Genomic DNA, 72089 nt, shown 5'->3' on the forward strand with positions numbered 1-72089 from the left:
GTGTAGCACAAAATGATATCAAACTAATCAGACTAATTTGTAATAGGTCATTTTTTACAAAAATCTCTCATATTTTTTCACAAGTTGTCATTTTCCAAATCTCTAATATTTGAGTGCAGACAATAATGACAAGAGGTCTTTAAGATTTGAGTAGAATAAAGAATAAGATGTATATACCTAAAGAAATTGCACTCAAATTTTGTTTTAATTTTATTAATTTATTATTTTTGAAAAAAAATTACTATTTTAATTATATTAATTGAAATGGAAGTTTTATGGTATCATTGTTGCTTTGAGGGAAATATAGAAAAGTAAAGAGAAAAAAACAAAGTCAAATTAAAAATTAACAAGAAAAAGAACTATGATTGATGGAATTGGAATTAAAAATAGAGAAAAAAACCATAGAAAAAATATATATATATGTCAAATTTAAAAGTAATAAAACTAAAAATTTAATATTAAAAAAATATATTATTAAAAAAAAAAATTTAAATATTTTTTCTTTTTAAAATTTGTTATTTTGAAAAAAAAAAACTTCAATTTATGAAAATGGAAGTAATAGCTAAAAAATGAAAATAAAAATGAAATGAAATGGAAATAAAACTGAACAACAAAAAATTAATAACTAATAAAGAAATTAGAAAAAAAATTACAAGAATTTTTTTATTAATTAAAATTTATCATCACAACTTTACACTTTAACTAATCAACTTACAAATAAATAAATTTAAATAATACATTTTCTTTTCACTAATATAAAAAGTAAACTAATCCTAATTCAACTTTAAACTAAACAGTAATAATTTATTACGAACAGTGATATATTACATGTTTACTGCTATTAACGGACAAGGCCACACACTGAACATGGCAGAGAATGAACGTAAGACGCTGAAGTTGTGAAAAAAAGAATGGCGGAGAATGAACGTGGCACACACTGAACTAATTGAAAGAAAAGATGGCGGACAATGATAAGATAGAGAGAACAATCTTAGCATTGTTTGCTGCATAAACATTTCTTCTTGAGGAGGTGGGTGTGGTGGCAGCTACCATCCTCAAATCCTTCAGTTTTGCAAATGGTTTTGTAGTTGGCGTCCTTCTCACAGCGTCCCTGTAACATCCCTAAAATGACTCATGGTAAATAAATAAATAAAAAGTTACATATCAGTTACAAAAACTGATTCTTGATTTGCGTAGAAGCTTAGATAATGGAAGAAGCCTCGGATAGCTTACCCTCCAACCACCGCACTCTTCAATAAATATACAGCTGAACTCTTGGGTATGGCGGACCGCAAGAATGACTGCAAGGTTTTAGGGAAAGGTGGCAGCAAGAAAACAAGTTAGTTAAATGTATTTGTGGTCGTCTGGTACCATGGGATGCCAGAGCATGCAATTTAAAGAAGCTGTGCAGTTTGTGAGGAGGAGGTTTTTTCCTCGGTAGCTGCGTTGAGATGGGGTGGAAAAGACATGGAAGAGGTGTCTCTTCCCTGTGTATAATGGGCCACAACAGTTTGACGGGTAATCCGGGAAGCAAATTCGAGTAGGTGGTGTGAGCTTAGGCGTTAGACATCACATTCAAGAGGTTTGTTGTTGGAAGTTTCTAACGTTATCTAAATTTTACAGACAGGTACCCTCGTTCTCCTGTCTTCGTATCTGTGTTTTATTTGTTGCAAGACGGTATCGATTAATTCCTGAACGCTTGGAATCAAGATGAGGGATGGATGATGGATCATTCTTTTGTTGTGCGTATAAAGAAAGTTTATGCTTGGCCTTACATTTCTATCCCCACGAGTAATGGGTTGCTACAGCCATTGAAATAAAATACGTCTTGTGAGTAGTAGATAACATTTTAATTTTCTCTGCAGCTAAGCGTTTGTTCATTTCTCTGCCGGTAAGCTGAAGAGATAAGATGCTCTGAAAGCAGTTGATGGGGGAAAACTGAAATTGAGGGGTGTGAATAAAACTCCCCAAATTCCTTATAGTAAGCGCGGTTAGAATTTTGGGATTGTAGTTTTGATTTTGAGGTCGTAGTTGTTTGCGATGTGTGTGGTGTGCTTGATGCTATCGAGATAAATCTATCTTTTGAAGCGGTAATTGATCATGCATGAAAGGAATTTTCAACTGATGAATTGTTGCGTTGCCTTAGTTATCATCCTACGCTTTTTAAAACCCTGGGCTGATGTACTAAGTTTATTATAGACTTCAAGTTTGAATATATATATGATCTGGGAGGAGGCGCATCACTATCAGATCATAAGGTGCTCTTTCATGATGAAGAGCTGTAGCACATTACAAATGTGCTTCTATTTCCTTGTACCTCTGACCAAAGCTTTACTATTTGCTTTACTTATAACAAATTATCTTCCTCACGCTAGTTTTAGTGAAATGGTTTCGCTGTAGGAGGTTGTCGATGTTTTAGCTCCGGTTTTTTTTGTTTATGGCATTGAGCATGATGTTCAAAAACTTAGCTGTAAGGCATGGACTTTTGTGAAAAGGTGCAGAAATCAAATAGTTTATTACCTGTATGAAAACATAACTATTGTGTTATATGTTTTAAAGGAAAACATGAATTTGTAGAACTAATGGGTTAGATCTCTTAAAGAGAAATATGCATTGGTGTGAATAAGCATTATGGGAAGTAGAACAAATATTGTAACTAATCTTGTTGCCAAGATTGTTATTATGACATGCTTGCTCATGCACATGAGTAGATATTAAAAGATCTCTTTAGATGTTGATTATTGATTGAATAATATTGTAACTAATCTTGTTGCCAAGATTGTTATTATGACATGCTTTCTCATGCACATGAGTAGATATTAAAAGATCTCTTTAGATGTTGATTATTGATTGAATAAATATTGTAACTAATCTTGTTGCCAAGATTGTTATTATGACATGCTTGCTCATGCACATGAGTAGATATTAAAAGATCTCTTTAGAGGTTGATTATTATTTGAATAATATTGTAACTAATCTTGTTTCCAAGATTGTTGATGATTGCACCAACAGGAAACGATGGCAGATGGAGCCAAAGGGAAGTGATGTTTAACATTATGGCGGGAAAAGGATTATTCGTCCATGCAGATGAGTTCAAGCTGCAGTATTGTCCATTGCTAGAATAATTATGCCACAAGGAATGTTGCATGTGGCGATATGTAAGTGGAAGATTACATGGAAATTGTATTAGCTTTTAGCTAGTTATGTGATAACTTAATGATAACTTATTGTAATGATTTTATGACAATGGTTAAGGGATGGAATCCCTTATAAGCCATTGAGTGAGGGGTGAAATCCCTCACGAGCGTTTAATAATAAGATTAAATGTTTGCTGGTTTTCACCCTACGGGGTTTCCAGGGTAAATTGGTGTTCAAATGGTGTGATTGCCTTTTGTGTCCATTGATAATGATGAGTCCTTGATGATGATGGTTCTTTATTTGATGTGACAACTATAACGTCTTAGTACATGATTATCTAATATGTTTAAGGATATCAAGAAATGGATGCAAGGATTCATGAGACAGTTTATGTTATTACAGTGGTGGCGAAAGGTTATGCAATGGTTATGAAACTTACTGTCTTTGATGGCAATTTACTTGATGTAATAATGAATAGTATATCTACGGTTAATGATGATTTGTGGAGTTGTGAATTGATTAATTACTTGTGGTAATTGTATAAAAACTTCTAACTCCCTACTTTTACATGCGAGGTTATCGGGGTATATGACAAGTGGTATCAAAGCTAAAGGTTGCAGCACTGGCGCCTTTGGGAATTAGTAAGCGGAAAGGATATTGAGGTACGCCATCAGTAGGCATTAACTCAGGTATGAGTTTAATCATTCACATATTCATTTATGTAGTCCACTACTTTTGGCATGATAGGTGTGATTCATGTTTATAACTGCTTTGAGTAGTAAGTAATAAAGTTGTTGCATAACTACGTTCACAACATTGGATTCCTGATGAGGATAAAAGACAATGAAACTTTTGTCGCACTTACGAACAGTATTGAACACTCATTACACTTAAGAACAATATTGAACATTCATTGAGGGAAGTGACAATCAACTACCAACTTTTACTTTGCAAATATGGCAATAACAATGATTCATTTATTAAACAAAATTGAAGTTACAATGAACAAAACTTAATGAGTCAATGCATGAATATAAATTATGGGGAACATCCTTGAATGGGATGACAAATTGTTTTAAAAGGACAATAGAAGAACCCTTAGATATTGGAAAACATGCAATAAGTCAAATGAGTCAAGCAGCGAGACTTGATTGTCATAACTAACTTTTGAATCAGTCTTGTCATGGATGCATGAAGATGATTGGTAGTTGAGATTGGTTAGTGTTGTATGACTAACCCATAGAACTTATATGCATTAATTGAATTGGACTTAAGATTATTACAATTCGAAAACAAGTGAAGGTTGATTGATGTCACATGCATGGAATGTGTGTATGAAGATTCTTACTCTCTCTGTGCTATAGTTCCAGTTGTTTATGAGAAGAGTTCTTAAATTTATTCACCATGAGAATGCATGATGAATAGTATATGCTTATGTCCTAATAGATTTAATGATGATTACCCTCTAATTAATTGAAATCCATTAGCATGGTATGTGTTTATGTTAATCATTACTTGTTGGGAGATAAAAACCATTGGAGCCTCGATTTAATGATGGTTGAATTTATCTCTGCTACGGGAATGATGGATTTCTTATGCATATTGCATTCCAGTGTGAAGTTAATTGTAGAGGCATGTTCAGTGAGTAACATTTCTAGGACCCATTCATGGTATAATTACATGTGATAATTATTCATAAATAGACTACCTGTGCTAATACGGTTGTCAGTAAACTCTAACTACCTTCCCCAACTATAGATGCTTCCAAAGGAAAAGGAAGCAAGGAGTAGGAAGGAGACCGTGCTGTAGGGACAGACGGAGATGGGAAAAAGAATCGCTAAGTCTGGTGATGACCAGATAGAGCAAGTTTGGAGTATCAGAATCTTGCAGAAGACTCTAAGTCTGGGGACGACTAGATAAGCGCTCGATGTGCATGTGAGTATTCCCTTGACCATGCTTAAGGAGTTGGAAAATGATAACTATAGTGTGTTGATGTTAATGATTTTCGTAATGTCTCCTTGAAGTCATTATTCTGAAAAGGGTCGCATAGTAGTGTTATGATAGTTGTTGCATCTAGCATCAAGTGGTAACTCGGGTGCATGTGTGACACTTAGGAGATTATGCTTCTAATTGCATAAGTAGAGCAATTGCTTCCGGTAAGGGTGGTTTAATTTGTTAGTTATGCATATTGAACCAAGGAAAAGATAGGTAACTCTATTCTTTATAGAAAATAATCAGTGGCATTTTACTAAACAGTTGGAAATATCATGGGGTTGATTTCTACAGTAAAGATTGATTGTTTATATGTTTTCTTGGTAGAGAAAATATGATAATACTTGCAGTAAAAGAATTGGTTATTTTATATGTTTTCTTAGTAAAGAGAATAGGTAGTTCCTCCTAGTAAGACTACATGTGAGTCTTGTGAGAGAAATGTTTGTCTCTTGTTGTTTTTCTTGGAATAAAATCCTTGCTAAATATAGCCAAAGTATCTTCTTGAGAAAAGAAGATGAGGCATATCAACGCCCTAAGGACATAGCATGAAGGGTGGCCAAGTTTTCTTGAATTAAAATATGTATTTTTATTTGATAAAAGTTTCTTGGAAAATATATATATGCTAATTGCATTATGATACTAGTTAGTTTCTAAGTTCTAGTGAAATGATTATGCATTACATGCATGATAAAGATAGCTAAAGATGTGCTTCTAGGCACATAGATATTCACTTCTAACTTTTTGAAGAAAGAGTATATTATATATATATACATAAATATAGTTTCATTCTAAGAGTGTGCATACTTCATGCATGAAGATGAAGGATTTTGTGAGAGTTTTCTTGAAAATAAAATTAGAGGTTCTTTCCCTTAAAGACACATTAGAATAGTGTGCATGCAAGAAACAAAATCCTTACTTGTTTCATGAAAAGAACAATGTGCAATGAAGTAAAGTAATTGTGTCAGGAAAAGACATGTTGCATAATGGTAGCTATTGTGACTTTGGAATTATGATTGTGTGTGTACATAGAGGAAGTGATCATGTTAACTTTCTTGAAGACAATAATCTTTGAAGAGATTGTCTTGCTAGATAAGTTGTGTTGATTTCTTGATTTTGGATGGATAAGTAAATCTTGTTCTGTATTTTGATTTTTATGCATAAAGATGAATATCTTTAATAATTCCCTGAAAGGGATGAGGTTAAAATGACTTCCTTTAAGGAAGAGGTAGGTAGTTTGTTGTATGAAATGATGGTAGTATTCTAGTGAAGGGAATATGTGTTGCATACATTAAAGAAGGGCTTATATGATAGGCAATGGTATGCACAAAGATTAGTCATTGTGACAAGTGGTATATTATATTAATGACGCATGGCCAATGTTAGCCATAGTAAACGTAAGATAATACTCCATTAATGACGATTTGGATTAAGACAACAGACTATGGCAAAATTGGAAATGTTTAGATTATTAACTCAACTGTTGTTGACATTTATACATTAATGAATATTTGCATATGCTTTTATGCATGACAATATTGTATGCATGAAAATGCTTGGAAATTGAATATGTGTTAACTGATGCATATTTATAACTAACGTTGCTAATGGGATTAAGTAGTGGTAGCTTAATGGCAACAAGAAAACTCATCACGTAAATTGCTGCAATGTGAATTGCAATCATAAATGAGAAAGAATGATGTTATATGATATGCATGAAATATGTTATTTGGAAAATTTGCATGCATACAACATGTATGATGGATATGTTTCCCATCAATCTAGATGTTGTGGACCCATGATGAGGGATAAGTGTAAATGCATGGTGTACATGCATGTTTATTTTGTTAATGATAATGATTATATGGTTCATTATGTAAATTACTTTGGGAAGGATTGGTAACAGAGAAATTTAACATGCCAGACAGTTGCAGATAGATGTGAAAGGCTAGAATGCCTTGGGTTGATGGCAGTTACCTGCCCGGAGGGGCTGATGGTACTTGTCTGCCCGGATTGTGAAAGGCTGGAATGCCTTGGGTTGATGGCAATTACCTGCCCGGAGGGGTTGATGGTACTTGTCTGCCCGGAGTTGGGTTGATGGCAGCTACCTGCCCGGAGGGGTTGATGGTACTTGTCTGCCCGGAGTTGGGTTGATGGCAGCTACCTGCCCGGAGGGGTTGATGGTACCTGTCTGCCCAGATTTCCTCTCCCTGGAATTCTTGAGCTGGTTGGCCAGTAGAATTCCATGTTAGACCTGGTAAGGTCTCTATCAAAGAAACTGTCTGGATGTGAAAATGACTCGGTTTGGTTGTGGAAACCAGTTCCCATGGGTTGGGAATTCTTTAGTCTATTGTGATTTTCATGGCTAAAGGAATTAACTAATCAGTTGTATGTGATGTTAAAAATAAATTCTATATATAGTTGTGTGAAATGTGTTATGCACATTCAACAGGAATGAGTTTAATGTTCAATAAGAAGTTATTGGAAATTTTAATTCCTGTATCATTTTATTAATTTTGTGAAAGTCTTAGTAGGGGCTAAGACCATTTCCAAATGATGCAGTGATTGACTGTTTTGATGATTAGAGAGCTAGGTGCTCTTTTGGTACATCTAGAAGCACTTTGCGGATGCCTTTAGTGAGAATTCGCTCAGTGTGCACGTGAGCAGTGATTTATCATTTGATGATTAGTGTTAGTGCTCTTTAAGTACTTGTAAAAGTACCGTGATTTAGAAATCATCTAGCATTGCACAATTGATTGTTAGTCAAACGTATTTCATTTGACTCAAAATATAGTGACTAATGTGATTGAATTTGTTAGTCATATATTACAGGAATTACTTACCATGGAGGGTTGAAGAGTTGTCCAACCACTATTAAAATGCTTACATGAAAGTATTCATGATTTTCAAGAATAGATGGTAAGTAATGGTAAGTTGACACAGAGAATTGATTATTATGAATGAATAAGGGCCAAGTGGTGGCGATTAGAAGTTGCATATTTTTGCAATTACGAACGCTTATGACTATTGAATCTTATAACTAATGATATTTCTTATGACTATATCATTACTATTTTGTTTGTTGTCATTTCTTGGAATGAGAAACTTTGATTTTAAAGAGAAAGGATCACATTTTGTGTGGTTTAGATGGTTATACCATGAGCAAATCTCAAGTTCCCAATGAGAGATGAACACCAAAAACGGTGTTCCTGTTAAGAAGGGGAGTATGTAACATCCCTAAAATGACTCATGGTAAATAAATAAAAAAAGTTACATATCAGTTACAAAACCTGATTCTTGATTTGCGTAGAAGCTTAGATAATGGAAGAAGCCTCGGATAGCTTACCCTCCAACCATCGCACCCTTCAATAAATATACAGCTGAGCTCTTGGGTATGGCGGACCGCAAGAATGACTGCGAGGTTTTAGGGAAAGGTGGAAGCAAGAAAACAAGTTAGTTAAATGTATTTGTGGTCGTCTGGTACCGTGGGATGCCAGAGCATGCAATTTAAAGAAGTCGTGCAGTTTGTGAGGAGGAGGTTTTTTCCTCGGTAGCTGCGTTGAGATGGGGTGGAAAAGACATGGAAGAGGTGTCTCTTCCCTGTGTATAATGGGCCACAACAGTTTGACGGGTAATCCGGGAAGAAAATTCGAGTAGGTGGTGTGAGATTAGGCGTTAGACATCACATTCAAGAGGTTTGTTGTTGGAAGTTTCTAACGTTATCTAAATTTTACAGACAGGTACCCTCGTTCTCCTATCTTCGTATCTGTGTTTTATTTGTTGCAAGACGGTATCGATTAATTCCTGAACGCTTGGAATCAAGATGAGGGACGGATGATGGATCATTCTTTTGTTGTGCGTATAAAGAAAGTTTATGCTTGGCCTTACTTTTCTATCCCCATGAGTAATGGGTTGCTACAGCCATTGGAATAAAATACGTCTTGTGAGTAGTAGATAACATTTTAATTTTCTCTGCAGCTAAGCGTCTGTTCATTTCTCTGCCGGTAAGTTGAAGAGATAAGACGCTCTGAAAGCAGTTGATGGGGGAAAACTGAAATTGAGGGGTGTGAATAAAACTCCCCAAATTCCTTATAGTAAGCGCGGTTAGAATTTTGGGATTGTAGTTTTGATTTTGAGGGCGTAGTTGTTTGCGATGTGTGTGGTGTGCTTGATGCTATCGAGATAAATCTATCTTTTGAAGCGGTAATTGATCATGCATGAAAGGAATTTTCAACTGATGAATTGTTGCGTTGCCTTAGTTATCATCCTACGCTTTTTAAAACCCTAGGCTGATGTACTGAGTTTATTATAGACTTCAAGTTTGAATATATATATGACCTGGGAGGAGGCGCATCACTATCAGATCATAAGGTGCTCTTTCATGATGAAGAGTTGTAGCACATTGCAAATGTGCTTCTATTTCCTCGTACCTCTGACCAAAGCTTTACTATTTGCTTTACTTATAACAAATTATCTTCCTCGCGCTAGTTTTAGTGAAATGGTTTCGCTGTAGGAGGTTGCGGATGTTTTAGCTCCGGTTTTTTTTGTTTATGGCATCGAGCATGATGTTCAAAAACTTAGCTGTAAGGCATGGAATTTTGTGAAAAGGTGCAGAAATCAAATAGTTTATTACCTGTATGAAAACATAACTATTGTGTTATATGTTTTAAAGGAAAACATGAATTTGTAGAACTAATGGGTTAGATCTCTTAAAGAGAAATATGCATTGGTGTGAATAAGCATTATGGGAAGTAGAACAAATATTGTAACTAATCTTGTTGCCAAGATTGTTATTATGACATGCTTGCTCATGCACATGAGTAGATATTAAAAGATCTCTTTAGATGTTGATTATTGATTGAATAATATTGTAACTAATCTTGTTGCCAAGATTGTTATTATGACATGCTTGCTCATGCACATGAGTAGATATTAAAAGATCTCTTTAGGTGTTGATTATTGATTGAATAATATTGTAACTAATCTTGTTGCCAAGATTGTTATTATGACATGCTTGCTCATGCACATGAGTAGATATTAAAAGATCTCTTTAGAGGTTGATTATTATTTGAATAATATTGTAACTAATATTGTTGCCAAGATTGTTGATGACTGCACCAACAGGAAACGATGGTAGATGGAGCCAAAGGGAAGTGATGTTTAACATTATGGCGGGAAAAGGATTATTCGTCCATGCAGATGAGTTCAAGCTGCAGTATTGTCCATTGCTAGAATAATTATGCCACAAGGAATGTTGCATGTGGCGATATGTAAGTGGAAGATTACATGGAAATTGTATTAGCTTTTAGCTAGTTATGTGATAACTTAATGATAACTTATTGTAATGATTTTATGACAATGGTTAAGGGATGGAATCCATTATAAGCCATTGAGTGAGGGGTGAAATCCCTCACGAGCGTTTAATAATAAGATTAAACGTTTGCTGGTTTTCACCCTACGGGGTTTCCAGGGTAAATTGGTGTTCAAATGGTGTGATTGCCTTTTGTGTCCATTGATAATGATGAGTCCTTGATGATGATGGTTCTTTATTTGATGTGACAACTATAACGTCTTAGTACATGATTATCTAATATGTTTAAGGATATCAAGAAATGGATGCAAGGATTCATGAGACAGTTTATGTTATTACAGTGGTGGCGAAAGGTTATGCAATGGTTATGAAACTTACTGTCTTTTATGGCAATTTACTTGATGTAATAATGAATAGTATATCTACGGTTAATGATGATTTGTGGAGTTGTGAATTGATTAATTACTTGTGGTAATTGTATAAAAACTTCTAACTCCCTACTTTTACATGCGAGGTTATCGGGGTATATGACAGTCCCTTGCACTTGTGGCTAGCCGGGTTTTGCAGTTGGCGTCCTTCTCACAGCGTCCCTTGCACTTGTGGCTAGCCTCTTTACATACTCGTTCTCTTGCAATGCCAACTATCTTCATCTCTGAAAATGTTGCACCACACAACCCAAATGGCCATCAGACTGTTAGTTATTTAATGAAAAAATAAAGGGCTTGCCTATGAAAGAAATTTGAATCAATAACTTGTTACAAAAAAATATCTTAACAGTGTACTCATTCACCATCAATCTAAAATATGATAACTTTTATAAAAAAAAATTAATAATAAAACTTACATTTATATTAATCGTATTTTCCTACACTAAAATATTTAAGTGACTCTTCCAAAAATTAAAACATGAATAAGCCTACCAAAAATAAATAAATAAAAGGAATCAGAAGCAAGAAAGAGTAATACCAAGGGTTATGACAAATATCAAGAGAAGAACAAACGCAACACGATTCATAGTGGCCATCCTCTTCCCAATATCGCTGCTTCTACTGAATATCAATAATCGACCACAAGATTACTATTCCCGTTCCTTACGACTAGTCAAGTGAAGTTGTAGAGAGGAAGGCGAGTATGAGCGCTCATTTATAGGGAGTGTGACCTTCCAGATGATTCCACCACACTGAGTCAGCGGCTATGAATTACGCCATGGTTAACGTCTACATTCAACTCATTTATCACCGCCCTGCCTGTAAACAACTATATACATTAGGTTATAGTTTAAAATATTTGCTCGACATTCGCACCCACCCACGTTGTTTCCTTTCTTCCCTTTTGTTGTCGTTTCATTTGAAGTCCACCATCATGCGTGGCATCGCTATCTTGCAAATACAAATTTATTTAAAAGGAAAACAACGGCTACCACGAAAACGACCGCAACCATTACCATTTCGATATGCCAGCGTATCCACTACTGAGAACTTGTCTTAGAATGTAAGATGCTTTTACATATTGAAATTAGCATTAATTATAAGTTATGTGGCATTTAGTGAAAGTTGTTGAAAGGTAAAAGTAGGGTGTGTATAGCGTTTATATTGAAAAAGAGGAGGTTACATTTTAGAGTTTTTAATTATAAATATCATAAGTATATTTAAAATATTTATTGAAAAATATATATTCTGTAGCTATTATTTAATTAAATATTAATTACAATATTTAATTAAAATATTGTAATTAAATTTATTAATTTATTTGTATTATGAAAGGCTTTTTTTAGTTATGTATTTAGGTTTTTCCCCAATTTTATTGTTAGTTTTCTTTCTTACTTTCTTCAATATCTTAAATCTTATATTCTTATTAAAAAATAAAAAAATAAGTTTATTATTTGATTAAATATTAAGATTAAATTTATTAATTTATTTACGTTGGCATTTGCGATTATTTGTATTACTAAAAAAGTCATGTATCTTAGTTTTTAAAGCTTTTTTTAAACTTTATTGCTAGTTGTCTTTCTTACTCATATCAATATCCTAAATATTATATTCTTATTACAAAAGAATATATTTTGGTGTCACTATTTAATTAAATATTGTGATTAAATTTATTAATTTATTTGTCTTGGCATTTGCTATTATTTGTATTATTAAAGGTTTTTGTTTAGTTATATACCCAGTTTTTAAGGCTTATTTTCAACTCTATTACTAGTTTCTTTCTTACTTGCATCAATATCCTGAATCTTATATACTTATTTTTTTAAAAATATATTGTGGTCACTATTTAATTAAATATTGTGATTAAATTTATTAATTTATTTGCGTTGGCATTTGTGATTATTTGTATTATTAAAGGTTTTTTTAGTTATGTAGCCTAGTTCTTAGGCTTCTTTTAACTCTATTGCTAGTTGTCTTTTTTACTTGCATTAATATTCTAAATCTTCATTCAAGTCATTTAACTTACAATTGAGAAATTTGTCTCACCTCTACTTTCTTCACTTTTGATGGGAAATTTTATGAAGAAATTTGTGGTGTTGCCATGAATTCCCCCTTTCCCTTGTAGTGGCTAATATATTCATGAAGGGCTTTGAATTAAAGGCCTTGGCCTCTACTCGATTTATACCTAAGATGTGGAAGAAGTTTGTGGATGACACTTTGTCATTTGGTCCCATGGTCGGGAAAAGTTAGAACTTTTTTTCCAACATCTTAACAATCAGTCTAGCTCCATAAAGTTCACCATGGAATGTGAAAGCAATGGAATTTTTCCTTTCCTAGACAACCTCCTTTCGAGGAAGGATGACGGTCCTTTCTCTCATCAAGTCTTTCATAAGAAAACTCACATTGAACAATATCTTCATGCTAAATCTCATCATTTCCCTCCTCAAAAGCTGGGTGTTATGACACTTGTGTCATTTGGTCTCATGGGAGGGAAAAGTTGGAACATTTTTCCAACATCTTAACAATCAGTCTAACTCCATAAAGTTCACCATGGAATGTGAAAGCAATGGAACTTTTATTTTCCTAGACACCCTCCTTTCGAGGAAGGATGATGGTCCTTCCTCTCATTAGGTCTTTCGTAAGAAAACTCACACGGAACAATATCTTCATGCTAAATCTCATCATTTCCTTGCTCAAAAATTGGGTGTTCTCAACACTTTAACGATTCAGGTTTTAAGAGTTTCTAATGAAAACCATCTTAATGATGAGAAAACCCATCTCATTAATGTTTTCAATAATGATGGGTATAGTAGGCACCAATGTATTAAAGGCTTTCCTTAAAGCTAAAAAATTTCCTAAGATTAAAAGAGAACCCAAGGATCAGTTTTCAGGGGTGCATCTCTCATTTATCCAAGGGACCGCTGAGAAGATTGCGAGAATACTAAGGAAGCATAAGGTTTCCTCAACCTTTAGGCCTATAAATACCATCTGGAGCTCCCTAAGATCTGTAAAATCCATGGTGGACCCTAAGAATATGAAAGGTGTTTATGTCATCTCATATTCTTGTCGGACTCCCTACATAGGTGAGACTAGTCGCTCCATTAATCAAAGTAGTTATGAGCACGCAGCTGACATCAAGCATGGTAGGACCCATTCTTAGCTTTATAAGAACATGCAGAAAAGAATAAACATCACATCTACATTGAAGATGCCCGTGTCATTGCTAAATTAATCATTTCCATCATCGACAATTTAGGGAAGCCTTAGAAATTGAAAGAAAGCTCGGTAATCTTAATAGAGACGATGGTTAGAAAATTACTAAATGTTGAGTCTCTTCCCTATCTTCCTAATTTAATTTAATTTAATCATTTTTTTAATTTAAATTAAATGAATTTACTTTTCATTTTATTTAAATTTCTTTTATTTTTAATTTTAGATTTTTATTACACACAAAATTTCTTTTTTTTTTAATTTTAGATTTTTATATGTATGCTATATTGAATATTATTTTATTAATATCTTTATTATAATATTTATTTATTCAAATTTATTTATTTCTTAATTATTTTTTTTTTATTTTTTAAAAAAAAAATTTATTATTCAATAAAAATATTATTATTGTTAATTTGTTTTAATTATATTTTTTATTGTTTTTATATTTACTATTTAAGGAATTTTTATTAATTTTGATAAATATTAATTTTTTTTAATTATTTCATTGATTATTCAAGAAATTTTATGATGGAGTCTTGACTCCATGTTAAAAATTTTATTTTTAATTTGTTTTAATTATATATTTTATTGTTTTTTTTTTTTTCCGGGGAAAATAGAGTTCGTAATTTCTATTATGAAGAAGTAATAGAGATTACATGTTGTAGATGCCAAGGCATATGCATATGTGTGGTATCGACCACAGTTCTGAAATGTTACAAAAAATACATTCAGTAGGTGTCTCTTGGATACGAAAGGACTGTATCCATACAATATAAACAGATATATAACTTAGAGTTCAGTAGAGAAGCAAAGAGTGAGGTATGACCTCCGGTCATGTACTGAAACAAAAATAACAGTGACTGTCATGTAAAGCCGATGTGTACAAAATGTTCTGTATATCCAAAAAAAATTTAGATGGGGAAGCCTCCCCCAAGTTGGAGACCATCAATATACGGACGATGATAAAACCTGTGCATCCCATCTGGACTGTATTCTTCAATCATCCAATCACCTAAAGGCCGATCCGCCGCTTCTTTCGAGAGCCGGTCAGCAGTTGAATTTCTTTCCCTGTAGATATGAGAAACAGTGATCCGGTCAAAAAATGTTTTGAGAAAAACAATTTCTTCCAAGATATGTTTCAAAGAATAAGTATGACAGACAGAAATATTATTGGCCCAGTCAATCACTATCTTTGAGTCTCCAAAAATTTGAATTTGTCGATAATGTTTAGATAGTGCAAAGTATAGTAGATGTCTCAGAGTGATAAGCTCTGCATGATTATTGGTGCCCCTCCCGAGTCCCAATCTCAGGTGGAAAAAATGTGAGTCTGTAACATGAAAAAGAATACCCCCGCCACAACCTCGTTCCGATGCGGCCCCATCGAAATAAGCCCAAGGTATCTCTCTGTTGATGATTTCGGGCACAATATGCCGGGGAGGATTTGGTTTTGACTCAAAAGGGATTTCAGAGTAGGCAGCGCAAATGGTGGGCGAGAGGAGCTGCCAGTTTACCCTGCCCTGCTCGAATATAATATTGTTGCGATTTATCCAAATATACCAAGACACAACAAGAGGTAGGTTCCTAGCCTTTTCCGAGGGCACAGCAGACCACCAGTGTTTCCAGGCAGCTAGTAAGTCATTTGCCTGCCAGACAGTGGGGATATTGAGGGACTGAGTAACCTGCTGCCAGATCATACCAGTGGTCTCGCAAGTCATAAAGAGATGTATTGTAGATTCCTCCGCCTTTCTGCACAGAACACACCAGTTCGGACCCGCGAATGCTCTTTTTTTCAGGTTCTCCCCAGTAGGTATTTTATTTGCCAAAATATTCCACAATAATAGTCTAGTCCTAGGCTGAGCATGTAGCTTCCAGATATCCGACCACCAGCTATTGAGGGTTTCAGGTTGTCTGTCTTCAATGAGCTTAATGTATCCAAGCTTAGGAGCGTAAGACCCAGATTTGGCCGGTGCCCATATAAGCTCATCATCCATCTCATGTAACTTGATATGAGATTCTGTGAGTGCCTGAGTATATCTTTGCCAATTATCAGACCAATCATCGGTCAGCTGCCACAGTGGGTCCGTGACCCATGCCTGAGAGAAAATGGTGGATCTGTGTGGATCCCCAACTTGAGCCAGATATTTGATGCCCCGATCATTGAGGTGACGGATAAGGTCGTCCGGCAAAAGGTGTGCGTTCCCAGACCCAGTCCATGGATCACGCCCAATTCGAACTTGAGAACCATTCCCAATTTTCCATAACAGATTATCCTTAATGAGAGGCAGAGCTTTGAGGGTAGCTCTCCAAATAGCTGAAACACTCTGCTGGTTCCATGAGGGTCTGCGGAACCAATCAATGATGTTGGATGGCCAGATGTATTTATAGTGAATGACTTCAGCCCATAAACTATCCATCTTAAGAAGAGACCATCCCTGTTTTGCTGTTAAGGCAAGAGCAAAATCAGTGAGGGATTTAAGTCCCCATCCACCCCATTTCTTTGGCATGGATACAATAGACCAACTTGTCCAAGCAAAAACCCTACCTTTTTTATTTCCATTCCATAGGAATCTGTAGCAGAGTTGTTGAATTTTTTGTAAGATGCCCTTTGGAATCCAAGTGAGGGACATCCAATACACCGGAGTGGCCTCCAGAACTGACTTGATCAACTGTAGTCTGCCTGCTTTGGATAGAAAACGATGGTGCCAGCCTGTGATCCTTTTTTCAATTTTGTTGACTAGCCAAGCCCAGTGTTCCATTTTATATCCATCCGGTCTTAGTCTGAAGCCAAGATATTTAATGCCTTCTAAAAGGTTATTTTCCAGATATGGGAAGAATTGTTCAGCCAATAAGGATTCCTGTTGTGTACATCTCGTCACTGATCTGGTGGACTTGTCCCTATTTATCTCCATGCCCGTGGCTTTACAGAAAAGAAGGAGAATATTATATAGGGCAATACTATCTCTGATGCTGCCATTGAGGAAGATAAGAATGTCGTCTACAAATAATAAGTGTGTTATGGTGTATTGATCAGTAATCTTGATACCGCACAGCTCCCCATTCCGCTTTGCATCCACAATGAGCCTACTCAGTCCCTCCATAACTATTAGAAAGAGTAGTGGAGATAGGGGACATCCTTGTCGGATACCTCTGTTGATGAAGAATCGATCAGAGGCAGCGCCATTTATTAGAATAGCGAAAGAGACAGAGGATACACATCCCATGATCCAATTGATAAACATATGAGGAAAGCCAAGATGGGTGAGTATCATTTTCAGATATAGCCAGCTGACCTTATCAAATGCCTTTGAAAGGTCAATTTTTAAGGAAACTCCTTTAAGGTTCTTCAACTTGATAGAGTGTAATGTTTCCTGGGCAGCACCAATAGCCTCATGAATATGGCGGTTTTGAAGAAAAGCGAATTGTTCAGCAGATATATGGGAGGAGAGGATCGGCTTGATACGATTTGCAATAATCTTGGCAATAATTTTATAGAGGCAATTACAGAGGGATATAGGCCGAAAATCATTGAAGGATGTTGGATCATCGGATTTGGGGATCAAGGCTATGAAGGTCTGGTTCATAGGAGGGTGTATGTGTCCCGAGATCCGGCTTTCCTCAACAACTGCTAAAAGATCCTCTCCCAGCAGATCATAGAATGCCAGGTAGAATTCAACAGGCCAGCCATCCGGTCCCGGGCTCTTGTCTCGCTTGAACCATTTAAGGGTACCTTCCAGTTCTTGTGCAGAGACAGGATTTGTAAGGTCTCCAATGTCATCCTGTTCAACGAACCGAGGGAATTTTTCTGCAACTCTAATGATGTCTGGAAGGATTATATCATTCGGAGCCGTAAAGAGCCTCTTGAAATGTGAGACCCCTATACCTGCCAGTTGTTGGTGTGTGTTGGCCCAACCTCCTGTTTCCAATGGAAGTCTCCAGATGGTATTTGTAGCCTTTCTGCCATTAGCCATGTTATGAAAGAATTTAGTATTACAGTCCCCTTCTTTGAGCCAGATGGCTCTGCTTTTAAGTCTCCACTGCTCCTCCTTTTCTTGTAGAATTTTTGCTTTGACCTCAAGCAATTGTTGTAGGGAGGTTTTTGTGGCATCCGAGAGATATCCCTCCCCCTTCTCATCAGTCAATGAGGCAATCTGTGCTTCGGTATCTAGCAGAGTCTGATCATCCCTGTGCCTCTTTGATTTCGCCCAGTGCTCAGTTAAGCCTGTGAGTTTTCTGAGTCTCTCACAAAAATCAGAGGCTTTTCTCCGTTCTCGTAAAGGGGGCAGAGATGACCAGAAGTCCGAGACCATCTTGATATAATCCGGTTCTTTTAGGTGCCCGGCAAAGAATTTAAATGGAGACCGAGGCTTCGAGTTATGCTGACTGATCTGTAGGAATATCGGATGGTGGTCGGATAGCCCCCCAGATCCCACCCATTGTCTGTATAGAGGGCAAATCTGTATGAGTTCCTGATGCATCATAAATCTGTCCAGCCGCCGCCCCAGAGCAGCCACACCAGTACGCTGATTGTGCCAAGTAGGTAGCTTCTTGTTCATGGGGATGTCCACAATATGGTGTGAGTCGAGGAGCAATTGCATTTGATCCACAATGGGATCACACTGGGCATTATGTCCCCAGGACTCACCAGCACCCAGAGAAAAATTGAAGTCCCCCCCCAATATAGTATGCTGTGTAATGTGGCCTCCATTGAGAAAATCTTGCCAGAAAGGAAGACGATTCTGATTTGGCCCATAAATATTGATGATCCTGATTGGTAAACCCAGTTCACCTAGGATAATGTCCATGCCAAGAAAACCTCTGCCCCCCCAGGCCGAAAGGGGTCTAACGTTCCGAGAGTTGATACCTATGAGAAGTCCACCAGATCTCCCACACGCATCGAGTCCATGCAGGGTCCAACCAGGGAGCAAGGATTGCAAGTAACGCACCGCCGTCTCAGCCGAGCAAAGAGTTTCTTGGAGGAAAATGATGTCACATCGAGAGACTAGAAGAAGTCTCTTCAGAGCCACGCGCTTTTTGGGGTTGGCTAATCCCCTGCAGTTGAAGGAGAGCCAGATCATGGATCACCACAGGTCAAGGGCTCGATAGCTCTAAGTGCCCGTTCAATAGTAACCTGGCGCCCCTTGGCGACATCAGCAACAGCGTGTAGCTTTGCCGAAGATAAATGAGAGGGTCGACCACGCTTTAGTTTAAAGTGGCGTCCAGGGGAAGATCCCAGACCCAAGGTGCAGGGGCGGGCGCGAGGTCTAAGATGATAGTGGTGTGAGCCGGATGCACCCGGAGAGGATGGGGTGTCCATGCCACCCAATATAGGATTATGAGAAGGAGGGGTGGTGGAGAAGGTGGGTGGCGGAGGGGCAATGGTACACAGTATGGAAGGAATAGACGCAATTGCCGAAAGAGGATCATGAACAGAAGAATGAACGAGAGAAAGCATGTTCATAGAAAAAGACTGTGTGAAAGTAGGAATGGAGTCATTACCCGGTCGAGAGAGTGCAGTCGCCGCAGGTTGAGAAGCATTGACAGCAGTCTTTGAGCGTGTCCTCGGCGGTCCTGAAGCAGCCAGGTCCTTCTTGCGTGCCGCTTTTGATACGCTGTCCCCTTTCTTCAAGGAGGGGTTCGCCTGATGGTTCTGCGCTTGCTCCATAGGGATGTTGTTTCCCTCATGTTGTATATCAGTGGCCGGCTGGCGAATTCCTTTAGCTTCCTCAGTATTAACCTTCGAGATCAAAGGGCAATCCTTGTAGAGGTGGCCAACTTTGTGGCACCTACGACAGCGGTAAGGAACACCTTCGTAATCTAGAGGCTGCTTGCGTGAGACGTGATTGTGATGCAGTGTAATTTTTTCCACCAAGCCGGGCCTGATATCCATATGGACTAGAATTCTAGCCATAGTCCTATTTCCAGTCTTCTCATATGACCTGTCGTGCTCTAGGTAGGTACCCAGAGTGTCCCCAATAAGTTTGAAGGTGTACAGGTTCCAGAATTGCCATGGTAGTCCCGGCAAACGCACCCAAATGGGTCCTTCCCCCAATTTTTCACGTTCAGGATCGAATAGGGGATCCCATCGCTTGAGTAAGACCGGGGCGAGCTCAATGTGCCAAAATTGGGATAGAACCCACTGAGTGTATGCCGGCTTTTGAAAATGGAGGGCGAACCAGCCTCTAGTGAGCACCATTACCTCTGGGAGTTCTTTGAAGTAGGGTCCCCAAATTTCTTCCACCCAAAGTTTAAGTCGCGCTGCAGAGTATGTTCGGCCACGAACTCTACCAACTAGGACTTTGTTGGCGGCGTCCATAACGTCCGGAAGAGGAGCTTCCGGCCCGATGTTGATGATATAATCCGGGTCGATAGAACGGTGACAGCGACCCTGTGGAATTTTCTCTGAGCGTCTGCCAAAAGGAAATCCCCTTAGAGAATTTCGGCACGGATCCGAGGTGCTGTGCTGGGCGGATGCTGCGGATCGTACCGGCAGAGACGGGGTGTTGAAAGCCCCGGAGAGAATCGGAGTGCGTGGAGAGGTGTGGCTGGTACCAGGGATGTGCGATGCGGGGGGAAAGGTGGAATGATGCTGCGCCAGCGGCATAAAAGATACGGAAGGAGAGTGGGAGCTCGATGGGGGAGGGGGCGGAGGGAGCGAAAGCGGAGGGGGCGGAGCAGTAACAGGTCGAGCGAGATATTGCGGAGGGACATCAGGGATAGGGGAGTTGAGGAAGCAGGTGCCCAAGAGGTGAGCCGTCGCAGGGGAGAGGGGAGGGTAGTCGAGGGGCGAGGAATCCACAAGGGGAAGAGCCGGCGCCTTTTCTTTTCCAGAAGCGGACAGATGTGGAAGCTGAGTCTGTGCACCCGTCGATAGACCAAGTGCAACGCTTCGCGGCAGCATATGAGGCGACCTTGAGTGTGCCCAGATGGCTTGATGCGGCATGGGGTCCGCTTCATAATCGACAAGCTCCTCGTCCTCCATCCCAAACTGTCGGTAGCGCCGCGGAGACGGGGTTCGAAACGGGGACCGTTCGCTGGAAAGTAGGATAGGTCAGAGCGCCAGAGAATGCACAGGGGGGACCGCGAGTAGGAAACCAAGACCCGAGAAAAACGTGAGTGGTGCCGCGTCTATGACTGCCGTTACACAGAATCCGGGAGCCCTGCCTGCTAACCGCCATGGCTCGAAAAACTGCAGAAAACCCTAGCTAGGGTTCCACCATCGCTCCTTGAGGGATCCATCCTTCTTTCTCCCTGTTTCTTTTCTTTATTCCATGTTCTTATGATTTTTTTTTTATATGGAATATTCAAGGAATTTTTATTAATTTTGAAAAATATTAATTTTTTTAATTATTTTATTGATTATTCATGAAATTTTATGATGGAGTCTTGACTCCATGTTTTATGTTTTAGGTTTGAGTTTGATTATTACTTTTATTTTTTTAGGGTCTTAATTCTATGTTTTAAGTTGGAATTTGATTAAAAAATTAATTTTAATCATGCTTTAATTTAAGTATTTGACTAAATATATAATTATAACATAATATTTGATTTAATTTTAATATAATTTTATTTAAATAATTGATGTTATTATAACCGTTTAAAATATTAAGGGTCTTTACCTTGCTCTCTCTATTTAATGGGGTGTCATGATCTGATTCTCCATCTTGTCGTGACCACCAACCATGCTCGATGCTTAGAAAAGTATCGACAAAACGTATTTTATGTGATTATAAGTTTTTTCTCAATTGTCCAATATAGATCACATAAGCATAAATTCGGTCATTTAACTTATATGACTAAGTTTAATGTTGGTTAAATTTCAAGTTTGAAGGAACATATAAGTAGATTAAAGTCTATTTTGATTTATTTTTTTTTGTGAATCTAATTAGTGTAATTGTATTTTAAGAGTTTCATATTGTAAAATGGTTAAGATTCAAAACTTGGAATATTTAGAAAGGAAAAAAAATCCACTCAAATTTAATAATAAAATTTTAGCAAATAAAATGGTCACTGTTTAATTAAATATTGTGACTAAAATTATTTATATATTTGGTGGTCATTATTTAATTTAATATTGTAATTAAATTATTAATTTATTTGCATGTGCATTGGCAATATTAAGGTTTTTTTTTAGCTATATAGCCTAGCTTTTAAGGTTTCTCTTTCTTACTTGTATCAATATCTATCAATATCTTAAATCTATGTTCAAGTAATTTAACTTATATGATTAAATTAATTTAATGTTAATTAAATTTTAAAATTGAAGGTTTAAAGTCAATTTTAAATTTTTGGGGTTTAATTAGTGTAATTGGATTTTACGAGTTACATCTTATAAAATGGTTAAGATTCAAAATTTGGAATACTCTAAAACAAAATCTCCTCAAAGACAATAATAACATTCTAATGATAAATTCATTTCTTCAAATATATTTTAATTAATTTATAATAATAAAATATATTAATAAACCTTTTAAATTTATTAATATATTTATTACATTATAAAAATTTAAACCATATAAACTCATAAAAAATATGATATAAAGATTATTTTATTTTTTTTATTTAAAAAAATATACTTATTATAATTTACATTCTTAAATTATTAAAAATTTATTTTTTAAAAAATATTAAAAACTTGCTTAAATTATATTTACAATTAATTTTATTAATTAAATCAAAATATTAATTAATTTATATAAGTACTTTAATACTTAGACATATGAAAGTGATATGATAGGGAATAAATTATTAAAAACTTGCTTAAATTATTTACAAATTTCAAAAAAACATTTTGTATTTAGATAATATTTTTTTTTAACTTTTAATAACACTCTTTTATTAATAAAAGTATTAATATTAACAAAACTATGTACTTACTTTCTATAATATCGTTTTATAGAATTTTTAAAATTATTTATGGAGTATTTATCAAAGCTAAAACATATAATTGCGTGGCTAAGTAGTGCAATGACCATCTGAATTGATCTAGATGAAAAACTTTTTTATTAGTATTATTTTTTATATTTTATGTAAAAGTACAAATTAAATTATATTTTATTCGTAGTAACTTCCTTTAAAATAGGTTGGAGTATAATGTCTTCATAAGAAAAATATCCTTTCATTTATTTAATAACAACGAGAATATATAAACAACTAAGCTTTCTAAGATGCTAACAACTTAAGATCTAGTTTGAAGGCCATTAAATCTTTCAAAGTTATTAGTCCCCTTTCCTAATGTTAAATTGAATTTTAGAAAATAATTCTTTAAGAAGAAAACTAACTCTTCAAAACTGCATATGGGTCCCCTTACGTAGCTCCATTGAAATAAACTCTGTCTCTAGACTTATCTATCCCTTCTTCCACAACTACCCTTATAGGTTTTAGAGGTTTTAACTAAAGTAAACCATTGAAAACATTCAAATTGACATACAAGGCATGTTGAAGTTGAAAGACAAATATGTCTTCAAAAGGGATCACATTCCTAGTAAGTCAAACTCCTAACGTTGTAATAATAGATGAGGCCATGAACTTATTTAGTAATAATACATGAGGCCTTGACCTTTTATAATGATAGGAATCCTTATAAAACACTCCTTTATTGTATTATCTTTCTACCCTTTCCTATATCCTACTAATTTGTTTAATTTTGTCATTAACTAGGAAGAATAAGAAAAAAAACATAAGCACATGAGAGTTTTGTTCATCACTTACCTTGAAAAAGGAGAACCTACTCAATTGCATATGCCTTCTCTCCAAAATTTCCCATCTAAGTACTATTTTATTTAAAGTTGACCATATGAAAATATGATCTTTTAATGAATTTTTTAGTTTTCACACATTCTTCCACCACCATAATGGTTCTAATACATCTTTTTCTTCAATCAAATATATGTAACCTAGTTTTTCATTATAGAAACCTCCAAAATACTTTTTAGAACATAATCATTAGGGGAATTTTAGAGTCTAAAATGGGCTTCTAAGAAATATAATAAAATAATAGTTGAAATGATAAAAATAAGAGTTGTAAATTTTTAAAAGAAATGAAAGAAAACTACTGTTTTTTATTACATCTTTAACTTATCTCCTTTTAGGGTTACTCAAATTTCAAGTGTAGGCACTCATTGAATGCAGAATTAAATTTTGCATCCAAAGAGTACCCAATCTGCACACTTATGAGTATACCCATTCAAAAAAAAAAATCAAAACATGAAAATAATGTGTCTGTGTGCGCGCGTGCATGTGTGTCTCTTTCTGGGATAAATTCTATTAAATGGAGAGCATGGGAATTACATAGCAGTGTCCAAAATCTCGGCTAGACTCTCACAAGGGACACTAAACTAGAGCCAAAAATAGACTCTCCTTAAGGGAATCAGAGCCAACTGAAATTTAAAAGTTATAAAAATAAGCAAGCTACATCTAATATTCAAGTCAAATTAGCATGTTACAAAAGAAATGACAATTATTTAATCACACACCAAAACCATTCTTCATCATGCTAAGGGGTCTAAATCAGATCCTTTTATATATGGAGATTTTGGATTTTCCATAGTAGTAATATAATTTTGTCGATGTTTTGAATCCAAAGGAGGATCCATTATCAGGGAAATGTTTGAGGAAAGATGAGATACGCATAGGAATAAATAAATAATAGAAAGGCATAAAAAAAAAAACTAGATCCTTTTACTAGAATGAGAGATGACAATCCTGTTAAATTCCACCTTGTAGTGAAGGGGATGCTAAGATGGTTCTTAATCCACTCTATCAAGAGTGTTGAGATGCTTGTGCATGTGCTCAAGGGAATGGAGGATATCCATACGAGATTCATGGTGATCTAGGATAATTTAACCCATTATAAATTTCATTTTCCAATATAGTTTAATTTCTTCCATATATTGTTTGTACCCCCCTCTTGTGTGGCCAGTGTCCAACACCCAATCAACCCACCTAGCTAGGACTTATGTGTTTGAGATGGAGGATTGATGAGAAGAGGCTTCCACCTCCATACTAGTGATTTCATCCTGAACATGGGTAGGGTTGAGTTCTTGATAGCGAGAAGTGGAGCCTTGAATATTATGGTGCATTTGAGTTTACCCACGATATACTCCCCCACTATAAGAAGAATCCCCTCCTTGGACCAATCTCTCTGACATGACATGAGGAAATATTTTTTCCCAATGATTATAGGCAGACTCGAGGCCCCAAGAAGGATAATACCTAAACTTAATAATACCTAGGACTCCAATGTAGAGGTTATAAGAATCACTTAGAATAAAAATCATTGCAATAACGCAATTACATAGTGCCTATAACTGCACCTCCATCCACCAAATTACTCTAGATCACCTGTCGACCCGATGCCTAAAGAGGTCCCTTCAAAAAAGAGTAATCATTGTAGATACAATATGATAAGAAAACAATGAAACCAGCCCCACAAACCAATGTCAAAAAGAGAAACTTGAATCGACATTAGACATGTTAACCCACTAAGCCTCTTTGCACCACTGAGGCCTCAAGTTATCAACTTTGGAAAAGATGAACCAGTTAGGAACTAGGAAATAGAGGAGCATATGAACTTACCTCATATCCCCATGTAGCTTGCAAAGGAGGAAATCTACAAGGGCTCAATAGATTCATGTTTGCACGAACACAAGGACCATGTAATCTAGAGACATTGTGATAAGAAAATATTGGGACTAGCCCTACAAACCAGTATTATAAAGAGAAACGTAAACCAACACTAGATGTGTTTATCCACCAAGCCTCTTTACACCACAGAGGTACCAAATTACCAACTTTACAATAGAAAAACCACTTAGGATCCAAAAACTAACTTTGAACAGAGGAGCACATGAATTTACCTCATACCCACATGCGACTTGTAAAGAGAGAAATCTCTGTGGGCCTAATAGAGTCATGCTTACACCAATAGAAGGACCATATAATTCCACCCATTATCGAGGCTCCAACAAACCACCTTTCAACTGGGAAAGTCGTCCATGGACTAGGAGGGGTGTCTCAAACATGGAGGAGTCCATAAACACATTAAGAAGGAAATGCACACAACATGAGGGGTAGATATAATTCTTTGTATTTCATTGAGCCTCCCAAAACCTAGCCTCAAGTCGACATGCAACCCACTATAGAGTACATACAACAATTACTTGCCATCCAGGGAAACAGAACACCATCATAGCCAATATCAAAATTAAAAAAACACATCTAATGATAGAATTTAAATCCCAGAATGAGTAACAATAAGCAATCCACAAAATTAGGGAGAAATATCGCACCAAGGGTGAGGAATGAGATAGAAACAACCATTACAATTGCCCAAGCCTAGGTCTCTTGTCAAGAATTTTGATATTCAACCCAACTGAATTGAGAATTTGAAACTTAGTGTGTCAAAAATAATAATATCCATTTGTCAAGTTGTGTCCTGCTTGGAGACCTAAATTTGCAGCCTCCCAATGGAGCCTCAGACAATTAAGTGGAATTTCCATGGGTGCTTCCCTATATAATTTCTCAAGTTGTTCACTCAATTTTGGACACCATATCATAATTTGAAACTAGCGGAATGGCTTAATGGCCACACAGGCTAGAATTTACCTTTGTTGTGGGAGTGTTTCCATTACCTCCAAAGCAATTGTTAGGCGGGGAAGTGGGAACCCCTTCCCCTTTTTCATGCATGTATCACCCTATCCAAGGGGTAGGATACATCATCTAGATAATCCACATATGTTTCGATGACTAATCTATAATCTTCTTCAAGAGGGGATTTTCTCAAAATCTTCCAAGGAGAAGAGATTGTGACCAAGGAATTCAAACATCCATGATTTTCCAATAGATCCACCACTTTGTTACCTATGCATTGAACATGTGAAGGGGATATGATAGGGAGGAGGCTTGGCACAGAAGGTCTCCAGTCTCCAGCTAGTTGATACTTTGGAAATAAGAGTATTATTCTTAATTTTCCTAAGCATGTTGATGAATATATGAGTCTCCTTCAACAATGAGTTTAGTGTATCTTAGAGGTCATTGAGCTAATTCTAATCCTAAAACAAGTCTTGTAAGTTCTGCAACATTATTGATATCTATTCCCAAGGAATTGGAATAAAGGTGAAGGGGAGATCCTTGATGGCCTCTAATGATACCACAAAAGCTAGAGAGACATGGGTTACCTTTTGATGCTCCATCGAAAATGATTTTGAGGAAATCTGGGGGGGCTAATGGGAGGTATTAATGGCCTAAAAGGTATAGGGAGAAGGGAGGATGGAGAGATATGCCAATTTTTTGTGATAATAACATCAAATCCCTGAGCTTTGTAGTCAACAGAAGATAATCCAAAGAGGAGATTAAGGCATGGAGGAGTTCCTCCTCCCAAAATGGTCCTTGAAATTGCCTCGAATTGATGATCCACCCTCTAAAAGTGTAGTAACAATTTCATCCATACATAGCAGGATCTTGTTGTAAGTCACATTTCTTTCAGTTAAGACATTCCTCGTTACTATTTTTAGTTGCTAATATAGGTCACTAGTCATGTAATCCTTGGAATTTATACTATGAGTGTTTCCTAGGTCAGGAATCAAAGGAGAAAATTTTGCATCCACTTTTTCATCAGGAATGAAACCTTGTTCAATGTGTGAACCAACCTTAGTGATCTCAAATTCAAATTTTATCTCATGAGTGGTAAGTTGGTGGAAGGTGGTTGTTATATCTACAACATTATACCTGACATCGATCTAGGGGAAAAAGGTGTTGTGAGGTCGACCCCTTCAACAAGAGGCTTCTAGATCCATGCTAGAGAAATAAAGAAAGTGAAGAAGATCATAAAATGAAGCTAAGATAAAGTGAATAGTTGAATAATTCGGCAAAGTGGGAGAGCCAAGTAGAGATGGAGAGATAGAGTGTAAATAAAATAACTTTCCATAATTCCAAAACATCCAATAACTATGGTAACTTACCCTATATGGAGACATAATGAACACAATTATGATGAAATATTATTATGCTATGGTGAATGATCATAAGGAAATGTTTTATATCCCATGTTCAATGTGCATTAACATTTTATCACATCCCTTAAGGAGCTAAATACCCTTCATAATCACAAAACTCAAACCACCATGATTACCCACAACAACCAACATCATGCCCACTTGAATACCTTTAACACATTACATGATTACCGAGGATAGGAGGTACACGCATTCAAAACTAGACAAAGACATGATGGTGAAATAGAATTTAATATACTAGCATAATAAATTCTAGTATAGACTACTAGTGGAGATATTTATTTGTTTGAAAACAAATTTAAAATCTATCAATTATCTAGATATATTGTGTTCTAAAATATTTTGTATATTTTTAATATATAATATTGTCACTCCCAACTTAGTATTTCTTGTAAGAAACTTGTACAATATAACTTATTTATTTTTCTAAATTAGGAAACTTTTGTATTACTTCACTACTAAAGATATACAAAATTAGGTATACCTACTAGTATACCACTAGAGAACCAGAATAGTAGCATAGCAATAAAAAAATCCAAATATTTTTTTGAATCTAATGACAGGACTTGAAAGATAATGAAGTCTCTATTTTCCTATGATTTTACTATGAAACGTATTACTAACTCTATCTATAGATGCATCCTTACTACTAGCACTATATGTAGAAAAGAATGAACCAAGAAAAAACATCTACTTGGAAGGTCAATCAACCTAAATGGTACTAGGGAATGCATATTCCTCTATAAATATTGAAAATTCATTATTTTCCAGCTTCTTAGCTAATATGGATACATTTTCGGTGAGTTTCTTGGTTTGTTTTTACATCTCATTGATGCAAAGAATGATCTCTTGTTGAGATTCAAAATTATCCACCAAAAATTTACCCATGATGTTTTCATTTTCCAGTAGATACCTATGGTTTGCATACACTTGGTTTATTAGGTCCTCATATTTTCACTATCAATGACGAAGCCTCAAACTTTCTCCTCCACTTTAGCATTAGTAATAAATATTCTTTCTATTATAGCCTCCCTTTAGACCCCCTGAATTTCTCTCCTTGTTTTAGGAGGAGTGGAAATCACATAAACAAACAATGAGCATTCTAGAGAGAATTTCACCTTTGAGTTAGAGTGGGGAGATGATCTCGTATTCCCTTCAAACCTCTAGAGTAATTTAAATGAAAATAATATTCTATGATATTAAACCTTGTTATGAACTCAAAGCTAAAGGGAGATCCTCACAACTAGACAAGAGACATGGAGGAGTCAAGCAGGTTGTAAAGAGAAAAGAGGTTACAAGAAAGGAATGAATGCTTGGAGCCAATAAAATATAATTCATAACTAGAGAACTCCCATGAAAGATAAATAAAACCTAGTTCTATCTAATCCAAATACAAAAACGACAACATAGAACAACTTCCAAGTAAGAGGATTAAACCAAGAGTGAAAAGGAAATATGAATATATAGAAGGAAAAAGCCTTAGATATAAAAAACACCACCTATAAACTAGAGATACCATGACAACCATGAAAGGAAAAATATATAACATGCTTCACTTTTTTAATCGTATTAAAACAAGAGTTGAATTGAGACTCGAAGCTCATAGGAGAGTGTGCTATCACTATAAAATTCAAAGCTAGGTAAATGTTGTTGAAAATCGTAGTTGATTTAACCACCAAACCTACAAGTTTCACTTACCTTTTATGTGAATTGAGCACCATTCATGAGTTTGGGTGGAGCCCTAAACTCCCACAACAGGGAATTGTGCCAATCTCAATTCTTGGTATATCACCAATTAAGGAAAGTCGTGGTATCTTTAAAATGAAATAGCGTTGAGAAATTCAATTATATTTAATGGCCATATGTTTCATAAAGTAAATACGTAGTGTTTTAACCAACCATAACCCATGAGGTGTCCTCACTACGATTTTCCAAAGAGTTCTACATCCTCCTATATGCATCCTACATTTTTCCATAAGAGGACTTTGGAAAAACATTACCACATCACAACAATGGTGTGATGATAGATCGACTCGCGAGTTGAACACCACCCCATGACTGTCATCTTCCCTTGTGTTCCATCTCATGTTGGATCATCATTTAACTACCATTTCCACGTGGGAGGACTCATAAATCTGCACTATCGCCAAGTGTCCCATCTCTTAAATATGCCTTGTGCACATTCCATAGTCAACCACTACGGGGATGTGCAACATAGCTTTTAAATAAAGAAGGAGTTATAAATTATAATATATTTTCATTTTTTTTTTTTTTTTTTTTTTCTTTTTTTCCGAAGGTGGTAAAACCTATCAACTCAGGTGTCAAACCAACAGTGAGGACAGCCATCTCTGGCTGCTATCCGCGAATGCTGGGTTTGACTCATCACTGTTAAATAGGAAAACCACGCCACCTGGCATAACCCTGCTGGTGGTCCGTAATCGGGAGCAGGCTCTCACTCCTGCCAGATGCCTCTGGGTCTTGGGCCGTTAACCTGTTTCCTTACGTCCAAGGAAGACGAGCTCTTAGCCAAGCAGAAGCAGTTTTACGGCATACTCCAGGCCGAATATATTTTCATTTATTAAAATAATTAATTAAATTTTATAAATAAAAATTGATTAATATCATTATATTTTAATAAAAAAAATATAAATTATAGAGAAAGAATTATATATTGTAATCATTTTATATAATAAAATAATAAATTTAATTTTATAAATTAGAATTATTTTTCATCGTTATACTTTATATTTAATAAAAAATGTAAATTACTATTATTTATAATATTATATTATTTACTTGTAAAAAGTCTCATTGAATGAGGTCATTGAGCAAGTCTTCCATAGTTATTAGTGTTTACTTAAGCCACCATTCCCATTGTTTTGAGAAACCTTATTATAGGACCTACACTAGAGAAAGCCAAAATTGCTTGAAAAGAGTTTTATTTGCTACTTGGAGTATACGTCTCCATGATTGGAGATCCAACAAACACAAGAAATATTTGTAGTTAGAGTTATCTAGTGTCAACCTGGCCACTGGCCATTGCTAAAGAAGGGTCACCATCATCACTTGTAGGGATTGGGTTGTAATCTATAGGAGACTCCTACAGGGAGAACCAAACCTTAAACACATTAGTTTGGTCCCTAATTCCAAGAAAACAACATCATACTCAACAATAATGTCTTGTGAAATGACTAAAACCCATCCCTCGACAAGATCTCTCATCTTTAGAGTAAAGAAGGAAAGCCCTCATTTTGTCTCTATGGACTCTAGTTGGAAATTTTAAAATTCATTAGTATTTCATAAAAGTTGTCGAAATACTTGTAGTAGAATAATGGTTCCCCAAGATTAGTTGATATGTAACGTCATTTTCCTATGATTCTGATTATTATTCTTTTCTCTTTTAAATAAGAAAGAGTGAAATATGATATTCATGTTTGGGCCATACTTCTTGGGATTCAAGGGACTTTATCTATCCCCACGGGTGCTTGACTTCAATCCAAAATAGGAGGTTATATAAACTCCAATATGAGTCCTCCTACCTCACCTTCTATTAAATTTTTTGACTGATTACTCCCTTAAATAGATTAGAAACAAACTTGCTCATTCCATTGATCATGCAAAACCAAAAAGGAATTTGCGAGAATGTGCATGGATATTGATTTGGAGAAGGGACTCCCAAAACATTTAAAAATTAATATAGATTGATACAACCATCATCCAACTCTTAATTATGAACAAATTCCTTAAGTGCATTTCTTGCCATGCTTATGGACATTATGGTAAAAACTATCCAAAATACCAAGGTAAACAACCTCCTTCAAAGTAGTATTTAAGGGATGAACTCGATTTCAAGATGATTTGAAGCAAGCATATAGGAAATTTTAGTATAAGGGAGCATCACATCTCAATCCATCAAAAGAGGTTTCACCCATGTCAAACAAAAAAAAAATTGTATTTTTTTGGATTTTAGAGGACTCAATAAATCCTAAATATACAATAATAGTCTGCCTACAATAATTATTACATAATTTTTAGTTTACTTTATTTTAATATACTTTTAGGTATATTACAAGTCACCCTCTCTAAAATTCTTAAACTACGAAACATTGATAATGAAGGATATTTGGATCTAAATTCTTTGTTTCCCCCTATAGACTTCATCTTTTGATTTCCTCCATTATATAAGGTACTGGTTGACACTTCTAGAAGCTTGATTTAAGTTTTTGGTGTTGACAAGTGTCACATTCTATACATCAATATAATTGAATATAAAAATTGATTTTTCCATGATATGAGCTTTGGAACGTGCTTGAGAGAGATCCTGAGTAGGTCTTGAAAAATGGTACTAATATTTTTTAGAATCTTATCAAGATATTTAGGAAAATCATTTTCAATAGAGGTTGCCTCCATTGAATAGAAATGGAATGTTAATCTTGGGCTCTTTTCCTATTCATATTCTCCATTTTATCAAACGAGATTATTTGGGGGCATGGGCTTTTGATTTTATAAAAGTTCTACTTATTACGATATTCAAAGAACTTTTGGAATTGATTATTTAAGTTTAATCCCACTGTACCAATCATGGACAACAACTAGGAACCTAATACTATATCCACTTGCCTAATTTCCGTGGTATAAGTGGGGGATCGTAATCAGTAACCACTAATTGACAATCTAATCTTGTGACATTTCTTCACACACAATATAGTTTTATTCCACATAATTTCGCTTGAAGGTCATAAAAAGTATAGACAAAAAATATTTAATTTGTTTTCTATTTTATTTTCAATAAAATTATGAGAACTTTCACTATCTATTATCATTGCTACTTCTTTTTTTTTAATGTAGTTGAAAACTTGAAGAGAGTTTGGGTTGAGAAATGTCAGTCAACATCACAAACAAGAGTGTTCAAAGGAAATTTTGATGGTTAGATCTTGTAGGATTTTTGTAATTTTTATTTAAATTTTTTGAATGTGATAGATGGAGATAAATTGTGTATCTCCTTGTCACTATTAGTCTACACTTTAGATATAAAGAATTTATTTTCCTCGCATTTGTGGCCTAGCCTCCAATTGGGAGCATGACATATAAGAACCAAACTTTTCCATTCCCTTTTGCTAAATGGTGGAATATTTTTATTAGTGGAAATGTACCTTGGGATTGATTCCTTGAAGGGGGACCAAGTGTCTTATTGGCATGGACATCAATTTTTCTTAAGTAATTGGGGCCTTTAGTCATGCTTGCATATGTTGTTTATATCTATAATTTTGAGTCCATTCCTCATGTTTTCTTTCAATCTAAATATGGGAATTTGTAAGAGATACTCATTTAGTAATATAGACATGTGAGTAGCTTAACACATGTAAATCATTAAAAAAACTCATCCTCCAAACAAAATTGTTGTAATATAGTGAGTTTGGAGAAAAATATTTTTTCCTTGATGTTTTGAACCTATGAAAAAATGTTTTCTAAATAAGTGCCACCACAAGAACCAATTGCAAGTTGATATTTCTTGGTGCAAGTATGTAAAATTTATTCTTTATTTACTGTTATACATTTGGTGCAACTCAAAATAATTCTCGATTATATTTATTCATCTTGTGGTCTTTCTATCATCCCCTACATCAAATATAGGTACATTAACTTTTAATTTGTGAGTAAAACCATTAGAGGAAAAAATGTTAGATGAATGCTTTAGAAGTGGAAAAGCGGAGTGTGAGTTTGGGCTACTCAATCCCTTGTTTCTGTTTTTGTTGGCCTTGCTTTCCACAACTTCAAGCCTTTTGGAAAATTCATCCATTTTACTAAATTTTTGAGCCATTGTGTTAAAGAAACTTGTATCAAGGCCACTCAACTTATTACAAATCTCATCCAAAAAAGCCTTTAATTATTTTATATATACATCCCCAAGCTTGGATATCAGTTATTTAATCTTTTAATTCTTTTATCTCACTACTAAATTCTTTGGTTCATGACATGATGCTTATATTTCTCATAACCCTAGAGTAGTTTTTGGAATTTTTTTGTTTACCTCATCAATAACTACAAGGAATTCTCTGTGGTGCATATGAATTTATGGGGATTATCGTGTATGACATATGAATTTATGGGGAAAATTGTGTATAACATATGTATGGTGTATGACATAAGGAGCATACAGCTGTATGGATGTATGGTGAAAAGGAATGTAAAGGTAGAGGGAAGAGGGTGAGGGTATCATGTAGAATGACAGATGCATAGATAAGAGAATGCTAGAGATGTTGATGTCAAAGGTTGAGAGCGAAGGTATCTTGTAGAATGGAGGACACATTTATGGGAGAATGGTATGTGGTAGCTAAAGGATGAGAATTTGGAAAGAAATGGATTTTATTGGGGGTGGGGGGAAGAATGAAATGAAATGGATGGATGGATACAACAAGGGAGTGGAAAAACATGAAAAATGGATGGACACAACAAGGGTTGTAGCGAGGATTGGAAAGAATGAGAACTTGGTGGTAAACAAGGGCAAGGGTGAGGACATGACAAAGGGTTACTAATAATGGTGGATACCAAGGAAATATTGGAATGTGATAGGCCAAGGAAATGGAATTCTCTAATGCCAATTGCAATTTACCATGAGAATTATATGTATGTATGAAAGTACATGTTTTATTATTTCTTTTACATGGTATTGAGTTACAATGAGATGTAGATAGATACACAAGTGATGGTCCTCGTGACTTTGAAAAGGGCATGAATATCATTATTATATATTGATAATGATATACCTACTATATTATTATGTCATTTTTTATTTTACTTATTACTAGCATAGCCATATAAATTAAATCATTGCTAAACTGAAATAGGAATCAATCCATGATAAGCGTCAAAACACTTACTTCATGAAAAATCTCACATTGTTGAGATGGGAAGTTAGTATACGGTTGGGAGGATAGAGATGGGAGGGAGGTCAAGGTTTAATGGGGGAGATGGTTTTCAAATCACTTAGGCTACTAAAATCTATGGATAGAGGCTACAGGGCGGTTGCAGGCTACAGGAAATAATATTGTGGGAAGTTGTTTCAACAATTTCAAGGAAAGGGCATTTTTTCCCAGGGTTATTATTTATGGTGTGGTTTTTCTTGTATTTTACTATCATCTTCCTGAATTTTACCTAGCATTATCTAAGTACCAGAACCCTCTATGAGATGAGGTGGCAGGAAGGATTTGAGGTGGAAAGCTATGGATTTAGAGGAATTAGTCGATTTTGAGTTGGAAAGCCCTAATGAGGGGTCTATTTTCACCTCACTGGTGTACATTTTCTTTGCAATAGCTGATAAGGCAGTAATTCAAGGTCTGAGCTAGAATATATGGACATAGCTGGAGCTTTTTGTTGGATTTGGCATGCATATGATAGAGCACCTGGTGAAGGCAAGTGGGAGCGTATAAAGGGAGGTGGTTATCTGGTGCTATGAAAACTCTGAAAAATCCCTCACAATAGGTCTTCCTCGGCACCTTCTCCACTCCATTAGTTATGGGGGCCAACGATGGGTTCAAAAGAGACCAGGAATGTATGAGATTCAATTCCTAAACCCTTCTTTCCTTTAAGGTTTTTGGAAGCACCATGGGGGGGAGACCTAATTGACATTTTTGGCTCAATGAATCTAGGAATTGAAGAGATGATCAGTGGTAAGCATGGGGGGAAAGAAGAGGAGGGAACCAATATCATTGTCACCCTTGAGACTTCAAATGTGTACCTTTCCCCTCTCCAGGATCCAACTCTGAGTGGTAGACTGAAGATTCAAGTAGGAAATTTAACAGAGCCAAACTTGGAGTCCACTCCTACACCGAGAATTCCAAGAGGGGGAGGGAAGACAACTTGCAGAGAAGAGGAAGGAAGGGAAAAATAGGCACAAGCAAGTGGGGGAAGTAAAGACATGAAAAATAAGAAGAAGGAGATGGTTTTGAAGAGTGAGAGTGGGGAAATACAATACAACCTTTGTTTGGGAGATGATATGGAGAGGTATAAAGTGGAATCCCTTGTGGAGAAATATATTGTTGGGAGGGCACGTAGTATGGTTTTCAGTGGAAACCCTAGAGACTTGGAGGGATCAAAATATCTCTGGAAAATTGTCAATAGTTCTAGAGGTTCGAAGACTAGCAAAAGGATGGTTCCACCTGACATTCCAATATTACGAAGATGCATCCAAGGTCGTAAAAGAGGTAAGGTTTATAAACTCCAACCCTGTGGTTTTTAAGGCCTAGACTCCTTTATTTGATGTGTGTGTGGAGAGAATGGATGTCATTCCTATTTGGGTCTTATTGTCGAGTCTTTTGGCACGCATGTGAAACACTCAAAGTTTTACAAACATTGGTAATATGTTGGTTAGATTTCTCGGCACAGACTACTTATTTAAGGAATCAAAGGATTGGACGGTGGCTAGAATTCTCGTTAGGCTAAACCTAAGAGAACAATTATACCAATCGATGAATATTGGGAAGGATAAGGGATTGTTGGTGGACCTAGAATATGAAGGGATTACCTTCCGATGCAATAGGTGACATAGGTATGGACATATTTCTAGTAGTTGCACTCTACCTTTTAATCCAAAACACAACCATTTTGGTTCAAAAAAAACAAAAACAATTGGTGAAACTGGGGACCTCAGGGGGTAGCAATCAGTGAGGGGGAGCACCCATAGCTGAGTCATCAAGGGCTTCTATTTGGGTTCACGCTATGGAAGGGGAGAGTCTAGGCACATAGGAACAAGGACTCCCATCAATGAGTATAGAAGAATTGCAATAGACTATGCTTTTGATAGAAAAACCAACCCCTATGGACGCAAGGGTAGAGGTGGCCACAGACTCTAAAGTATATAGCGAGATGGACAGAAGCACTCAACAACCGGCTAAAGGTGTTTTGTTGGCTACCTCTCTTCCTCCCCCTATATTTCTTTTATCTCTAGTCTGATTTCTTATTTAGGAATGGAGTGGGATCAAAACATTTTTGAACAAGATATTGGAGTCTTACAAAACCTTGTCACTTCTCTACCGTTGAAACATGCCTCATGTTAGACCTCCCTAAAGCCTCCGAAGGTTGTTCCTCCCCAATTGTATCTTTTGACTCTGTATCCTTAAAGGGCAGGAGCTTTAACACATATAGACACAACCTCATATCCATACAAATTGGACTAAAATTTGGGTCCGTTGTGGGTTATTTAGGACAAAATTCGACTCCCCCTAGACTTAGAAAGGGCAGAGGTAGAAAGTAATATTTAACTAGAACATGTCAGGGCTAGAGAAGAGCTAGATTCTAGAAACCAGTCCTCTTTGGATAGGTCCCTTAGAGCTTTGAAGTCCCATAGTGTGGTGCCAAAATGATATTCCTATCTTTGACCTGTAGAGATTTAGCAACCCAAAAACTTTATTTCAAGAGACTTGTTTAGACCTTATGACCTGAGGTCGTTTCCTACAAGAAAATTTTGGGGAGGGGGACAAAGTTACTTCCCTACTTGAGAGAAACTTACCTTATTGGAGTTTCATTGGCATGGATGTTAGCGGGCACTTTGGGGGTTTGGCCCTAAGGTGGGATTCAAGAAAGATTCAAATGGAGGGCACTTGGAGTATTCCTTCAAGGCTTGGTATGGATGGCTTCTTTGTGGACTTGGGGACGAAGTGCACTTTCATAAATATCTATGAGTTGCATAATGACCGAGTGAACTTTTGGTCTAACCTATTAAATAATTTGGTTGTAAAGCAATATAACTTAATTCTAGGGGAAGGTATGAATTTCTCAATCGGAGTTCTAGAGTCCTCGGGGAAACGTGCCAGACTAGATATTCTCTTCATTTTTTTCTCACATCTTCTTACCTCATCAAAACTCATTGATATACACCCTATTAAGCTCAAACCCACCTGGAGGAAAAAATGTCTTGGGGAGGATATGGTGGCCAAATGTATAAACAGGTTTCTTTTGGCATTGGCCTCGGTTAGTAAACAGTCTTCTTCAGCAGTGGATCAGAGTGGGAGGTGAATCTTATCATTCCCCATCATATTAGAGACAAAGGGCAAGTCCCAAAAGCTAGAAATCCATTTTAAAATGAATGTTGGATGGCTTCAAGATGAAGAGTTCAAGAACTTGGTCTGCAAGAATTGGAGACATTATGATAAGGATTCTAGGAGATCAATGGCACAACAATTTGACAACAATTTAAAACAAATCAAAGTACTTACAAAGGATTGGGCTACTCAAAAATGATCTATGGAGGAGGAGGAGGAGCTCTTCACCATTGAAATACAACTAGGTCGGGTAGTTAAGTCGCATGAAGAAGGTTTCAAATATCATGATTCAAGGGAAGAACTACGAATATTGATCTCCAAGAGGAAGGATATTCTAGCTAATATGGAGGCAAGATGGAGACTGAAAAGTAGGATCATATGGCTAGAAAAAGGAGATGAAAATACAAAATTTTTCTAGGCTTATGCCAAGAGTCACATAATGATTAACACCATTTGGAAAATGGAATACCAACAGGGAGGTGAGGTCGCAGATTTCGAAGGACTGGCATCAATGGGAAGAGATCACTTCAAAAACCTCTTCAAAACTCCTGCTAGGGTGTCAATTGTAGAAATTATTAGGGTTGAAAACTTCTTTCCACATTTTTTGGAGGAGGAAAGTAGAACTCTTATGGAGTAAGTCACATAGGAATAAATTAAATCAATTCTTTCCAACTTCCAAAAAGAAAAAATCTCGGGGTCAGATGGTTGGAATATTGAATTCTTTACATACTTCTATGATCTTCTTGGGGAAGATATGTTGCAAGTGATCAATGAATCTAAAGAGGAGGTGCGTATTCTCTTGCCATTCAATTCCAATTCCATTTCTCTAATTCCCAAAGTATACAAACCTCCCTCATTTGAACAGTTCAAACCCATCTCGTTGTGCAATTGTATATACAAAATCAATTCAAAGGTGATAGCTCATAGAATGAAACCAATTCTATTAAAACCTATTTTCAGTGAGAAATTTAGATTCCTGGATGGGAGGCAAATCCATGAGGCCATCGGGGTAGCTCAAGAAGGACTCCAAAAAATAAAAATAAAAAACCTTAAAGGGGCTATCATTAAGCTTGTTTTATCAAAGATGTATGATTGTGTCAACTGGATTTTTATTTGTCTCATCCTCACTCAAGTAGGATTTGTGGTACCATTCATAAATTTGGTTATGAGTTGCATGATTTCGATGTCCTTTGTAGTCCTTATAAATGGAGTAGCCCCCCACCCCCTTCTTCAGAGCAGAGATGGGTCTTAGGTAGGGCTACCATTTGTTTCCCCTCATATTCCCACTCATAGCAAAAGGCCTAAGTAGAATGTTAGTTCCAACAAAGTGGAGAGGAGATTTCCAAGGATTAAGAGAAACTCAATCTCTGTCTATTACTCATCTCTTGTTTGTAGATGACATTTTAATATTCTGTAATGGTGCTTTAAGAGACATTTAGTGACTTCGTGAAACATTGGAACTCTTTAGAGCACAACTAGTCTAGTGGTAAATATATCAAAATCAACCATTACTGCTCATAGCTTGACAGTGCAAGAGATAACAAATATGAGAAGGCTCTTTCCATATGAGGTGAGGACCTTTAATACAGGGTTAAAATACTTAGTTTTTCACCTAAAACCTAATAGCTACAAGATCAAATATTAGTACTAGATGTTGGCTAATTTAGGAAAGAGACTCTCAGTATCGAGCTATAGATGGTTTTCATGAGCCAGGTGCTTGGTCTAGAAAAATCGTTTATTGAAGAAATTATAGTGCAATGGATGGGGCTAGCCTAGATTCCCAAAGGTATATTAGAAAAGGTGAGGAGGATGTATTTCAAATTTATTTGGGAAGGGAACCAAGAAAAATATGTGTTGCCTTAGGTCAAATGGTCAAGAATAGAGAACCCAAAAATGTTGGGAGGATGGGGCTAAAAATATATATTTCTTTTCTATAAGGCTCTTATAGAAAATCAGGCTAGAGGTTGATAACCACTTCCAATTTATGGACATAGGTATTCTACCATAAGTATATCATACTGCTCTTGCTGGATAGTTGGATCAGATTTCCCAATAAACCAATGGGAAACATTTTAGTTGTGTGGTGGTCAGTACTAAATTATGTTGATTTGATTGCATCTGGACTGGCCTGGAGAATAGGAAATGGTCAGAACGTGAGGCTAGGATGTGGTCCATGGCTAAGAAGTTGATATGATGGCATTAGCCTAGATTCCCAGAGATGTATTGGAAAAGGTGAGGAGGATGTATTTCAAATTTCTTTGGGAAGGGAGCCAAGAAAAATATGTGTTGCCTTGGGTAAAATGGTCAAGAATAGAAAAACCAAAAATGTTTGGAGGATGGGGCTAGAAAATATGTTTCTTTTCTCAAAGGCACTTATAGAAAATCAGGCTAGAGGTTGATAACCACTTCCAGTTTATGGAAAGAGGTATTCTACCATAAGTATACCATACCTCTCTTGTTGGAGAGTTGGATCAGATTTCCCAATAAACCAAGGGGCAACATTTCAGTTGTGTGGCATTCGGTACTAAATTATTTTGATTTGATTGCATATAGACTAACATAGAGAATAGGAAATGGTCAGAACGTGAGGCTAGGATGTGATCCATGGCCAAGAAGTGGATATGATCACTTACTTCCTCAAAATATAGTTATACATTTGCAAGATGAAGGCCTCGCCAATTTACTCCAAATTGCAAATCCAATCTCCACATCCCTATAGTCACAGTGATAGAAAAAAACTAAGGATTTAAGCCTTCCCTTTGAGTTCTGAGATGCTTGGAGGATCTACTTCAAGGTGTTATCTGGGGCACACATTGGGCTGACCAATAAATATGAGGAATTGGTTTAGGCCTTAACCACACATGGCATATACACAACAAAAAATGGATACATACATCTAATTTCATATGCACATATGGAGGTGTCAAAGTGGTGGTGGAGGGTTGTTTGGAAAGCAAAGTTCCCTTGAAAATCAAAATTTTTAACTTGTTGTATAATGGAAAATATTGTCCCGACTTTGGGGTAGCTCAAAAAGGACTCCACAAAATAAAGATAAAAAACCTCAAAGGGGCTATCATTAAGCTTGTTCTATCAAATGTGTATGAGTGTGTCATCTAGAATTTTATTCGTCTCATCCTCACTCACATAGAATTTGAGGTACCATTGATAAATTGGGTTATGAGTTGCATGATTTTGGTGTCCTTTATAGTCCTTATAAATGGAGTAGCCCCCCCATTCTTCAGAGCAGAGATAGGTCTTAGGTAGGGCTACCATTTGCTTCCCCTCATATTCCTACTCGTAGCAGAAGGCCAAAGTAGAATGTTGGTTCCAACAAAGTGGAGAGGGGATTTCCAAGGAGTAAGAGAAACTCAATCTATGTCTATTACTCATCTCTTGTTTGTAGATGACATTTTAATATTCTATAATGGTGCTTTAAGAGACATTTAGTGACTTCATGAAATGTTGGAACTCTTTAGAGAACAACTAGTATAGTGGTAAATATATCAAAATCAACCATTACTCCTCATAACTTAACAGTGTAGGAGATAACAAATATGAGAAGGCTCTTTCCATATGAGGTGAGGACCTTTATTCCAGGGTTAAAATACTTAGTTTTTCACCTAAAACATAATAGCTACAAGATCTAAGATTAGTTCTAGATGTTGGCTAATTTAGAAAAGAGACTCTCAAGCTCGAGCCATAGATGGTTTTCATGAGCCAGGCGCTTGGTTCTGGAAAAATTGGTTATTGAAGAAATTCTATTGCACTAGATGGAGTTAGCCTAGATTCCCATAGGTGTATTGGAAAAGGTGAGGAGGATGTATTTCAAGTTTCTTTGGGAAGGGAACCAAGAAAAATATGTGTTGCCCTGGGTGAAATGATCAAGAATAGCAAACCCAAAAATGTTGGGAGGATGGGGCTAGAAAATAACTTTCTTTCCTCTAAGGATCTTATAGAAAATCAAGCTAGAGGTTGATAACCACTTCAAGTTTATGGGCAGAGGTATTCTAACATAAGTATACCATACCTCTCTTGTTGGAGAGTTGGATCATATTTCCCAAAAAACCAAGGGGCAACATTTCAGTTGTGTGGCGGTCGGTGCTAAATTATTTTGATTTGATTGCATCTGTACTGGCCTAGAGAATAGAAAGTGGTCAGAACGTGAGGCTAGGATGTGATCCATGGCCAAGAAGTGGATATGATCACTTACTTCCTCAAAATACAGTTATACATTTGTAAGATGAAGGCCTCACAAATTTACACCAAATTGCAAATCCAATCCCCACAACCATATAGTCACAGTGATAGAAAACAGCTAAGGATTTGAATCTTCCCTTTGAGTTCCGAGATGCTTGGAGGATCTACCTTGAGGTGCTATCTAGGGCACACATTGGGTTGACCAATCAAGATGAAGAATTGGCTTAGGCCTTAACCCCACATGGCATCTACACACCAAAAAAGGGGTACATACATCTAATGTCATAGGCACAAATGGAGGTGTCAAAGTGGTGGTGGAGGGTTGCTTGGAAAGAAGAAAATTTCCCTCCAAATTCAAAATTATTAACTTGTTGTATAATGGCAAAGATTGTCCCGACTTGGGAAATCATGCAAAGAAGGTATTTCATGGGACCTAGCTTGTGTGCTTTATTCAAGGGACCAAATGAAACTATTGACCACCTATTTGTTTTGTGTCCCTTCTCACAACATATCTAGAAGTATTATAAAGATATGTTGGGTTTTCAAACCAGATGGGGAGAAACAAATTTTGCAACTTCTTGGTTATCTTGGGTGAAAAACCGAGAGAATCAACCTATATAATCCCTCCCTCTAATAATCAACTGGGGAATATGGATAGATAGGAATAAGGAGATCTTTTGCAGGCTTTCCTCGGTCCCAAAGAAAATCTCAGCCAACATTGTAGTTATTCTCAACCTATTTCCACAAACCAAAGAAGTTATTCTAGTTATGAATATCAATGAGAAGATTATTGACAAATCAATTCCCTGGGGATTTTTCGATGGGGAAGCCCAGGAAAATGGATATCTGGCAGGCAGGAACTTTATTCTTTATCATTCTGATCAATGTTATTATTTGGTAAAAATTGGTATAGGCAATGGAGCTAATAACTAGGTTGAATCTATATCTTGTATATCCCTATTGGCTTTTGCAATTGAAAAAGGATGTGAAAATCTTCAAATTTTGGCGATTCAATGTTGGTGATAAACTAGGTCAATGGAATTCAACAGTGTAGAAATATATATTTGGGTAATATTGTGGATGATATCATTCAACTATGTATAAACTTTGTACAATTCTCTTGCAGACACATCTTCAAGGAAAGAAACAGGGAAGCAAATATTCTTTCTAAGGAAGGCCTTCTTCTAAACAAGGGTTTATGGCATGTGATAGAGATTCATGGTCTGAATAATTTTATCACAGACCTTATGAGGATCACCTACAAGCCAACCAAGGTCCGGATTAGATTTGGGTAGTTTTTTCCTGCTAGTTATTCATGATTATATCATATGAGCAAGCATAGGATATATTCCACTCAACGGATGACAGTTTTTTTACTCATTGGTATTGGTCCTCTTAACAGTACAATTTTTTGATGATGACTCTCCCTAAGAGAGTGATGGCAGATAAAAATTTTGATTTGTGGTCAAATAGTATCAACAGCTCTATGTGAAACAGAATACATATTTCAGTTGTTTTGTTTTTTGTGGTGATCCATGTTTCTATGTTCATTGACTATAGGACTGTAATGTCTCTCCTTATAAACCCAAAAAAAAAATTGTTATAATAGTAAAATTAACTTTACTTATGCATACAAATATCAACACTATTTAATTCCCTTGAATTATGCGCTTGTCAATTATGTTAAGATCTTTGTACCAAAGATTACAAAATGGTTATTGGGATATTCATTTAATACTGCCACTTATTGGAATCCCAACTAGATGCATGGTAAATACTTATGGTGCTTATCGAGTTAATAAACCTAGATCTAATGCATTGAACTTAACCTCCCGAGTGATGGCGGGAGTCGAATTTTGGAGCCTTCCATTCGCCCTCCAGCTATTGGCTTCTCCTCAGGAAATACTTCTCATCAATGGTTCTCCATGCACTGGGCTCATCCAACAGCAGCAAGGGCACCCTTATCCCCATCATCAACCAGAATGTAATTCATTTGCGTTGTTAATTTCTCCGTTGACAGAACATTCCGGTTTTTGGCCCCAACCTTCAGATTTCACCCAGGTTCGATTCTGTTACCCTTGGAGATTGGTAATTCTTCCTCTTGCGATGTCATGGTCTTGCTTTGATGTTATGTTAGGTTCTCAGGTTGCAACAAGTCATGTTGGTGCTCCAATGCTTTTAGGAGGTGCTTTGTGCCGCAGCCCTGGCCAGGTATAGTTTTGTTTGAAGTTTGTCTTGAGTAACCTTAGATTTATTTCATAAACTAAGTTGTGTATAACTAACACTTGTCTATTGGCCTGCTAGGTTTTGTCGAAGGTCTTCAAGCCACTTGAGAATGGCGGAACAAAGCTTTCCTCCCGAAATCCGACTAAGGGTTTCGAGCCTATTCCTCGTCTGGCCTCTGGGTATGTGAAATTCCAAATTCCTCTGGTCTGGAGGCTTTATGTCTTGTGAAGCGGTTTTATCAGTCATCCAGCTATGTTTTTTCCTAGTCTATTCTATTTATTTGCATAGCGTTTATACCTTTCCGGGGCTCTAAGTATGAAGACTCGTGGTTATGTTTTCTGTATGCTCCGGCTATAAAATTTGTCGGCCTACTATCTCAGGTTTTGGGTCCTTGGCCAGTTGATTCAATGTAATTAAATTCTCACGGAATTGGCTTTGACTGTATTATTGTATCTGGAATTGTTGTAACTAGAGGTTCATTACCAGTTGAGGGTTTTATTTTGAAGACTTCATGTGCTTGTTGTAAATACTCTTATTAGCTACTTAGTTGAAGAAAAGGGTCATTCTCATACTTTATACCCTTGTCCAGTCTCTGTTGTTCTTTTTTTTATTACAGAGATTTATTCAATTCCGAGCATTGAGTTTGTTGCATATACGCATTGTTCTTGATGTTATTTTTGGAAACTATTGAGTTTTGACCCATATTTCGTCTTTACGACACTAGGTATGTAAATTTTAATACTTATTTTGGTGGCTTGATTCTAGATGTGTTGTTAACCGATTTTCCCTTACTTACTGGGGTTTCATTTCTGTGTTCAGATAGTTTCGAATCCGGAATGATAAATATTCTATTTGCATTGCTCATTAGCCTTTTTTTTTCAGAGTGAAAATCAGATATATTATATTGAGAAAATATAAGGAATACATAAAAACCAATATAGCAGGTGTGCTGTTGCGCCTCAATGACAGGCGATGTCCATCCAAAATCAGAAGATTCCAGAATACATGTACAGGCCGAGAAGAGAAAAGGCCGAATAAGATCAAATGGAGATCCATGTGACAATTCTGCGATATGGAAAAGACAGATAAATACAGAAAAAAGCATGGGGCATACAATAAGATGCAAAGCCCTGCGATCCTGTAGCGGAGAGACTAAGTCCGTTCGGACATAGCACAACGAGGAGGAACCTGTGAAATAACAGCGGCCGAGAACAAAACAGATCCTAAAGAACCCACGGCGATTATAGAGGAAAAACCTGTGCAGAGACATGTTAACATGAAGAAGGAACAGAGACATCAACATGATGAATTTAGCATCGCCGTAATGTGAGTGAGAGAGGAGAGGATTGGTTGTTTGGAGTCCTGAAAAATGCTTGCATTTCTCCAGTTCCAGAGACACCAACAGGTAATGATAAATAAAGATTGCCACTCTTGACTTTGAGCAGACCACCACTTGAAACCCTCCTGCACAGATGCGAAAACCTGCAGAGCAAAACCATGAGAAATTGAAAGTTCAAACCAGACTTGAGCAGTACCTGGGCACTGGAAAAACATGCTCATTAGCCTTTTACTTAGTGAAATTTCCCTTTTTGTTCAAATAAGTAATGAAAATGTGGGTTGGTTCTAGAACTTACTTCTTATTTATTACAATTAAATTCCTTAACATTTTAAGGCATTGTAGAATATATTCCTAATTCATTATAAAGTTTGGCTATAAAGTTTAGCTGTTTTCGCAGAGGCATATATATATCTTTGTTTTCCCTAGAACAGTAATTTTCATAATAACTCTGGAAATTCTTGTTCTTGGTCTTATAATGCCCTTCAAGAATAGTTGCACAGTAATCCCCTCAAGGGTATTCCTTGTAAAATATTTCTGCCATTTTAAGTAATAAATCTTACTCAATTTTCTTTTAAATAATCTTATAATCTTACTAGTCTCTCTATATTACTAGAGTATAGTTTGGTAGCTTCTTCTAGTGGCCATTATGCCTTAATTTATATATAGTCTTCTCTAACAAAATATGTATCTTGGCTTAATAATTCACTAACCTACAGAAAGTTAAATATATACTTATCTGGTTTCAACAGTATACTTTTGTCAGTTGTTGTATCAAGTTCGACTAGAAACATCGATTTGCCTGCCAATCATGAGACTTGCTTTTAGTCCAAAGTCTCCCCAGAGTTGTTAGCCATGACAATATACTTTTGTCAGTTGTTGAATCAAGTTCGACTAGAAACATCCATTTGCCTCCCAATCATGAGACTTGTTTTTAGTCCAAAGTCTCCCCAGAGTTGTTAGCCACATGCATAGTGTTTCTTGTAAGACTATCATTCTTACTAATTTACAGTTATATGGTCTTAACCACACGTAGCTCTTTGAATCTCAGCACAAAAATTGCACCACCTTTCCTCTCCTCCCTTCATCTCAAGTACTAATACCCTCTTGATCCATTTCCCTTGAGAATAAATCTACAGGGTAGTAGTTAGGGATAGGTAAGTGCCTATCCTAACTACCTGACATGTGAGAGTTGCATAACCATCATTATCAAGACATTTTCCTTAATCAAAATAATAAATATATAATCTTAAATAGTAATATCCATTTTGTTTACTACAGTTATTAAATATTTACAATTTACTGGGGACATCACAAGGACTTATTGAGTCTTTCATGTTGGAAAGATCCCTGCTTCACTCTTTTTGTAAAACAAAAGAAAATAATAGAAATACACATGGAATTTTGTTTCAAATATTAATGAAATTATAGTTTTTTTGTTGGAAAAAAAATCTCAAATTGTCAAGATTTAAAAAAATCATAAAAAATAACGAAATTATAACTATATTTTAAATTATTATTATTATTAATGATAAAAAGATTAATATAAGTTAAACATATGTACATTAAGCATGTAACAATATTTTGTAGTCTTTGTTACAATACCATGAGTAAATACCATGTCTTATCAATACCACATACCAAAAAAAACATAGCTCATTTCATATGACACTTGTCCATATAACATTTTTTGAATTAATCAATATAATTAAAATACCATGAAGGTCATAACTATTTTAGAATATTCCATGGAGATTGAATCTCTATCGTCCACCTAACAATTCCCTGATGGGGGTGATATATTGGACATGACGAAGATGTAGTCTTGCCAAGCTTACAAAAAAAAAATATTATAATTAATTATAAAATGAATTAACATATCAATTAAACATATATACATTTTAAAAAAACATGTAACAAGATTTTTAAGGATGGTTATCTTGAATTTTGTAAATCTTTTTCCTTTCCAAAATCATGAAAAAGGCTCCAAATCCCTTCTTTTTTCTTTTACAAGAGGAAAAAAAAAGAAAAAGATATCAATAGAAACTAAATAATTCGAAAGACTTTACTTGAAATACTACACAACTTTTCACTATCTCTTAAATAATTATACTTTACTTTTATATTTCATTTTTTAACCCACCCTCCAAATCCCTCCTTTTCTTTTTAAATCTTTTTCCTTTCCAGAATCATGAAGACTCCAAATCCCTCATTTTCCTTTGACAAGAAAAAATAATGATATCAATACAAACTAAATAATTTAAAAGACTTTACTTGAAATACTACATAACTTTTTACTTTCTGGTAAATAATTATATTTCATTTTTTAACTAGACACCAAATCCCTCCTTTTCTTTTTATAAGAAAAAAAATTACTCAATAAAAACTAAATAATTCAAAAGACTTTACTTTGAAATACTACACAACTTTTCATTTTCTCTTAAATAATTATATTTTTTTATATTTTATTTTTAACCAAATTGTAAAACTGATGGATAAAGCCCTATCTAAACACTCAAAAAAAAACGCATATGAAAAATCAAATAAAAAAATAGTAAATATTCAAGATCTCCCATCAACACATTTGTAAAATATTATTCTTTATATTAAAATCAATAGAGAGAAGAAAGAAATATTCAAAATCTTCAATTAACATATTTATAAAATGTTTATATATATATTTATATATATAGATATAGATTTATTATTATTATTATTATTATTATTATTATAAAATAACTTTACTTTAAAGGAAGAAAAAAACAGAGAAAAATTTTTTTTTATCATTTATTTATTTTTAAAAAATATTTTTTTATTTAAATTATTATAATAAATTATTTTATAATATTAAAATTTAAATATTTTTAATTTAAACATTTTACTATGATTTCTAGATTAAACCATTAATATTTTATTATTATTAACTTATATTTTTTTAATTTATTTTACATATTTTTTCATTAATATCATTTTCACTATTACTAATTAAAATTTTGATTAATATATTAAAATATTTAAAATATTAAAATATTTTATAAATGATGGTTTACGTTCACTTATAAACCATCGATGTAAGAAGATTCATTCAGCACACATTCTTACGGAATGCTCGCTGTCTTGACAAGGCTGTCAACAAATGACCACTAGTTAGAATTGGAATTACAACGATGATGTGTATGTACCGTGTCTGGTATATAGTTGTTTTGGCCATAACGATGTGGACACCGCTCACCGGTTTCATATCAAATTTGTAACAGTTTGTGTTCAATGGTGTGGCATCTATTCTATCTAACGCGTAATTTATAATAGAAAATTTATGGTTGTAAAATTACTTTGTTATTTACATCTTTTTAATAATTGCAGGGTAACTTTTAATTTATTAATTTATTGTTATTTTAATTAGTGGTATAAGTATTCTAGGTTTTAGAGTTTTTAGTTAAAATTTTGTGAAATAATTTCTTACTATATTACTTTTATTTTTTCTTTATTTAAAATGTAACTCTACAATTTTAGTCTAGTGATTCCAACAAATTTTCAGGATATTACAGACAGTTTACACGATATTTCAAACAAATTTCCCAAACAACTCCAAAACAATTAAAATACAAGTTATATTTTAATATAAGAGAATATATGGACAAGTGGTTAATATTGTATCATATCATGGAAGCTTTCTGGAAACTGGTAAGCTGTAGTAGTTGATAGCCTGTCATGAAAACTTTCCCACCTGTGTCGGAGACTGGTTTAAATATTAGGTGGATTTGCTGGTTAAATTATTGATTAATCTTATTCAAACTATTAAGTGAATTAATAAATGAATGGCAGCGCGGTTATTGTTGTTTTCCTTGCATCATAATCTGTTTGACATGATGATAAGATCACGAGCTTCTTCATTCTGGACAAGAAAAGAAGCTTCGTTCAAGAAAATGAAGTGAAGTGGTTAAACAATATGGGTGGAGTTTTCAAGAAGTCCCATTATAAGTCAAAGGATAGGCGTTGAGTAAACAAATGGTTTTAATGTGAAGAAAATATTATAAACAAATATACAGTTGTATGTAGGACGGCAGTAAGTAAATCGAGACTGTATTTATTATAAGAGAGTTGAGTGGAGAAGTTAACCATTCAAGAAGCTTATTATCTCGAAGGAGGTTTCCCAGAGAAGAAATGAGAACAGAAATAGGGTTACTCTGAATATTTTATATATAACAAATCTCTGACCAAGTCTTCCATAGTGATAACGGTTTACTTTAGCCACCATCCCCATTGTTTTGAGAAACCTGAACCTGACCGCAGAACCTACGCTAGAGAAAACCAACAAAAATTCCTTGAAAGGAGTTTTGTTTACTACTTGTGGTATATGTCTCCATGGAGTAGGCCTTAATCATTGGCCTACTGGCTGGAGATCCAACAAACACGAAAATCTCGATAGCTAGAGTTATCTGGTGCCTACCTGACCATGAAGAATCACCATCATCACTTTCAGGGATCAGGCCGTGAGTTATGGGAGGTTCCTACATTGTTCAGTCCCTAATTCCAAGTAAACAACATCATACTCATTAATACATAACATATTGTAAAACAAAAACCCATCCCATAACAATATCTGCCATCTCCAGAGCTAAGAAGGAAAGCCTTCATTTGAGTATGTGAACTCTAGTACGAGATTTAATTAGTCATTGGCATATCTTAAAATGTTGTGGAAATATGTGTAATAAAACAATGGTTTCCCAAAATTAATTGATATGTAACCTTATTAGCTTATGATTGCTATTATTATGGTTTTTTTTTTAAATAAGAAAGAGTGCAATATGATGTTTAAATTTGGGCCATACTCTATGGGATTTAAGGGAATTCCTCTATTTTTATTGGTGTTTGATTTTAGTTTAAAATAAGGGGTTATATTGAATTTTTCAAATAATTGCTCTCTTAAGGAGATAGGAAACAAAGTTGGTCATTCCATTGATCATGCAAAACCTAAAGGGAATTTATATTAGAATTGTGCTAAAATGTGTATGGAGATTAATTTGGAGAAAGAATCCCAAAAATATTTACAACTCTTCTAAATGGATACAACCACCATCCAACTCTTAATTATGAACAAATTCCATTAAGTGCATTACTTTCTATGCCTATGGACAGTCAGGTAAAAACTATCAAAAACCCCAAGATTAACAACCTCTTTCAAAGTAGCACTTAAGGGAGGAACTCAAGTTCAAACTGATTTGAAGCAAGCATGTAGGAACTTTTAGTATAAGAGGGCATCACATCTCAATCCATCAGAGCATGGTTCATAAGATTTTAGAGGATTCAATAAATAGTAAAGATACAATAATAATCTACCAACAATTATTATTACAAAGAAGCATTAGCCTGCATTAAATTGGTTTTTTTGTTATTAATATTTATTTAAGTATATGTCAATATTAATTCAAATTAAAATATTTTATTCATAATTGACATTAGATATTTTATTCTATACAAGATTAAAATATTTTTTTAACATTTTTTTCTATATATAGATATATATGACGTCGATATCATATTTAAAAATATTATTCACATATTTTTTGTTTTCTTTTACTTTTAATTACTTTAAATGAAATTATATTAGTTCATGTGCACAACCAAATAAATATGTAGAATATATATTCTTTTCTTTTTTATTATAACCAATATTGTTTTTCTATTTAAGGAATATTTTATTTTTATTTTAATACAGAGAAACTTACTTACACAGTGTTCACATTGTGTTGTAAAATAAGCTTCTTGATTCAATTACAAGTTTCACTTTCTAAACTTCATCTATAAAATATTAATAATAAAAAATATCGCGATCTAAATTTTTCATTTCCCCAAATGAACTTAATCCTTTGAATTTCTCCACTTTATACGCCATTGATTTAAATTTTACTTCTATAAGCTATTGATTTAAATTTTTGATATTGATAAGTTTCACATTCTATCCGCTAAAAATAAACATTTCCATGAGAGATCGTGAGCAAGCCTTCAAAAATGTTACTATATTCTCAAGACATTGAGTACATCAATTTCATTAGAGGCTACTCTCGGAATGTTAAGTTTGGTATCCTTTCTTAATCATATTCTCAATTTTATTATTATATAAGACTATAGGGGGCATGGGCTTTTGATTCTATAAAACTTGTCTTTCTTCCCATTTCAAAGAACTTTCGAAATTGATTATGTAAATTTAATCTCATTATATTATATCAATCTGGGAAAACGAGTAGGCACATCATACTAAGTCCACTCGCATAGTTAGATCTTGTAGGATTTTTGGGTTTTTAATTTAAATTTTCCGGAGATGAATTGTATATACTTCTTATTATACTTATCGGTAGGTAAATAGCGATGGCTATGCAGTTGACTCCATATTAATTGGGTTGATTTGTTTTTCATAATAGTCATTTAATCAAAGCTTTCTATCCGAGGCAGAGGGATTGTGAAGTTTAATCAAAGTTTTCTTATTGTTTGATTGGTCAAGCAAATGAATTTGTTATTGCAGCTTCACTTTAATTACCCTGAGCAATGTATTGTTTTTACAACATTATTTTAAGTTTTCACTTTAATTACCGTGAGCAATGTATTGCTTTTACAATGTTATCTTAAGTTCTAGATAACATTCACGGGAGCTTTACAACATTATCTTAAGTTTGATAACTTTAATACTGATTATAGCCTTTATGTATCATATCCTATCCTAAGTTCTATATTCATGCCAGTTGAATAGTGTCGTGTAACCCACTCTTGGCATGCTAGCCATCTATCACAATTCAACCTAATTCAACCCATTATTGGTGTGTAACCCACTCTTGGCATGTTAGCCATGGATTCAACCCAATTCAACCTACGCTTCCCACAACTATTTAAACAAGATCCAATTATTTGCTCCTGTCTTTTTTGGTCTCGAATCAACAGGCTCTCGTACTTGATCAATGGGCTTTGGTACTTAATCTGCAAGTGCATTCTTTTTCTTGGTACTTGATTTGTTTGGTTCTTGCATTCCCTTTTTTGTTATTTGATTTGCTTGGTACTTGATCTGCAAGTGCACTTCCTTCCTTTCTTTCTTTGTTGGTGAACCCCCTTTCTTTATTTCTTTGTTGGTGATAGAAGTAGAAGTAGAGCCTTTTTCTTTCTTGGTGATAGAGGTAGAGGCTTTTGTTGGTGATAAAGGTAGAGGCTTCTTCCACAGGCATTTCTAGGTAGCATATCCCCATCGTCAGCCATTTCCAGGTAGCATATCCCCAACGTCAGATACAGTGAAGCAAAAAGGTACTATATCCCCATCGTCAGATACAATGAAGCAACATTGTAGATACAACATTTCCAAGTACCATATCCCCATCGCCGGATATAGTGAAGCAAGATCATAGGATACAACATTTCTAGGTACCATATCCTCATCATCAGATATAGTGAACAGCATCGTGCATCAGCATCATCGGGTACAGTGAAGCAACATTGCTAGTACAATATCTGAAGCAACATTGTTAGCACAATATCCCTTGTGCCCTTTCACCCCTTTCACCCTGTACATTGAAGCTTTCCCTTTCACCCTGTGCATTTATAGTGTTCATCATGTAATGTAAATTATAGTGTTCATCATGTAATCCATTTACATTGGAGAATCCTAGCTTAGTATTACATTGAATAAGAAACAATAACTTCTTCATATGGCTAACCTCAAAAAAACTTTATTTTACACAAAAATTTCAATTTTGGTATGTATGTACAAAGCATTTAGCATTTTTCATATGTGTTTGTTTTCTAGCTCTTCAATTTTCAAAAATACTGAAGCCTTATAAAATTTTGTGTATGTTGGGTCTAAAATCTTGTGTTTGCTCTTAATTTTCGAAAAATTATGGAGAATTATGAAGCATTATAAATTCTGTAAAATCTCGTGTTTGCTCTTAATTTTCGAGAATAATGAAGCATTATAAATTATGTATATGTTTATATGCAGTAATTTCACCTTTATATGCAAAAGAAGCACCAATTAAAGCACCAATTTCAGCATAATTCCACCTTTATATGCAGAGAAACACCAATTTTAGTAGTAGCAATTTACCGAGACTGGGGCATTAGAACAACGTCAATTGGATATGGTTCTCGATCTCAATCAACTGAATTTCTAGATTAATTAAATTTCTATTTGATGGGATTGTTGTTCGAACTTGATCTCCATCTTGATCCATTGCTACTAATGAATTTACAAATACTCAATATAATAATTGCAAATGTTCTAGCTTCTTTACTTAACAAGAGAGCCTGCATAGCAGCTAGTCCCTGCTTTGAGCAGGAAACGGAAACAATAGGCAGGCACGTAGAGATTTTAGTGGAGATATCAAATTGCAGCTTAGTAGATAGGCCATAGCATAAACATCCAGCCTTGCTCATCTTTCCTCGTTGGTTCAATGCATCCATCTGTCCTGCCCACCTCTAGGTTGTCTACCTTGTCAAAGCCCTGCCTTCCTCCCTAACTACTGTCTACCTACCCAAAGCAATATAGAATAAGGGTGAGAAAAGACAATTAAATTCTTGTAAACAACACAAGTAGTCAGATAATCCAAAGCATCTAAGCAATCAGAGCCGTATAATAAGTCTCCTCGACATCAAAATTAATGTAAAATCTTAGAAGAGAGAAAGTGTACAGAGAAGCCAAGTATACCTACCCGCTCCGACCCCTTTCACCACCCGCAATCAATGTAGTAGTGAGTGGTAGCCCTCATCAAAGCACTCCCAGCTTACCATTCTCCCTTCTTTTTTCACACTCTGAAAATATAGAGAGTGCCCTACAGTGCATCAATGCCTCGGCGTGCGTCTTCCAACCCATCTGCATTACACATCATGATTAAGAAGATATGATTATGCCTTATAGTGCAAAACCTTTTTTCCACTATGACTTCCTTCCCTTTTACTAGTTGAGAATACATGACATGAGACAACGAGCTCGATTTCATATGGTTCTAAAATAGTTGATGAGCTAGTAGGAGTAGTGGAATATGTGGAGCCCCCGAGATATAATCACTCGAAAGCGCATAGCGGGCCAGAATATAGAAAATCCAACAAAGCAACGGCAGAGAAAGAAGGTATAGTTAAACAAACATCATTATCTTAAACAACAGTCTCCAGCAATTAACGTGGAACAATTATGAGCCGACTATGACAAAGCACCTGAAATTCAATAAACTAGAAATGTTTAGTTCATAAAAGTTAATACAGTTTATTAAATTTCCACATCGATTAACACGTTTTTTCCTTGCGATCAAGAAAAGTAAGACAGACACGATAACGGTTTCATTACATGGTCGCCACTTGTGGATTTTCTTTCCCTTACCCGCATTCTAAGATATACTTTCAATGTTGGTTACATAAATTTCTTAATGCCATGTTGCCTTCAGACGAACAACTGGGGTGGAGGAAAACCCTCAGTAGCTCCACATGGTTCAATCACATCTGAGAATGATTTCTGAATTGACCAGAACAACCAGCATGGCACGAACTGAGTTGCTACTTCCTGCGTTCAAGAGGGTAGGGAGTATCGCTCCAGTCAGGCGGGTGAAAGGCGTAGGAATGCAGTGCCATCGATACAATAATAGGCAGATGTACATGTACCATAAGATGGGATAGACATATGGTTGTGAAAGATGCAATTGAGGTAGGCGGAGGTGTCTGGATCGAGTATATGTTTGCTAGTTGAAAGTGCTAGGATTTATCTCACCTCTCAGTTTCTCTTTGAGGAGTATTTTTTCCATTAAATGCAGTAGACATCTTGCGGTAGTATGAGGCAGCCTAGCTTTGTCTACCCAGCTCTATTATGCCATTCCATATATAATCGAGGGATGAAGGGGTATTTGGCCAATGAAACGAAGGAGCAAAACGCAGTTTCGTCTTGTAAAAAGCAGTTTTCCTATGCGTTCTGATACATTATGGCTCTGGTAAGTAGGGTAGCTCGGGGATAGAATAGAGTTTGGTAAAGAAAGGTGGGTTGGTCATAACAGTTCAGTAAAGGCAAGATAGCTACGGAAGTTTCGATCAATATATTCGAGGGAGGGTGTCTCAAGAGAGGGTTGGTCAAGAGATGAAAGAAGGCTACTTTACTCCACTCCTTAGGAGAGGAGGCCCAAATTCATAAACACCAGGAGCAAGGGTGTCAAGAGAAATTCATGACATTGACGTGCAGAGGCGCAAATTCATAGATTCATAACTACTAGGAGCTAGATTAATAACTACCAGGAGCAAGGGTGACAGGAGCCAGAGGTGGGAGCTGGAGCATATAGTAGCTCAAGTAGTGGGAGCTGGAGCCAATGCCGCCTTCAATCTTGATTTCCATCCTTTCAGTACACTTAAGCTGATGCAGCCCTAAAGAAGTTCATCCCTAAAGTTCAATAAGTATCAATAACCAAAAAAAAAAATGTATAAATTTAATTTATTGTTCTAAAATTATAATTGATAATTCTGCAAACTCATAAATGCAAAATTTTCATAATTCTGTAGGGAAAAAAACTGATAAATGAAAATTAATTAAAATTTATAATTCTGCAGGAAATGAAAAGTTGTTCACTTCTATAAAAATTGATAAATGAAAATTAATGAAAACTGATAGTTCTGCAGGAAAAGAAAAGTTGTTGATTTCACGGGTAGAAGTTGACAATAAGCAAAAGGAAATACCTCTAGAGAATCAGGGCAGAGTAGAGTGCATAAACAGGTGCAAGAACAAGAAAGCAGATAAGAAGAATAGGAAAGCGGATATGAAGGCAGGAGCAAGGGAGCATGAACCGACATTGCAAGAATAGGAAAGAAGATAAGAAGTCAGGAGCAAAGGATCGACTAGCAACCGGGAACCAAAAAAGATTTATCAAAGCTCAAATTATAACCCGACTCGCCACCACTTGCATCATTTCTAGATGCAGAGCTCCTTCAAAAGCCAGTTGATCCTATGTCGTTTGACAATGTAAAAGTTCTTCAACATAACAACAAGCCCTGGTAGAGTTGCAGTTGCATGAAGGAGGAACAGTTGTTGCATGCTTCCAACTCTCGCTAGTGTTTATGCAGTCACACCACGTGCTTTTTCTCACCACTCTCACCACAGCTTGCCAGCATTTTCATGCATGCAGTCTCTCCAGCGTTTTCATGCAGTCTCGCCATGCACTTTTTCATGCAGAACATTATCCCAAACATTAAATGTCTAGGAATTAATGTTAGCATTAACCTAACATTGTGTTGGTCGCGCTCATCTAACCTTGCTAAGAAACAAATAAATAATTATAACATAATTTTTTTGCGTCCATACCTAGGGAAGAGGCCAAATAAGACCATAAAAGACTATATGCCTAAAAACTTTGAATATACCAAATTAACCGGCCCTAATAAATAGTTGAACTAATAGTATCCACCTGATTTCCAATTACTATAGTCCATGCCATTGCCAGATGGCAAGGACTAATAATAAGTAGTGGTCAAGGAGTCGGAAATAGGGCATTCTATAACGGGTGTGATATAGAAGTCTTTGCATTTGCCTTTTATGCTCCCACCTATGACTATGCATTTGTTGATGGGTCAATTGAAATGGGCACTACTGCTTCTTTTATAAAGACTAAATATAATAATTGGCCAGAAATTATACAAGAGTGGGAACCATTTCCATATTAGGCTTCGATACAATTTGACAACGTCTTATAGGTCTGGCCCAAAAAAATATGTTTCATCCTCCTTAGGTCATGCTACACTACCTTGCCTCAACCGCAGAGGTTTGACCAACCTGTGCTTACTATAATCTAAAGGAGGCATATTGAATAGAGCAGTTGGTTGATCATGTAGAGGCTATGGCTGATGATGCAACAATGGCTATAGTACACAAAAAATTGACTCCTTATTCGAGCCAACAGTGGTCTGGATAGATGGCCACCTATCTCAACAATGCTTTGCATGGATGTTGATCAACAGTGGTGTGCATAGCCGTCCACCTGTCTCAACAATGCTTTCCATGGATATCGATCAATGGCTAACGTGTCAATCCTTTAATACAATGGATACATCATAATGTCAATCTTTTGTAGAAATCCGTAAAAATATTTTATATCATGTATTTCAGAATAAACAAATTAATGAATAACAAGTTCAGCATCTTATTATATCATGTATTTCAAAATGAACAAATTACGAATAACAAGTTCAGTGTCTTATATCATATATTTCACAATGAACAAGTTATAAATAACAAATTTAGTGTCTTATATCATGTATTTCACAATGAAAAATTAATTCAATAATTATATCGAGTATTTCATAATGACCAACAAGTTCAACGTCTTATATCAATATTTTATAATAAACAATTAATTCAATAACTATATCTTGCATTTGAGAATGAATAACAAATTTAGTTATTAATATGGACATAAACTAAAATGAGAAAAGTCAGTGTTTACCAACCTTGGATTTCAGTATTTCAAAAGAAATCAATGTCTTCCGATTCATGGTTATACCACCACTCCTCTCCCAACAATAGACAAACATCTATTTATTAAAAAATAAAAAAATTACTTCCCTTACAAATTTAGCTTTCATCATTGTACTATGACCGATACAATTCATTTAAAAAAACAATTGCAAAAATAATTTTAAAACAATTTAGAGAAAATCCGGCGAGGATTTTTTTAAATCCAAGTTATAGTTGTTAAACTTCAAAATTTTAGGTATCCTAGACATTTTTGATGGTGCTGAATCCATTTCCACCATCAAAAACATGATTCAAACACTGCCTCTACATGGTTTTTTGAAAAATTTTGTCGGGATTCCGGCCACTTTTAACCATCCGGGCAATTCCTCTGCCTCCTTAGATGACTCCATTCAGTATCGCGTAGTCTAACGATGTGGAGAAGTTGCCCAGAAAATTATGGAAATTCCGGTCATAATTAGAGAAAATCCGGCAAGGATTTTTGTAAATCCAAGTTATAGTTGTTAAACTTCAAAATTTTAGGTATCCTTGACATTTTTGATGGTGCTCAATCCATTTCCACCATCAAAAACACGATTCAAACACTGCCTCTACAAGATTTTTTGAAATCTTTTTGCCTAGATTCCGGTCACTTTTAATCGTCCAGGAAATTCCTCTGCCTCCTTAGATGACTCCATTCAGTATCGCGCAGTCTATTGAAGCGGAGGAGTTGCTTGGAAAATTATTGAAATTCCAGTCATAATTAGAGAAAATCTGACGATGATTTTTGTAAATCCAAGTTATAGTTGTTAAACTTCAAAATTTTAGGTATCCTAGACATTTTTGATGGTGTTGAATCCATTTCCACTATCAAAAACATGATTCAAACACTGCATCTACAAGATTTTTTGAAAAAATTTTGCCCTAATTCCAGCCACTTTTAATCGTCCAAGCAATTCCTCCGCCTCCTTAGACAACTCCATTCAGTATCGCGTAGTCTAACAAGGCGGAGGAGTTGCCTGAAAAATTATGGAAATTCCAGTCATAATTAGAGAAAATCTGACGAGGATTTTTGTAAATCCAAGTTATAGTTGTTAAACTTCAAAATTTTAGGTATCCTAGACATTTTTGATGGTGCTGAATCCATTTCCGCCATCAAAAACATGATTCAAACACTACTTCTACAAGATTTTTTGAAAAAATTTTGCCCGGATTCCAGCCAATTTTAACCATCCAAGCAAATCCTCCGCCTCCTTAGACGACTCCATTCAGTATCGTGTAGTCTAACGAGGCGAAGGAGTTGCCCAAAAAATTATGGAAATTCTTGTCATAATTAGAGAAAATCTGGCGAGGATTTTTGTAAATCCAAGTTATAGTTGTTAAACTTCAAAATTTTAGGTATCTTAGACATTTTTGATGGTGTTGAATCCATTTCCACCATCAAAAACACAATTCAAACTCTACCTCTATAAGATTTTTTGAAAATTTTCTGCCCGGATTCCAGCCACTTTTAATCATCCGGGCAATTCCTCTGCCTCCTTAGATGACTCCATTTAGTATCACGTAGTCTAACAAGCCAGAGGTGTTGCCTGGAAAATTATGAAAATTTCGGTCATGATTAGAGAAAATCCGGCGAGGATTTTTGTAAATCCAAGTTATAGTTGTTAAACTTCAAAATTTTAGGTTTCCTAGACATTTTTGATGGTGCTAAATCCTTTTCCACCATCAAAAACATGATTCAAACACTGCCTCCACAAGATTTTTTGAAAAATTTTCACCCAGATTCCGGCCAATTTTAACCGTTCGGGCAATTCCTCCGCCTCCTTAGACGTCTCCATTCAGTATCGCGTAGTCTAACGAGGTAGAGGAGTTGCCTAGAAAATAATGGAAATTCCAGTCATAATTAGAGAAAATCCAGCAAGGATTTTTGTAAATCCAAGTTATAGTTGTTAAACTTCAAAATTTTAGGTATCCTAAACATTTTTGATGGTGTTGAATCCATTTCCACCATCAAAAACAAGATTAAAACACTCCCTCTAGAAGATTTTTTGAAATTTTTTTGCCCAAATTCTGGCCACTTTTAATCGTCCGGGCAATTCCTCTGCCTCCTTAGACAACTCCATTCAGTATCGCATAGTCTAACGAGGCAGAAGAGTTGCCTAGAAAATTATGGAAATTCCAGTAATAATTAGAGAAAATTCGGCGAGGACTTTTGTAAATCCAAGTTATAGTTGTTAAACTTCAAAATTTTTGGTATCCAAGACATTTTTGATGTGTTGAATCCATTTCCACCATCAAAAACATGATTCAAACATTGCCTCTACAAGATTTTTTGAAACTTTTTTGCCCGGATTCCGGCCACTTTTAACCATTCAGGCAATTCCTCTACCTCCTTAGACTACTCCATTCACTATCGCGTAGTCTAACGAGGTGGAGGAGTTGCTCGGAAAATTATGGAAATTCCAGTCATAATTAGAGAAAATCCAGTGAGGATTTTTGTAAATCCAAGTTATACTCGTTAAACTTCAAAATTTTAGGTATCCTAGAAATTGTTTATGGTGTTGAATCCATTTCCACCATCAAAAACATGATTAAAACAATACCTCTACAAGATTTTTTGAAAAAAAAATTCCCAGATTATGGCCACTTTTAACCGTCCAGGAAATTCCTCCGCCTCCTTAGACGACTCCATTCAGTATCACATAGTCTAACGAGGCGGAGGAGTTGCCCAGAAAACTATGGAAATTCCGGTCATAATTAGAGAAAATCCAACGAGGATTTTTGTAAATCCAAGTTATAGTTGTTAAACTTCAAAATTTTAGGTATCCTAGACATTTTTGATGGTGCTTAATCCATTTCCACCATCAAAAACACGATTCAAACACTACCTCTACAAGATTTTTTTAAAATTTTTTGCTTGGATTCCGGCCACTTTTAACCATCCAGGCAAGTCCTCTGCCTCCTTAGACGACTCCATTCAGTATCGCGTAGTCTAATGAGTCGGAGGAGTTTCCTGGAAAATTATGGAAATTCCAATCATAATTAGAGAAAAGTTGGCGAGGATTTTTGTAAATCCAAGTTATAGTTGTTAAACTTCAAAATTTTAGGTATCCTAGACATTTTTGATGGTGCTGATTCCATTTCCACCATCAAAAATATGATTCAAACACTGCCTCTACAAGACTTTTTGAAAAAAAAAATTCCCGGATTCTGGCCACTTTTAACTGTCCAGGCAATTCGTCCACCTCCTTAGACGACTCCATTCAGTATTGTGTTGTCTAACGAGACAGAGGAGTTGCCCGAAAAATTATGGAAATTCCGGTCATAATTAGAGAAAATTCGGCGAGGATTTTTGTAAATCCAAGTTATAGTTGTTAAACTTCAAAATTTTAGGTATCTTAGACATTTTTGATGGTGCTAAATCCATTTCCACCATCAAAAACATGATTCAAACACTGCCTCTACAAGATTTTTTGAAAAAATTTTGCCTGGATTCCGGCCGCTTTTAATCGTCCGGGTAAGTCCTCCGCCTCCTTAGATGACTCCATTCAGTATAGCGTAGTCTAACGAGGCGGAGGAGTTTCCCAGAAAATTATGGAAATTCCAGTCATAATTAGAGAAAATCCAGTGAGGATTTTTGTAAATCCAATTTATAGTTGTTAAACTTCAAAATTTTAGGTATCCTAGACATTTTTGATGGTGCTGAGTCCATTTCCACCATAAGAAACATGACTCAATTACTGCCTCTACAAGAATTTTTTTTTTAATTTATTGCCCAGATTTCGGCCACTTTTAACTGTCCGGAAATTCCTCCACCTCCTTAGACGACTCCATTCAGTATTGCATAGTCTAACGAGGCGAAGGAGTTGCCTGGAAAATTATGGCAATTCCAGTCATAATTAGAGAAAATCCAGTGAGGATTTTTATAAATCCAAGTTATACTTGTTAAACTTCAAAATTTAGGTATCCCAGACATTTTTGATGGTGTTGAATCCATTTCCACCATCAAAAACACGATTCAAACACTACCTCTACAAGATTTTTTGAAAATGTTTTGCCTGGATTCCCACCACTTTTAACCGTCCGGGCAATTCCTCCGCCTCCTTAGATGACTCCATTTAGTATCGCGTAGTCTAACGAGGCGGAGGAGTTTCGAGGAAAATTATGGAAATTCCGGTCATAATTAGAGAAAATCCAGCTAGGATTTTTATAAATCCAAGTTATAGTTGTTAAACTTCAAAATTTTAGGTATCCTAGACATTTGATGGTGTTGAATCCATTTACACCATCAAAAACATGATTCAAACACTACCTCTACAAGATTTTTTGAAAAAAAAAATCTCGAATTCTGGCCACTTTTAACCATCCGGGCAATTTCTCCACCTCCTTTGACGACTCCATTCAGTATCGCGTAGTCTAACAAGGCGGAGGAGTTTCCCAGAAAATTATGGAAATTCCATTCATATTTAGAGAAAATCCAGCGAGGATTTTCGTAAATCCATGTTATAGTCCTTAAACTTCAAAATTTTAGGTATCCTAGACATTTTTGATGGTGTTGAATCCATTTCCACCATCAAAAACACGATTCAAACACTGCGTCTACAAGTTTTTTTGAAAATTTTTTGCCCAGATTCTGGCCACTTTTAACCGTCCAGACAATTACTCCGCCTCCTTAGACAACTCCATTCAGTATCACATAGTCTAATGAGATGGAGGAGTTGCCCAGAAAATTGTCGAAATTCCTGTCATAATTAGAGAAAATCCAGTGAGGATTTTTGTAAATCCAAGTAATAGTCGTTAAACTTCAAAATTTTAGGTATACTAGACATTTTTGATGGTGCTGAATCCATTTCCACCATCAAAAACATGATTCAAACACTGCCTCTACAAGATTTTTTGAAAATTTGTGGTCTGGATTCTGGCCACTTTTAACCTTATGGGTAATTCCTTCGCCTCCTTAGACAACTCCATTCAGTATCGCGTAGTCTAACGAGGCGGAGGAGTTCCCCGGAAAATTATCGAAATTCTGGTCATAATTAGAGAAAATCCAGCGAGGATTTTTGTAAATCCAAGTTATAGTTGTTAAACTTCAAAATTTTAGGTATCTTAGACATTTTTGATGGTGTTGAATCCGTTTCCACCATCAAAATCACGATGCAAACACTGCCTCTACAAGATTTTTTGAAATTTTTTTGCCCGGATTCCAGCCACTTTTAACCATCCATGCAATTCCTCTGCCTCCTTAGACAACTCCATTTAGTAAAGCATAGTCTACCGAGGCGGAGGATTTGACCACAAAATTATGGAAATTTTGGTCATAATTAGAGAAAATCTGGCGAGGATTTTTGTAAATCCAAGTTATAGTTGTTAAACTTCAAAATTTTAGGTATCCTAGACATTTTTTATGGTATTGAATCCATTTCCACCATCAAAAACACGATTCAAACACTGCCTCTACAAGATTTTTTGAAATTTTTTTGCCCAGATTCCGGCCACTTTTAACCGTCCGGGCAATTCCTCCACCTCCTTAGACGACTCCATTGAGTATCACATAGTCTAACGAGGCGGAGGAGTTGCCCAGAAAATTATGGAAATTCCAGTCATAATTAGAGTAAATCCGGCGAGGATTTTTGTAAATCCAAGTTATAGTTGTTAAACTTCAAAATTTTAGGTATCCTAGACATTTTTGATGGTGTTGAATCCATTTCCACCATCAAAAACACGATTCAAACACTGCATCTACAAGATTTTTTGAAAAATTTTTGCCCAAATTCTGGCCACTTTTAACTGTCCAGACAATTACTCCGCCTCTTTAGACAACTCCATTCAGTATCACATAGTCTAATGAGATGGAGGAGTTGCCCGGAAAATTATAGAAATTCCTGTCATAATTAGAGAAAATCCAGTGAGGATTTTTGTAAATCCAAGTTATAGTTGTAAATTTTAGGTATCCTAGACATTTTTGATGGTGCTAAATCCATTTCCCCCATCAAAAACATGATTCAAACACTACCTATACAAAGAAATTTGAAATTTTTTTGCCCGGATTCAGCCACTTTTAATCATCAGGGCAATTCCTCCACCTCTTTAGACAACTCCATTTAGTATCGTGTAGTCTAACGAGGCAGAGGAGTTGCCCAGAAAATTATGGAAATTCTAGTCATAATTAGAGAAAATCCAGCGAGGATTTTTGTAAATCCAAGTTATAGTTGTTAAAATTCAAAATTTTAGGTATCCTAGACATTTTTGATGGTGCTGAATCCATTTCCACCATCAAAAACACGATTCAAACACTACCTCTACAAGATTTTTTGAAAAAATTTTGCCCGGATTCCGGCCACTTTTAACCGTCCGGGCAATTCCTCCGCCTCCTTAGACGACTCCATTAACTATTATACCATGAGTAATACAAATCATTTAAAAAAAATTGGAAAAAATCATTTAAATAAATTTAAAAAACAAAAAATAAGTACTATATTATGAGTAATACAAATCATTTAAAAAAAAATTAGCAAAAATCATTTAAATAAATTTAAGAAATAAAAAATTAAATATTGGATTATGAGTAATACAAATCATTTAAAAATAATGTTGGCAAAAATTGTTTAAATAAATTTAGGCAGGTATGCCATCTGCAACGTAGATCTTGTTGTATATACTTTTTATCACTATCAAGTTATACTTCACATAGATAAAATTTCACTTTTAACCAAATTGAGAAACCTTTCACTTTTAACCAAATTGAGAAACCTTTTCCATGTAGAAAAATTAGAAAAATTCAACATATAGATAAAATTTCAATTTTAATATAATTTTATATTTCACTTTAACCAAATTGAGAAACCCTATCCATGTAGAAAAATTCAACATATAGAAGAGGGAAACATTTTATAATAAAATATTTAGAGAAACATTATACTATTTAACTAATTTATTTATTTATAAAAAAAATATCTTATCTATTTAATATAAACATTTTATTATTTTTAAAACTAACTCATTTTATTTTATTATTACTATTTTATATTTAGTTTTTAGAAAATCTATTTTGTATTTTTCAACTTTTAATATTATGTTTATTATTACTAATTAATTAATAAAATTTTGATCAATGAGATTACATTGGTTAAAATGATTATTTTACTTATTGACTTTCAATTTATTGGGAATGATATGATGAAGAAATATTCTTGTATTAGTTATGTGCTCAATATAAATTGTGATACCCTCGTAAATGTGAATATTCTTTTATTTACTGCATATTAAAACAAACTAAAAACTGATTTAAGTGTTTGTTAATGAATAGAATTTCTGTTTTGAAATTATTAAAAGAAATGCAATGCTGGAATTTTGACAAGAAAGGGATTTAATATAATTTCATGAGAAGACATTTGTCAAAAGGTGATGGGTATAATTCTCAAGAGATAGATAGGTTGGGTAGTTACCAACCCTAACTACTCCAAAGAAAGGTTTTTATCCCGAAAAGATCGAGAGGATGGGGTCAGGAGGGAGATAAACTTATGAAGGAAGGAAAGAACTGTGTTGTAGGGATAGGCAAGAACTGCTATAGTTAAGTCTGGTTGGGACCAGATAACTACTACAAATCGATTCTTTTAAAGGAGACCCAGAAACGGGTAGCTCGAGGGGAGATAGTGGCGTTGTGGCGCAAGTCTCAAGGTTGGGAGGCAAGACGAGTTAATAATTTTAATTGTTCAAATAACCAGATAAGTACTAATCTGGAAAGAATATCCTGTTTAGTTGATATTACGATTATATAAGAGAATATCTTGTTCAGCAGATGTTAGAGTTATTTTAGTTCTAAAGATAGAATCAGATTATTTATTCTATGACTGCTAAGTATATGCTTATAATTACATAAGCTTTGAGTACCTGTACATGCAAATTCTAGTGGAAGGAAAACTAAGAATAACTCTGTACATTTGTAAACAGTGTAGAAATAACCATTACTAAGTGGAAATAACTAAAAGAAAGAAATACTCAATTCAGATTCTGAACATCGCAGGTAAAAAACCTAAGACTAGTCATTATTTCTTTAGATAACAAGTAAAATCATCATCAGAGGAGCTTGAAACAGAAGGAAAACTACAAAATACAATACTAGAATTTTAAGGAGTAATCACAAAAAACTTAATAGTTATATACAAGCGTTAAAACTTGAATACGGCTCTGTAACCACCTATCAAATAAAACTACATGATACATTACTAGAATGCAGAGATCATAACAGATGAATTTAAGCATTAAAGAAGTATTCGGCCCTGTCAACGCCTATCTTTAATAAAAATATTACAGCTCGAATATACAGTAAACCAAAGGCTATCTATCATTCTTAGGAAATTGAAAGACTATCCTCCTGAAAGCATTACATATACATCTATTAGATAATGCATAAGATCTCACTGAAAATCCACTTTAATATTACATCAATAAAACCATGGAAAAACATTTGTGAAAAAACAGTAGGAAATTCCCACAATATATATAAGGAGAATTTCTTGTTCAAAGTATTTCAGTTATTAATATGTACAGCCAGATTACACAAAGGTTCCTCGCCTTCACCAAAAGAAATAAAACAGTAACTATAAAAACCAGTAGTTATCCACCTATCTAGTTACATATATGAGATGTTGGTATCGTTGATACCCTGACCAATAGTCCCCAAGACGTGACATGGCCAAACCGGCACAATAGACCCTCGGACCTATTTTTAAACACAAAGAAAAAGACAACTAAGTCTGGATGAAGAATGTTTCCAAGGCCAAACCCTTGCCATTTTGGCACAGTCTTTGGATAGACTGAGAGACCCAAGTTCTCATCAAAATGGTTTACAATAATTCAAACAAAATCTGGAACAAGCCTCTCCAAGTAGATAACATAACCAAATAACTAAAAGATTAGTCCACGACCCATGTCAAATACAAGCCTCAAACCCTGTAAACAATGTATACTGTGTCTCATACCTGATTCAAGTCGAAGGATAGACCTGGAGGAGTGACAGCTGGAATGAATCAACCAGGGTCGAACCCTACAAACCCTAATAGAGCATTACGACATTTAGATCTCCATATATATATAATGAGAAGCAAAATAAACTAAGGGATACAAGAACCGAAACGTCATCACTTACCCATGTAGATGTCAAGTTCTTCTGGCTTGTCGAGGAGCCTCCTTGGCATACCCAGTTCCGCCATGATAGAGTCTGGAAGCAAACAGAGACAGTGAGGTACAACAACAACCAAACCAGTTATATTGGACACTCAGAAAAACTCAACAGAAGCAAAGGGATTGAGCGAAACTCACTAGGAAACCCTTTTCCGATGGACGAAGTTGAACCCTCCTTAGTGAGAAAGCCAGCAGAACCCTCCATGGAAAAATTGCCAATAGAAAAGCCCCATTCTGATTCGAACACCAGCTTAAGGGCACATGCCTCAGTCTGCACCATCGGATAATTAGCTGCAAGGGGAACCGTTGATGAGGCACAGTCATCCACGCATTTGGAGGCCAATTGTAGCCCAGATCAAAGAATCATGAAGGAGTGGCCTCATATCCCTAGGCAAGGGCCAGACCCATTTAATGTCCACCTCATGGAAAAGAAGTACCAGTTTGTAGTTCGCAGTACATAACCATTGTAATCAAGTGAGACTTAAGGGTTTAGGGTATAGTTTAAACGTTTCAAAAGGCAACCATTATGTAATGCAGCCATCAATTATTATGTAAGCATTGACTCATAGAAGCATAAGGGAAGTACCCAAATACATAATCGCATGTGATTTGAGTTTAACACTAATTTTAAGGTAAATTCAATAGTAAATAACAGTCTTTTCAAAGTAATCGTTAAGCTTTGGTACATATTTTTTTATGTATATGAATTTAATTTATTACTTATGGATATGTGACATATGGTATCAGAGCGGCTCAGGTTTCTAAATTGATACCTCTAGGATCAAGGAAATAACAAATTTTTTGATATGCACGTAGGAAGAAGGAATAGCTAGTATGAGGACAGGTAATCCACCACTCAGACCATTCTAGGAGGGCAATCCTGAAGCGTGGGTACAGCTAGGCGAGGAGCCACAAAACACCAGCACATATATTAGGGAGACAGTACAATAGTTAAAGGATGAAATGCCCTGACTACGGGCAGATAACGAAATGTTAATGTAGGAACAAGAAAAAATTATGAAGAGTCTATCTGATAGACAAAATAATCGACCACTAGTTCCTAGCCCCACACATAGAAATGCATCAAGGGAACAAGAATTATGGATTGAAGACATGGAAACTGGTGGTAGAGAAGAGAATCATGAAGAGGAGTCAGATAATGTGTCCAATCACAGAACACAGAAGAGGTAGAAAGTGGAACTACAGGGTGAGTTTCAAAAGATAAAACTCCCTCTCTTCGATGGAGAACAGGAAGAAGTGGCTGAAGCATGGCTCATAAATATTAATAAATACTTCCAGTTATACGAATATGACCAGAATCTGAAGGCCCGCTTGGCTATTTTTCAACTACAAGGAAAGGCCATGCTATGGTGGGAGGAAGTAAAGACTATATGAGGGGTCGATGAATAAAGTATCACTTGGGAAAAATTCCAGAGACATTTTAAAGAAAAATATCTAACAGAGAGATTCTATGATGAAAAATCTAAAGAATTTCATGATCTCCTACTAGGACAAATTTCCATGGATGAATTCATAACAAATTTCACTTCATTACTCCGATGTGTCATACATACGTGAAGAAAAGGCAAAGGTACAATGATTCATCAGTAGCCTACCTCCATTCATTAAGGAACAACTAGAATTTGACAACCCAAAGCCCATGGACAAGGTGATTCGTAAGGCATGAATTTTCTATCAGCAAAATAGGCCAAAAGGATACATGAGCAAGACATGGAATGATAAGAAAGGAAATAAATTTGTTCCCAATAAGAAAGGGAATAAAGGTTCTGGTAGCAAAGGGGTGTATAAAGGACAAAGTAACAGAAATTTTAATAAAATCAGCATAGATTTAAAGTACCAGGCGAAGCTGGAACTTAGGAGAAACCGATCAAAACTGGAGTGGAATTGGCTAACAGGCCCCCTGTGCAGTGTTAAGGATGCAGAGGCCCGCATTATATCAAGAATTGCTCACAGCACAGAGGAGCTAATCAGATTTCTCAGTTACAAGAAGCCTCTATAGTAGGAGATGTAGCAAGGAGTCTCCCAAAAATTAATGTGGCCTTGGAAGATCATTAAGCAGAATTTGAGCCAACAATGATTGAAATTGAAGGTAAAATTCTGGACCAAGCTGTGTCTATTTTGATTCACCCCGGGGCTACTTTGAGTTATGTTAGCCCTAAGACTGTAGAGCAATGTAAATTACAAACAGAAAAGTTTAAAAACTCATGGTTGGTACAACTAGCCACTTGAGCCAAAAGAAGAGTTTTAGCCAAAGTTGGTAATTTTCCGCTAGTATTTGCCATCAGGGTAGATCTGAATGTATTACCATTAGGGTCTTACGATGTCCTTATCGGTATGGACTAGTTAGAAAAGCATTGGTCCTTTATAAACTGCAAAACTAACACCATTAATTTTCAGGATGGCAAGGGAGAAAGACAAGAGATGCAAGGCATACAAAAGCCTCTGCAAGTAAGACTGATAACAGTCTCTCAACTAGCCAAATGCATTAGAAAAGGTTGTCATATTTTCGCCATACAGGTGGGTTATGTTGATTCTAAGGAGAAATCTTCTACTTTATAGAATATACCGTTGATACAAAACTTTCCACATTTCTTACCCGAAGAAATCCTAGGTTTACCTCCAAAAAGAGATAGATTTTCCAATTGAATTGATTTTGGGTGCTGCCCCAATCTCCCGAGCCCCTTACTGCATGAGTGTACTCGAATTAACAGAACTAAAAATGCAATTACAGGAGCTGCTAGATAAGAAGTATATTCAACCTAGTGTGTCTCCTTGGGGAGCCCCGGTATTGCTCGTTAAGAAGAAAGATGGAACGTCGCAAATGTGTATGGATGACCATCAGTTAAACAAACTGACCATTAAAAATAAATATCCCTTCCCTCGCACCTCTCATAGACGAACTATTTTACCAAGTTAAGGGGGCAACCATCTTCTCCAAGATTAACCTCCGGTCAGGCTATCATTAGATCTGGATGAAGGAGGATGATATAGCGAAAACTGCCTTCAAAGCTCGTTATGGTCATTATGAGTTCGTAGTGCTGCCTTTTGGGTTAACTAACACACCCGCAACTTTCATGTGTCTCATGAATAGCATATTCCATCAATACCTGGACAAGTTTGTCTTAATATTTATTGAAGACATATAGATTTACTCCCAGAGCATTGAAAAACATAAGGAACATCTGTGCATTGTTCTTCAAGTTCTAAGAGAACACTAGATGTATGCCAAATACAGTAAGTTTGATTTCTTCAAGGAACAAATCCAATACTCGGGACATATTATCACCAAGGAGGGAATCGCAGTGGACCTAGAAAAAATAAAAACCATCATGGAATGGTCAATACCAAAGGATGTGGCAAACATAATATCATTCATGGGTCTAGCAGGATATTATAGGCAATTCGTGGAAGGCTTCTCGAGGGTGGCATACCCTATCACCTCTTTGCAAAAGAAAGGAAGGGCCTTTAAATGGACCCTTGACTACCAAAAGAGTTTTGACCAGCTCAAACATTTACTCACCACTACCCCAATTTTAAGTATTGTTGATCCTAACAAAGAGTATGTGGTATGTACAAATGCTAGCAAGGAAGGGGTAGGCGGCATACTAACACAAGAAGGTAGGGTTATAGCCTATGAGTCAAGAAAACTCAAAGAATATGAGCAAAAGTACTCTGCATATGACTTGGAGTTAACCGCAATGATTCACACCTTGAAAATGTGGTGACACTACTTATTGGGCAAGAGATTTCTGCTATTAACAGATCGTCAGATCATCACAAGCTATTTCTAGCAGCCCACCTTAAATGCTAGGAAAGCTCAATGCGCTGATTTCCTAAGCGAATTTGATTTTGAAATCAGACATTTGAAGGGAAGGGAAAATTGGTTTGTGGATGCTCTAAGTCGAAAAGTAAACTTCTTATATGAAATTTCTTTTAGTGAGTCACGTACTACTTTCTATAGCAGATTCATGAAACAGCTATTCAAGACTTAGTGTATAAACATTTGTGGCAGCAAGCAAAATTGGTAAACAGCCATGAGCAGCAAATGGGATATGAGGTTACTCCATGTGAACTGCTAACTTATTGGAAAAGGCTATATGCACCTAACCAAAACTTGCTTAAAGATCTAATTTTAGATGAATATCATAAAAGTCATTATGTCGGGAACCCAGGGTATCAGAAAATGATTTTTCTCCTTAGAAAGGAATTCTTTTGGCCCGGAATGAAGAAAGAAGTAGCGGAATATTTAGGGTGCTATTTGGAGTGCCGGCAAATTAAAGCGGAGCACCAACACCCAGCAGGGTTGCTTTACCCACTGCCTATTCCTGAATGGAAGTGGGAGGCTATATCTATGGATTTTATCACTTGTTTACCTAGATCAAAAAAATGAAACGACTCTATTATGGTGGTTGTTGATAAGTTGAGAAAATATGCCCATTTTATACATGTTCAATCTACTTATAAAGCAGTACAAATTGCTAATATTCTCATGCAAAATATTTTCAAATTGCATGGCCTACCAAGATGTGAAATTTACA

This window comes from Pinus tabuliformis, chromosome 4_2 (assembly GCF_031772625.1).
Source record: "Pinus tabuliformis cultivar Carrire ecotype Pingquan chromosome 4_2, CPIR1, whole genome shotgun sequence".
NCBI classification, from domain to species: Eukaryota; Viridiplantae; Streptophyta; class Pinopsida; order Pinales; family Pinaceae; genus Pinus; species Pinus tabuliformis.